The sequence below is a fragment of the Hevea brasiliensis genome, chromosome 7 (genome assembly GCF_030052815.1).
Source record: "Hevea brasiliensis isolate MT/VB/25A 57/8 chromosome 7, ASM3005281v1, whole genome shotgun sequence".
Lineage (NCBI taxonomy): Eukaryota > Viridiplantae > Streptophyta > Magnoliopsida > Malpighiales > Euphorbiaceae > Hevea > Hevea brasiliensis.
In genome coordinates, this window is record NC_079499.1 from 99,295,838 (window position 1) to 99,367,926 (window position 72,089).

Sequence of the window (72,089 nt, forward strand, 5' to 3'; positions counted from 1 at the left end):
CAGTTTTGGCATTTTCCTAATGGGCTTGGCTTTATTTATATTTATTAATTATTTAAAACAATGAAATAATAATTAATAGTCTAAATAATTGAAAATTACAAAAAAAAAAATACAATAAAAAATTAACAAAATAAATTAGAATTAAAATAACTCCTAAAAAAATAGAATTAGTATTCTTCCACAATTTGAGTTTAGCTAGGAAATTGTTTCTTAGCCAAACTCTTATTTTCTACCTCATCTCTAGCTCTTCTAAGTCTCCCAACACATGCAAAATATAAAAACAACAAGTTAGAATCAGATCTAAACAAATAAAATTAAATTAAACATAAAATTAACAAAAAAAACTAATATTTTACTATACAAGGCAGTAAACTTGCAACAATAATTAAAATTAGCAAAATAACTAGAAAAATTATAAAATTTTATGATAATATGCTTAACATATAATACTAAAATTCAGAAAAAATAAGTATTCAAAAACATGCAAAATCATGTATTTCAATGAGTAATGAAATTGATATATGCAATTTTATTACCTAATCTGACCTATGGACACAAAATGACACTTTCATAGCAAACTAGAATATGGCAAGAAAATTGACATTCTAACATGTAATTTAGGCTCAAGAATCATTCAAAAAGACTAAACACGGACCAAGTTATGATATTTTCAAAATCGGGTTTTTGCAATAGTGTGCCTGCTCATTATGTAAAATTTAAAAATTCATAACTAATTATAGAAAAATAGTTTTGGGGAGATTCAAAAAACAAATTGCATGGGAAAAACCTAATAAATTCATTAAAAATAATATTAGAGGCAAAAGAAGCCATTTTCAAAAGATAAAATAGAACATAAGAGAAAAAATGTCCCAAGCATGCATATGGAGTGATTTCGGTGCCTAATCAGATTTACCTTGTTTTGGTGTTTCAATTTTTGGACCCGAGGAATTCTAAGACACCCAAAGACACCTTGGAATGATGAAAATTAGATATGGAGCAATAGAGATGCAATTAGAGGTTAAAAGGGCTCCTAATGTGAACCTAATAAACTAATTAGCTAGGGCTAATTTTTAGTGAAGGATGACAGTCGAATGGTAGCTTGAATGGGAATTTAGGGAGTGTTCTAATTAATTTAGAATGTCTCCAAAACTCAGCAGATTTAAAGTCTCTTAGGATGGGTGTTTTATGGGAAAATCTGGGGCTAGTGTAATAGAATACCTCTAAATCCTTTAATTTATCATCATAGGGCTCCTCAATGCCTTTACACAGTATGCATTCAAAGGGTGAAAAAAATAGGGGTCTACAGGGCAACTCTCCCTCATCTAGGCTGGATGTATACTAGTGTTTTTTTTTTTTAGTTGTGTTTTGCAGGTTTTGTGTATTTTGTGAGAGCTTTCAAGAACCTAGGTGCCAATGAGCTTGGCATGGTGTTTTGGGAATCATAGGGAGAGATAGTTATGTTGAGAAGTCTAGCAGTATCGATACATTTTGGCCGACCCAAGGCTATTCCAGACTATAACACCTTGGACATTGGTGTGGCAAGCCTCCTTTCTCTTTCATGAACGCCATTGCTAGTGAGCTTGTGGTCGACGAGGTCCGCATGAAGGCTGAGATTTCTGCTTCTCTGGTATAAGAATGCTTGTTGCTCTTGTTTTCATCTTTCCTCAGCCTCTGTCCCAGTTCCTAGTCTAGGAAGCTCAACAATGCTATTATGATGGTTTTGATGGTTCAACTGCATCTATGCTTTTCGACCACCAGTGTTGCTGTTGGTAGCCAGGGCGGTTTTGGGTTTCTATTATGGGTTACATTATCGCTAGGTTTGGATAAAGTTAGGATTGAATTTGAGCCTCGATTTCATGTATTCACACTCTTATACTCTTGCCCTTTTGGACCATGCTAATGCAATTTTGCATGTTAAAAACAAGAATGATTAAACATTATCTATACGTATTATTTTTTATTTTTAAGTAGGAGAAATTATACGATGTGATGTAATATTATATGTATATATCGTCTACACTCTACAATGACAAACGTTTATAACAACATTAAAGTTGATGAAGAGGATTTTTTTTTATCATAAAACGTACCTTTTGTTGAAACTTTAAAGGAAGTATACAATTAATTGGAGTCTGTAATATAATAAGGCTCAAAGATTTTTCTTTTTTCTTTTGCTAAGATTTTATTTGATGGAGTGATACATAAATTATTAGATTATGTATATGTAGCCCTATTAGAGTTTAGAGATATATCATATATGATTTCGAAGGTATCTCTCGACCCTCATATGATCTCTTTGACAACAACTTCTGAAATTAGTATTCTCATCCATCAAAGTTTTTCAATACAAAATCTTTACGATATATTTGGAAAAATATGATTAGATTAGATTTTCTTAAGTTTTGGAATCATCAAAATTATACTCTTTGAAGCTCATAAGGCCAATAATTACAAAAATTAAAATTGAAAAAATCAAATTATTATATAAAGTAAAATATGATAAATTAAATTATTATATCTTTTAATTTATTAATAGGTAATTTTATAAAATAAATATTTTATTAATAAAAATATAATTTAAAATTAATTTAATTTTTATTAAAATTAAAAATTCAACTATAATTCGAAGATTAAAGTATAAATTATGCTAGAATTTTTTTTAAACAAAATTATGCTAGAAATTAATAATGCTAGTAAAGATAATGATGGTTCATGAGAAATTAATATCAGTAATTAACATCCACTTGCATTGATACGACAACACAATTAGTTTCTAGAATACCGCCTTCTTCTTTCTTCTTCTTCTTCTTCTTCTTCTTCTTTGTTCTTTTCTGATATTCTGAACACCATTTGTACTTTGAGCAGGTTATCAATCTTCATGGACGCCTATGGCTCTTGAGGTAACCCAGAAAGTTGTCTATGTACCTATTCTGTCTTTCTCTGTCCCCAAACAATCCTCTCATCTCCTTAGCTTTTTCTCTGTAAATCTTACCCTCTTCCTCCACCATTGCCAATCTCACTGACTCGGCAACTGACTTCCTAGTGAAACTTCCGTCCAATTCGTTCCTTGGTATTGGGTATCCCAATTTCTTCTCCTCCAAAATCCTCACATTTAACCCTTGGTCCCCCAAGAATGGCAAGAGTATCAGAGCTTTCTCATGTTGAAGCGCCTCCACAACCGAGCTCCACCCAGAGTGAGTCAAGAAACCACCAACCGAATCATGACCTAAGATCTTGAGTTGAGGAGCCCAACTAGTGCACACCACGCCACGCCCTTTTGTTCGTTCCTCGAATCCATCTGGTAACTCGACCACCTCAGTATCAGCCAAGCCGCGACGCTTCCTCAGCACCCAAAAGAATGGTAATCCACACAACTCTAACCCGAGAGCAATCTCAGTAATCTCTATTTGACTCGGTTTGGCCTCACTGCCAAAAGCTACATACACTACAGAACCCTTCCCTTGATTATCAAGCCATTGTTTGATTGAACTCCATGTGTCAATTTCCTCGCCGGTGTCGTAGTCCGTAGTGGGAAGCATACCAACCGGTATACAAGGTTTCCCTTGGATCTCTTCTAGCAGGTGCAACCATTCTGGTTCAAACTCCAAGGAGCTCCTCACAGCAATCATTTCACAACCTCTTAAAACCTCTTCCATACGATAAGAGTCGGAAACTTCGGACGCATTAGCTGTTACTGAATCAAAAATTCTTGAGATTTCAAAAAGCCGAAACACTACCTTGGTAGGAAAAGTAATCCACTTTGGTGGGACAGTAAAGTCTTCTGGTTTCGTGCGATCATCAATTGCAGAGTACGGCTTCGCGTTACACAGTGCTGCACCCAAGAGTATACTGAAGAAGGCATTTGAAATGCCAAGACTAGTAGCTATACGAGGCAACCAATAAGGGGAAAAATCATAAAGAAGCCAATCGGGACGTGAAGTTTCAAGGAAAACGGTGATAGGATCTTTGAGACCATCGTAGGCTTTCTTAAGGTATTGGACTTTATCGTAAGGGACGTCGGTGGTGGACTCTGCGTCTTCCGGGAGGCCATCGACTTGAGGCAGTGGAAGCTTAACGAAATTGATGAGAGGGGCTAAGTTTGGGGGAAGTTTTGGAAGACGATGGATGTTTCGAGGAGTGGAGATGAAGGAGATTTTATGACCCTTTTGAGCTATGAGTTTGGAGAGCACTAAATATGGGATGATGTGACCCAAGGCTAGCCATGGGAACATAGCAATATGAAGCTTGGAATCGTCGGCCATGGATGCTAAATTCAGAGACAAAAGTAGTGATATAGAAGAAGATGAAGAAGAGCAGGAAGAAAAATAAAAAGAAAAGATGCAAGATAAATATTACACCGCTGAGATTGATTGCCTGACTTTGCCATTCTCGTTGGTCCACCATCTTTTATCATATTGCATCTCCTTTCACGAAGAAATTATTATATGGGACAAAAGTTTATGGGGTATACATGGCCAATTTTTACTTAAAAGCATAACTATTGTGTTTAGTTAAGTTATGAGAAATAAAAACAAAAAATGAAATTATATTGATAAGGATTTAAATATTTGATTAAATAATTTATATTTATTTAAATATATTTATTTAACTAAATTATGAAAACATTATAAATATTTGATTATTTGTTAATAGAATGGAATTTGTCATAGTATTTATAATTGCATATAAACACGAAATATAAATATTATTAAAAAAAACTAAAAAAAGTACTTAATAAATATAATATAATATAATATAATTGTTTGACAAATATAATCTGAGAAAAAAATTAAATTTATTTAATTTAATATACTCTTACCATAAATAATATTTAAATAAAATTTTAAGTCCCAATCCGAATGGTACCATAAACTTCCAATGAATGAGATATTTTTCTCCTTATATTGAGTTCAAATTTTAATGAATACAGACTTGGTTTTCTTGGTATAACAAGTATGTTGTTGCAGGCATGCATGCATTGTTTATCCCATGGCCTCTGCTTTATGTTGCTTTTTCATTCCTGTATATTCTTCAGGCTATTTTGTGATTTGTAATGTTCTCTCTATATGGTAATTTCAATAACACAAACTTAAAACTTAGAGAGGCTTTTGTGTGCATTTTTTTTCATTCCATTAATTCTACATGATCACAGAGATATCCAAAGACTAAGAGACATCAAACCTCTACGATCAAGGTTAGCAATTCTTTTATTACACTTAAGACTGCAACTTAGATAATGTTGTTGTAAGTCTCTGAAAATCAGTCCAAATGTTAAGTAAGTCTAAAATCAAAGAGAATGATGAGGTCGGTGGTCTATTGGTCAGCCATTATGATACTCAAGTTAAAGATTTTGATAAAGTGAAGAATTCAATAATGAGAGTTTCAATAAGAAATTTGACATAATAAACGTACCTGATTAATATCTGCTTCTCATATTTATAAATTAAATGTCAATATTGTAGTTATCTACAAGAATCTCGAATATTCAACTATTATCCCAAAATTTTCACCTAAAAATCTAGGCTTATCATTGATTAGTACTGGCAGATGCTAGGTTCGTCGGGCAATCATGTACACTTGTTGTTACCTTATTTGTGCTTGTTTGGCTACACTTGTCCAAGCAATATTTTGTTCTGTTTGAACCACATACGTCTTCTTTTGCTTGGTCTGATTAAATCTGAATTTCATCTACTTGGTGTAGATGATCCTAACCATATGATGGACAATCTGGTTTCTATCAAAAACTCTTCTTTCTTATTTTAACTCTTTGATTGAGTGCTGATACTTTGACTACCACGTTGAATTCTTTGACCGGGCACTGACTTTTTGACTTGATTTTAGGTAAGTAGTATCATTAGAAATGCAAAATTTCTCTAGGATAAAAAATTTTTACATCTAAGAGTCATATGGTAGTTCCCATAGCCATAGCCTCCCTTCTTTTTTTGCTTTTGTCTTTGGAAGCACCAAGCCAGGGATGAAGCAAAAGATAATAAGAGTAAGGACAAAGCCAGCTGCATGCTATCACAAACTGCAAACCCACAATAGTTTATGCTTTAATGCTAAAAGACTAATCTCGAAGTAAGTTAGCTGGCTGTGTTAAGTGCCTCATTAAACAATCTTGGAGTAATTTCTGCATTTGTTGTAGACTACTGGTTTAGTATTTCCATTTCCTGCGGTTTATATCTTGGTCATTTAGGAATATCAATGGAGCGGGTCAGATTAAATTATGAATTATGCTAGAAATAACAGGGAAAATGATGATGATAAAATAGCTTAGGAGAAATTAATAACAGTAACATCCACTTGCACTAATAATAGTTCACTCACTTTCTAGTAAAAAAGTGTATATATATATATAGTTCAACCACTTCGCTCTAATAAGACAACACAATTAATTCATTAAAAATATGCTCAATTATTTAGTTCCTAGAATGCCACCTTCTTCTCCTTCCTCCTTTCTCCTTTCTTCTTCTTTGTTCTTTTCTGATATTCTGGACCCATTTGTACTTAAGCAGGGTTTTCAATTTTCATGGGCGCCTATGCCACTTGAGGTAACCCAGAAAGTTGTCTATGTCCCTATTTTGTCTTTCTCAGTCTCCAAACAATCCTCTCATCTTCTTAGCTTTTTCCCTGTAAATCTTACCCTCTTCCTCCACCATTACCAATCTCACTGACTCAGCAACTGACTTCCTCGTGGAACTACCATCCAATTCGTTCCTTGGTATTGGGTATACCATTTTCTTCTCCTCCAAAAGCCTAGCATTTATACCTTGGTCCGCCAAGAACGTTAAAAGAATGAGAGCTCTCTCATGTTGAAGTGCCTCCACAACTGAGCTCCATCCAGAGTGAGTCAAGAAACCACCGAGTCATGAGCTAAGGTCTTGAGCTGAGAAGCCCAACTAGTGTACACCACACCGCGCCCTTTGGTTTGTTCCCCTTACCCATCTGGTCACTCAACCTCAGCATCAGCCAAGCCGCTACGCCTCCTCAGCACCCAAAAGAATGGTAACCCACACAACTCTAACCCGAGAGCGATCTCCACAATGGTAACCCACACAACTCTAACCCGAGAGCGATCTCCACAATCTCTACTTGACTCGTCTTGGCCTCACTACCAAAAGCTACATACACTACAGAGCCCTTCCCTTGATTGTCAAGTCATTGTTTGATTGAACTCCATGCGTCGGTATCCTCGCCGGCGTCACAGTCCTTAGTGGGTACCATACCAACCGGCATGCAGGTTTCCCGTGGATCTCCTCTTGCAAGTGTAACCATTCTGGTTCAAACTCCATGGAGCTCCTCACAGCAATCATTTCACAACCTCTTAAACCTTCTTCGAAACGATAAGCGTTGGAAACTTCCGACGCATTAGCGGTTACTGAATCAAGAATTTTTAAGATCTCAAAAAGCCGAAACACTACCTTGGTAGGAAACGAAACCCACATGGGCAGGACAGTGAAGTCCTCAGGTTTCGCGCGATCATCAGTTGCAGAGTGTGGCTTGACGTAACACAGTACCGCACCCAAGATTATACTGAAGAAGGCATTTGAAATGCCAAGACTAGTAGCCGTACGAGGCAACCAGTAAAGGGAAAAATCATAAAGAAGCCAATCAGGATGTGAAGTTTCAAGGAACACAGTGATAGGATCTTTGAGACCATCGTGGGCTTTCTTAAGGTATTGCACTTTATCGTAAGGGACGTCGGTAGTGGACTCTGCGTCTTCTGGGAGGCCATCGACTTGAGGCAATGGAAGCTTTACGAAATTGATGAGATGGGCCAAGTTTGGAAGGAAGTTTTGGGAGACGTTGGATGTTTCAAGGAGTGGAAATGAAGGAGACTTTAGCCCTTTTGAGATATGAGTTTGGAAGGCTCTAAACATGGGATGATGTGACCAAAGGCTAGCCATGGGAACATGGCAATATGAAGCTTGGAATCGTCGGCCATGGATGCTAAATTCAGAGACAGAAGTAGTGATATAGAAGAAGAAGAAGAAAAATAAAAAGAAATTGTGCAAAATAAATGCCATCTCACCAAAGTTTGTAATTCTCGTTTGTCCACCCTCTCCTCTTTATCTATCGTTTTGCCTTTTACGAAGAAATTTATCATATGAGACAAAAGCAAATGCCGTAGGCATGGCAAATTTTTATTTGAATGTGTAAACATGAATTATAAATATTATTAAAAAAAAATAAAAAAAGTACTTAATAAATATAATATTATTGTTTGAAAAATATAATATAAAATAAAAATTAAATTTAATTAGTTTAATATATTCTTACCATAAATAATATTTAAATAAATTATTTTATTAAATTATAATCTAAACAAATCATATTAAATGAAATTCACATATCAGTCTTTATTTCAAATTTGAATAACAATTAAGTCCTTTTTTTTTATTTAATTGCAAAATTGCATTAAACAGCTTGACACAAACAGCATCAGAAGAGCTTAGCTCTGCATGAGGGAGCAAAATCCAATTACAATTACAATTGCATGAAGGAGATGCATCCTTTTCCTGTACTTTTTGCCATTCCCGCCTTTCAAGGGCAATTTTGTCATTAAAAAATATTTTATCAGAATCAAAGATAGAACAACTTGGCATTTTACTTAAACTTAAAACAGGAATAATTTGTGAATTTTGCTAAACATCAGGAAATTGATGGTAATTATTATTATTATTATTATTATTATTATTATTATTATTATTATTATTATTATTATTTCATCTGTTTCTAATAAAAAAATTAAAAAATATGTTTAGAAATATTTTTTTATTTTTAATTAATAAAGGTAAAAATTAATATAATTTATTTTTAAGTCGTTTTAAAAAGTAAATTTTCAATAAAATAATAAATTCATGCTAAAAAGTACAATATAAATATTATTACTATTATTATAAAAAAATAATACAAAGAAAGTTACTAATAAAATTACAATTAAAAATTATCATTAATATTTTATATCAAAAAAAAATTACTAAAAAATTATTGATAAATTACTAATAAAAATAAATTATTATTAAAAATAAAAATATTACCAAATAGTACAAATAAAAATAAATTATTGAACCGTTAACTTGTTATAGTAAAAATTACTTAAAAAATAAATTATCAATAAAATTAAAGTGGGATAAAGCTCTATAAAAAAATTAAAAAAAAATTAAAAAAGCCATAGAATAAGAAAATAAAAAATAAAGAATAAGGATTTATTTCTAAATTTAAAAAGAAAACGTAATATTCTTCACCACAAATTTTAAAGTTCACGATTTACAACCGGATTCCATTCCACAATTTAGATAATAGGTTTTTTTTTTTTCAGTGCAAAAAACTTCATTGCATTAAGAAGCCAATTGGCATTAGAACACCAAAAATTCATCAGCAATGGCGGGGGGTATGCAGCCCAGGTAACAGGCAACTTCCCCTGTTTATAAAGCTTGGCAATACAATCCGCTGCTCTATTTGCTTCTCTAACAATATGCACAAAGGAAACAAAACAACACCTCTGTTGGAGAGATTTGATCACAGCTATTGTTGCTTCAATTGCCCACTGAACATTTTGATTAGTGGGCTGCAATAAGAATAGCAGAATTAGACTCAACCACCATGGGAGCCAGCCCATAGTTTTGGCCACTTGAAGAGCTAGCAGCACTGCCTGAGCTTCGCCTGCCAAAGGAGAGCTGGAAAAAACTCTTTTTACATCTCCATTAACCAACTTACCAAAATTATCTCTAACAATCATAGCAACATATGCTACCTACTCACCGCTATCCCAACTAACATCAGTATTAAATTTAAGTTGGCCTTGCAAGGGAGAGATCCAAATCTGGATACTTGAATTTCGCAGGGCAAACCTATCATCAGAGCCTGACAAAGACTTAACCAAGTTCAATTCTTGCATAGTCAAGTAAATATTTCGGTGAGCTTCAATGGGATTAGGCTGGCAGTGATCAAACACGGCTTTATTACACCCCTTCCATATGGTCCAGCAAGTTTCAACAATAGAAACTAAGCATTGACGCTCGTTCTTTAGACTCTAAACCATTGTAGTACACCACTGAGAAAAAGAGGTAAAGCCAATAGCACTTGGTTGGTAGCCACATGGACTCAAAAACCAAGTTGCTTGAGCATGGTCGCAAAAGAAAAGAGTATGCTCCACTGTTTCAATATCGGAAATACAAATAGGACACATTGGATCCACTGGCAAACCTCTATGAGTAAGGCTTTCTCTAGTTGGAATAGCATTAAGCAAAATTCTCCATAAAAAAGTTTTGATTTTTAACTGAACAGATAAGTTCCAAAGAGCCTTCCACGCTTCTACTAGAATAAGCATGGAATGTGCTGGATTGGTCATAGAGAAATGAGAATCTTGTTGAATCAGCATTCTGTAGCCAGACATGACTGAGTATATCCCTATGCTATCATAATGCCACACAACAAAGTCCTTCGTTCCTAAGGGAGCCACAGGAATAGTTTGAATAGCTTTACACACTTCTTCGTTAAATAGAAGAGATAACAACTGATTATTCTAACTAAGATTTGCATGATTGATAAGGTCAGAGACCCTAAGTAATATGAATTGGACAATTTAGAGGTCTCTGAACCTTGAAATCTACAATACCAGGGACCCAAGGGTCTTCCTAAATCAGAATATGAGTTGGACAATTTAGAGGTCTCTGAACCTTGAAATCTACAATACCAGGGACCCAAGGGTCTTCCTAAATCAGAATCTTACTACCATCAGCAATGTTTTGTCGTACACCTTTCCTAAGCACTTCCCTGCCTGCAATTAAACCCTGCCAAACCCACGAAGATCTTGACCTCATAGGAGAATTCTAAATAGACGAATGAGGATAATACAAGCCTTTGATGATTCTTGCCCACGTACTATTAGGATTTGTTATAAGTCTCCAAGTCTGTTCTGCCAAGCAAGCTAGATTGATCATTTCAAGGTTTTTGAAGCCAACTCCTCGAAATTTTAACTCAAATGCTTTAGTCCAAGTCACCCAATGAATTATTCTCTCCTCCTCATTTCTACCCCACTAAAAATTTGAAATCAAGCTAGTAAGCTGACGACAGAATCCTTTTGGATATTTGAGAATACTCATCAAATAAGTTGGGATAATGTCGACCTCGTGTAACTCAAAATGAGCATTGATTTTAATAATAACAAAACCCAACTAAAATCTATCTAACTCAATTTTAAGTGATGTGTAGATTCTTTCTCTTATTCATGAAAAATCTTTGAGGTTGCATCTAAGGAGGAAAAACACTCAAAGGCATCTCAAGATGAATCCAATTTGAGAGAGAACAAGATTATGAAAGCTAAGACTCAAAGTAAAGGTATGAAAGTCATAGAGTTAGGAATTGAGTCTTAGAACTTGTGCAAAAAGAATAGATAAAAGTTTAGTCAATTGGAGCTCAAAATTAATTTTTCTTTCAATTACTTTATAAAAATTTCTCTCATCATGACCTTAGATATTGCTATTGGAATATATATTTCTCTTAAGGTCTAAATTAGATTTTTAAAAATTACAATTTGAAACAGGCATCTGGTAAATTAATTTGCTAACTTGTTTGCTAAAATATTAGTTTGTTAATGTGTTTGCTAAAATTATAGTTTGCTAACTAGTTTACTACTGTCGGCAAAAATTTCATTAGTTTGCTAAATGATCAGAGTTATTCTACTTCGTACAAAAAGACAAAATAACAGTTATTTTGCCTAGAACAGAGTGTATAACATTCTAAAAAGATTTCAAATAGTTTAAAATGATATGAGAGTATAAATACACTTTCTTTACTTCATTTTACACTTGATGAAAGCTTACAATTGCACTCCAATCTTGATTTTTCATTTATTGCTTTCATTCAAGAGCTTTAAAGTGTTTGAGCTACCATTGGCAAATCAACTCATCTCTTCTATATAGTTTGATTTGTATTGAGTGAGAGTGAGTGTTAAAACATTAAATTGCATTTAAGAGAGGTTGTACAAGCACCTATTGAAGCTTGTGAGTGTGAGTGTTTGAGATAGCACTTGTTAAGGGTTCAAGCTACCTTGGTAAAAGCTTAGTGTTGAAGAATTTGTAAAAGGCTTTTGGTCTCTTGCCTTTAAAAGAGCAAATAGTGGAGAGAAGACTCAAAGAGGGTTCTCAGAGAGAGTAGATGTAGGCTAGTTAAGCCGAACCACTATAAAAATCATTGTGTTTGATTTCTCTAACCTTAATCTCTTCACTTTTGTGTAATTTAATTTCTATGCATGATATTGAATGTTGATTGAATAGATTAAGTTTATATACTTAAAGATATATTGAGTAGGTTGAGAAATTAGTTGAATATTTTGTAATGCATGTTATGTCAAAAATTGCTATAAATATTGATTGAAGCTTGAATTGCAATTTAGGGACATATTCTTGAAACACATATCACTTTCACTATATATGTAGGAGCACCTAGTTGAACAAAGCCACAATTTTTCATTAGGCTACAAGCAAGGGCCAAAAAATTGTTTAAGTCCAATTCACCCCCCTCTTGGACTATTTTGGGACAACAAATTGGTATTAGAGCTTGTCTCTCTTGCTGAAGGTGTCACAACCTTGGAGTGATCCCCAATGGCTGGTTCATCTAGCAACACTGCCGATATACCTGCGCCACTAGCTGAAGGCTACTCAATTACTAGACCACCACTCTTCAATGGCACTAATTACTCATTTTGGAAAGTTAGAATGAGAAATTTCATACAATCTGTAGATATTGATGCATAGAGAATTATTAAAAATGGTCCATATGTTCCTAAAAAAAATGGTCAAGGAAATACTAAAGTTCCTAAAAATGAAGATGAATATGATGACAATGATTAGAAGAAAATTTCTGTAAATGCTAAAGCTATTAATATTTTGCATTGCTTACTTGACCTTAATGAATACAATCGTATTTCAGGATGTCAAACTGCTAAGGAAATTTGGGATAAGCTTAAGGTCACTTATGAAGGAACGGATGTCATCAAGGAATCCAAAGCAAACCTCCTTATCCGAGATTATGAGCTATTTGAAATGAAGCCAGGAGAATCAATTGCGAATATGAGTACAAGGTTTATCGATCTTGTCAATCTTCTCAAAGCACTTGGTAAAAGATTTGAGGAAGCCAAACTTGTGAAGAAAATTCTTAGATCACTTCCAAAGTCTTGGGAAGCAAAGACTACGGTTAAACAAGATACCAAGGATTTTAAAACATTCACCTATGATGAACTCATTGGATCTCTTATTGCACATGAGATGGTATATAAGAAAGATAAAGTTGAAAATGAGCAAAAGAAGAAGAAAAGCATTGCTCTCAAGACAAATAAGGATGAAGAGAAGAAGAAAGGAGTTGTACTTAAAGTTGACTCAAGTGACAACTCAAGTGCTTCAAGTGATGATGATGATGAAATGACTATGCTTGTAAGAAAATTCAAAAGAGCTTTCAAGAAGGGAGGAAGTAAATACAAGAAATTCTTGAAAAAGTATACTCCCAAGGATAAACGTTTCAAGGAATCAATAAAAGAAATTGTATGTTATGAATGTCACAACCAGGACATATCAAGCCCAAATGTCCATTGCTCGAAAAGAAGAAAGAAAAAGAAGACAAGAGCAAGAAAGCTATGAAAGTTGTATGGAGCAACAAAGATGAATCTTCAAATGATGAATCAAGTGACAAAGAGACTGCTCATCTTTGTATGATGGCATTTGAAGAGAAAGTCGAAAGTTCACAAAAGGAAGAAGAAAGTGATAATGAGGTAAATTCTCTTGAACCTCCTAATGTAGAGGAACTTGAACTTGCATTTGCTAAAGTGTATGATGAATATAGAAAATATAAGAGAAAATGCACTAAAATGAATTTAGAAATTAAATCATTGAGATCACAAAATATTGCTATGCCCAATGTGTATAAAGAAAATGAATTTTATAAAGGAAAAATTTCTTTGTTTAAAGAGCTAGATTTGGAGTTGAAAAACTCAAAAGAAACTTGTGAAAAGCTCATTGAGAAAAATAAGGTTCTTGAAGCTAAAATATAATCTTTGACAAATGATTTGGCAAAATTTACAAAAGGAAAAGAAACTCTAGATGTACTTCTTGGAAACCAAAGAATTTCAAATGAAAAATATGAGATTCGTTTTGACGGTTTCATGAACTATGGTAAATACAAGAATCATTTCATTAAAGCATCTATATCCTCCTTGCCTAATGTCACATGTTATTATTGCAATAAAAGAGGTTATATGATTAGTTCTTGTGCACTTAAGAAGGGTTTCCTTAAGGTAAAGAAGGTATGGGTGCCAAAGGGAACCTTACCTAAAGTCACTAGCCCCCAAGGACCCAAAGTTGCTTGGGTACCTAAAGCTAAATAATTAAATTTCAGGTTTGTTTCAAAGGGATGAAGGAAGTGAAAAATGGTATATAGTTAGTGGTTGTTCAAAACACATGACTGGTGAAAGGAGTTTTCAAAAATCACAATGGTAGATGGAGGACATGTGAAATTTGGAGATAAAGGAAAGGGAAAAATAATTGGAAATGGCACAATTGGAACCAAACCTTACATCGAAGATGTATCACTTGTTGAAGGCTTGAAATACAACTTGCTAAGTGTAAGCCAACTTTGTGATAAATGTTTTGAGGTAAAGTTCACTTCTTCTCATTGTACAAGTAATAACTTAGATAATGACACATTGTTCATTGCCAATATATCTAATAATGTTTACTTGCTTGACTTGAATAACTTTGAAACTAATCATGGTACATATCTAGTATCTTTTGATGATTTTAGTTATTTGTGGCATAGAAGATTAGGACATGCAAGCATGCATACACTGTCAAAATTGTCTAAGAAAGAACTTGTTAAAGGTCTTCCTAAGGTTAACTATGAAAATGAATTTCAATGTAAGGCATGTGCACTCGGAAGGCATACTAGAGCATCTTTTAAATATAAAAATGTTGTTTCCACTACTAGGCCATTAAAATTGTTTCATCTTGATTTGTTTGGAGCCGTGTCTCTTGCTAGTCTTGGTGGGAAGACATATGCTTTAGTTATTGTTGATGATTATTCAAGATATACATGGACATTCTTCCTTGCTCACAAAGATAAAACTTTTGAGAAATTCACCTCTTTTAGTAAAATGGTTCAAAATGAAAAAGGTTTTTGCATCACATCTATAAGGAGTGATCATGGAACTGAATTTGAAAATCATTTATTTGAGAAATATTGTGATAAACATGGAACCAACCATAACTTTTCAGCTCCTAGAACTCCACAACAAAATGGGATTGTAGAAAGGAAAAATAGGACTTTGCAAGAAATGACTAGAACCATGTTGAATGAAAATAATTTGCCAAAGTATTTTTTGGGCTGAAGCTATTAATACTTCTTACTATGTGTTGAATAGAATTTTGATTAGACCAATTTTGGAAAAGACCCCTAATGAGTTTTGGAAAGGAAGAAAACCAAATATTTCATATTTCCGAGCATTTGGATGTAAGTGCTATATCTTAAATAACAAGAAGGATAACTTGAAGAAATTTGATGCTAAATCCGATGAAGAAATTTTTCTTGGGTACTCAACAAAGAGTAAAGCATATAGAATGTTTAATAGAAGAACATTAGTTATTGAGGAAACTATTCAAGTTTTCTTTGATGAGGCTAACCCTTCTATTAGAAAGAAAGATGTTTTTGATGACAATAATGAGCAGGTGTTTGGAAAAGAAAATGTAAAATCAAGTCAAAAAATGGAACAAATTGATGACAAAAATGAAAAAACTCAAGGAGATACCACAATAGATGTACATAATGCCAACAATGATCAAATCAATGAAGAAATGCCAAATTTGGAAGAATTACAAGTGAATAAACCCCAACATGAAGATTTACCTAAAGAATGGAGATTCCATGGAAATCATCCCTAAGAAGACATCATTGATGATCCATCTCAAAGGATGATGACTAGAGCACAATTGAGAAAATATTTTGGTAATGTTGCTTTTTTTTCACAAATTGAACCTAAATGTTTTGAAGAAGCTAAAAATGAGGAAAGTTGGATTCTTGTCATGCAAGAAGAACTCAATCAATTTGAGAGAAACAAAGTTTGGAATTTGGTTCCTAAACCTAAAAATCATTCAATTATTGGTACTAAATAGGTTTTTAGAAACAAAATGGATGAAAAAGACAATGTTGTTAGAAACAAAGCTAGACTAGTGGCTCAAGGGTACAACCAAGAGGAAGGTATTGATTTTGATGAAACCTTTGCTCCGGTTGCTAGAATTGAAGCTATTAGAATTTTGTGTGCCTTTGCATGTTACAAGGATTTTATGCTTTTTCAGATGCATGTCAAGAGTGCATTTTTAAATGGTTATATTGATGAGGAAGTGTATGTTGCACAACCTCTGGGCTTTGAAAATCATGAGTATCCAAATCATGTTTATAAACTTACTAAAGCTTTATATGGTTTAAAACAAGCTCCTAGAGCATGGTATGAAAGGCTTAGTAAATTCCTTTTACAAAATGATTTCCAAAGAGGCAAAGTGGACACAACACTTTTTGTTAAAAAGCATCATAATGATATGCTCATTGTGCAAATATATGTTGATGATATAACCTAGAGCATGGTATTGAAGGCTTAGTAAATTCCTTTTACAAAATGATTTCCAAAGAGGCAAAGTGGACATAACACTTTTTGTTAAAAAGCATTATAATGATATGCTCATTGTGCAAATATATGTTGATGATATAACCTAGAGCATGGTATGAAAGGCTTAGTAAATTTCTTTTACAAAATGATTTCCAAAGAGGCAAAGTGGACACAACACTTTTTGTTAAAAAGCATCATAATGATATGCTCATTGTGCAACTATATGTTGATGATATAATTTTTGGTGCTACTAAAGAATCTCTTTGCAAGAAACTTTCTAAGATTATGCAGAATGAATTTGAGATGAGCATGATGGGGGAGCTCATATTCTTCCTTGGACTTCAAATTAAGCAAATGAAAGATGGCATCTTCATAAATCAATCAAAGTACATCAAGGATATGTTGAAGAAATTTAAAATGGAAGATTTGAAGAGCATTGGCACTCCTATGAGTTCAACAATTAAAATGGACAATGATGAAAAAGGTAAAGAAGTAGATACAAAGCTTTATAGAGGTATGATTGGCTCTCTCTTGTATCTTACTGCATTTAGACTAGACATACATTTTAGTGTTTGCTTGTGTGCAAAATTTCAACCATGTCTAAAAGAATCCCATCTAAGTGCAGTAAAAAGAATCTTCAAATACCTCATTGGCACACACTCAATTGGTTTAATATATCCAGAATGTAAATCATTCAATCTTGTAGGTTATAGTGATTCAGATTTTGCTGGAAGTAGATTGAATAGAAAAAGTACTTCAGGTACTTGTCAATTTCTTGGTTTTGCAGTAGTTTCTTGGCACAATAAGAAACAAACTTCAGTGGCTCTATCTACAGTTGAGGCTGAATATATAGCTGCTGGTAGTTGTGTTGCTCAAATTTTATGGATTAAACAACAATTGGAAGATTTTGGTTTAAAATATAATCTTGTTCCAATTAGGTGTGACAACACAAGTGCTATAAACTTGATCAAAAATCCAGTCCAACATTCAAAAACAAAACATATTGAGATCAGACATCATTTTATTAGAGATCATGTTTAAAATGGAGATATCAAAATTGAATTTGTTGCCTCTAAAAATCAACTTGCAGATATTTTTACAAAACTACTCAATGAGGAAACCTTTTGCAAAATTAGAAGGGAAATTGGTATGAGTGAACCACTTGCTTAAAATTCAAGTCATATAGATTTAACATATTTGCATATTGTCTAATTTGTGAGTAATTTGCTGTGATATTAAGTTGCTAAGAAAACTCTATATAACAGTAGCTAACTTATTTTTGTACTCGTAAAAATTAGTTTACTAAGTTGTATGCTACTGTTGCGTGCCTAAAATTAGTTTGTTGTATCGTATACTGTTCAAATTTTAAGCCAAAAAGTGTCTGTGCTTTGAACTTTCTGCGTGCCAATGAATGTACTTACTCATTTACATATTTTTTGCAATATCATATATATATATATATATATATATATATATATATATATACACACACACACATTAAAATAAAATAAAATTCAAATAAAGTAAACTAGAAGAGAAAAAGCGCAGGACTTAAGAAAAATCAATTTTACATCCACTGCTACACGAAACCTCAGCCCTTCAGTTTCTTCTCTCGCCATGCCCGACTCCTCTCTTACTGTCTTATTGGTTCTCCGTACCAATCTTACCTATTTTTTTCACTTTATCAAATTTTTTTTCATTATACCGACCCATCTTCTTCGAGCGACTCTCTCACTCTCAAATTCCTCACTCATTCCTCATTGCGTTGGAACCCATTTTTCCCGACTCCTCACTGCTTCTAATTCGCCATTCATGGCCCGCACCAAAAAAAAAACTCCAGCCGCAGCCTCACCATCCTCTTCTTCATCTGAAGAACTCCTTGTTGCTGCCTTAAAGAAGAAATTGAAAGAAAAGAGGAAAACACCTGTAACTGATTCCAATAGTGTACCCTCTGACCCATCTAAGGAAGTTGAACCTGCAGTGACGGCACCAGAAAAGAAAAGGGGAAGGAAAGTGCATGGGATTGACATTTAGCGTGAAAAGTGAGCTTCAAAATCATCGGGTTCTCTCGTTGACAAAGCGCTTCTAGACTATAAGTTCATAAAATGGGACAATTTTGATTAGGTTGATTTTCAATTTAAGGAACTCTTTGAATTTCAAGAATGGTTGACTGTGTGTGAATGCACTGATGTTTATTATCCTAGACTAGTCCAAGAATTTTATAGAACTTTAAAAATTATCGATGAAGAAGACAGATTTAAGGTTTCTTTGAATGACTGAGTGTATGATGTTTCTGTTGCCCATGCCTTAAAATTGTAGAATGATGGAAATAAAATCTCTGCTCATAGCGATGTTGCTAGAGTTCCAGGTTTTAATTTGACTAAATTTGAAAGTGAAGTTTTTTCCTGCCAACACTGCCACTAGTGAAAAATCCACTAGCACTAAAGCCCTTCAGCACATTAAAATTATTCACAGTATGGTGAATTATATCTTTTGTCCTAATCTGGCAGCTATGGATATTTGAGTTATTTGGATATGTGCATCATGTGGCATATTGTTAATAAAGTGAGAATGAATTTGGCCTATCTGATTTTCAAGAATATGTGTGAAGCTTATGGAATTGGTAAATTACCCTATGCACACCTCTTAACTGCCTTGTTTAGAGAGTTGGATATAAATGTCTCTAAGGAAAGTTCTAGGGCAGATTTAATTATACTTAGAGAAATTCATTCTGATACTGATGGCAGAAAGAAACGTTTTGAAAAAGGTAGATCTTCTAAAGCTAAAGTTGATTCAGATTTCAAAAGTGAGATTATGAGTGAGCTTCAAGGGCTGAGAACATTTATTAATGAGAAATTCAGTACATTAAATCAGTCTATTAAACTTCTAAGAAAGTTTGTGGATATTATTGATTACAAAGTAAGCCATTTACTTACTCAAAATGAGGAGTTAAAGAAACAGATTGCATATCTTAAGCAGGCATAGGGAACTGATTTTGCAACTAGAGTTGAGACTGATGCACATGCAGGTGATCCTTCTACTCATGATGGTAGTGCATTTGATCATGGTAATGTTGAGTGTGGAAGCACTAGACTTGGTGAGTCTACTACTGCTGTAGAGCATGAAAGTGAACAGGTTACAAAACCTGCAGTTGAACCTATTGTTGAGGGTGATAGTGAACAGGTTGTAGAACCTGTAGTTGAACCTACTGTTGAACTTGAGAGTGAACAAATTGTAGAACCAGTAGTTGAGTCTACACAAAAAAAGGAAGATTCTCTAAAGGATCAGGAGAAGAGTGCTCCACCTAAGCTTTCTACAGCTGAAGCTTCTCAAGCTAAGAAGAGAAAGAAAAGAGTTAAGTCAACATTGTCCAATCCATATCAGACTCTGGCTGCTGCTCTTCAAAGCCCATTTGATGAGGATGAATCACAGGAGCATTAGTCTTTGGCTGACCAAGTTTCTCAGTCACCTACTGCCAAACCCTCCAAGAAGAAAATAGTGCCTTCCAAAGCTATTCGAAGGAGTAAAAGACTTAATGTTTAGAAAATGATATGCTTTTTTAGTTTACTAATATGTTTACTACTGTTGTTAAATGCTTTTTCAGTTTGCTACTGTTTACCTTACTATTTTTCAGTTTGTGCTTACTTGGCTCTTTTTGGATTAATATCTCATGTTTCCTTTTTGGCTGATGACAAAAGGGGGAGAATGGATGTGTGCTTTGAAAATGAATGTATGCTTATGTTTTAGAAGTGTGTATGCAAACTATTGTGGCTTATGTGTGCAAACTATTAAGTTTAACATTTTGCATATTGAAATTATGGATATCTTATGAATATTTCTTGTAGCATAAATTCAGGGGGAGTTTTGTATAGTTGTTAATACTTTGATTTTTTGAACTTGTGTGCATACATTTAAGGGGAGTAATTTCCGCATACTAACATGCTTGGTTATACATAAACTTACTCACACTTTTATTTATTCTTGATTGATAATTCAATTGAGTTTTGTCATCATCAAAAAGGGGGAGATTGTTGACCCCGTGTAGCTCAAAATGAGCATTGATTTTGATGATAACAAAACTCAACTAGAATCTATCTAACTCAATTTTAAGTGATGTGTAGATTCTTTCTCTTATTCATGAAGAATCTTTGAGGTTGCATCTAAGGAGGAAGAGCACTCAAAGGCATCTCAAGATGAATCCAAGTTGAAAAAGAACAAGATTATGAAAGCTAAGACTTGAAGTAAATGTATGAAAGTCATAGAGTTAGGAATTGAGTCTTAGGACTTGTGTAAAAAAAATAGATAAAAGTTTAGTCAATTGAAGCTCAAAATTAATTTTTCTTTCAATTACTTTATAAAATTTTCTCTCATCATAACCTTGGATATTGCTATTGGAATATATATTTCTCTTAAGGTCTAAATTAGATTTTTAAAGATTACAATTTCAAACAGGTATCTGATAAATTAGTTTGCTAACTTATTTGCTAAAATACTAGTTTGCTAATGTGTTTGCTAAAATTATAGTTTGTTAACTAGTTTACTACTGTCGTCAAAAATTTCATTAGTTTGCTAAATAATCAGAGTTGTTCTACTTCATACAAAAAAATAAAATAATGGCTATTTTGCCTAGAACATAGTGTATAACGTTCCAAAAAGGTTTCAAACAGTTTAAAATGATCTGGGACTATAAATACACTTTATTTACTTCATTTTACACTTGATGAAAGCTTACAATTACACTCCAATCTTGATTTTTCATTTATTGCTTTCATTCAAGAGCTTTAAAGTGTTTGAGCTACCATTGGCAAATCAACTCATCTCTTCTATATAGTTCGATTTGTATTGAATGAGAGTGAGTGTTAAAATATTAAATTGCATTTAAGAGAGGTTGTACAAGCACCTATTGAAGCTTGTGAGTGTGAGTGCTTGAGATAACACTTGTTAAGGGTTCAAGCTACCTTGGTAAAAGCATAGTGTTGAAGAATTTGTAAAAGGCTTTTGGTCTCTTGCCTTTAAAAGAGCAAATAGTGGAGAGAAGACTCAAAGAGGGTTCTTTGAGAGAGTGGATGTAGGCTAGTTAAGTCGAACCACTATAAAAATTATTGTGTTTGATTTCTCTAACCTTAATCTCTTCACTTTTGTATAATTTAATTTCCATGCATGATATTGAATGTTGATTGAATAGATTGAGTTGATATACTTAAAGATATATTGAGTAGATTGAGAAATTAGTTGCATATTTTGTGATGCATGTTATGTCAAAAATTACTATAAATATTGATTGAGGCTTGAATTGCAATTTAGGGACATATTCTTGAAACACATATCACTTTCACTATATATATAGGAGCACCTAGTTGAACAAAGCCACAATTTTTCATTAGGCTACAAGCAAGGGCCAAAAAATTGTTTAAGTCCAATTCACCCCCCTCTTGGACTATTTTGGGACAACATATAACATTAAGAACAATTTTAATCATTATTTCCCGACCTACTTGAGATAAAAGAGCCTGCTTCCAAGATTGAGCCTTTGCAATAATCCTCTCCTCTACAAAATTCTGATATAGAATCTTTGATCTACCTTAAAAGGATGGAAGACCAAGATATTTATCTTCAATTGTCATTTCCCTCATATTGAACAAGCTGAGAATTCTCTATCGCAGTTGGTGATTAACCTTGTTGCTAAAGAAGATACTTGATTTATGGAAGTTAACTTGTTGACCCGTGGCTTTTGAGTACTTGATCAACACTTCCTTAATTATCTTTGCCTCATACAAGCTTGCTCTTCCAAAAAGCAACGTATCATCAGCAAAAAATAAATTATTGATCAGAGGGGCGCTTCTCAATAGTCTCAAACCTTTGAGATGTCCTTCTTATTTTTCCTTAGCATTCAAACAAGATAGAGCTTGGGTAACAAAGAGAAACAGGTATGGAGACGATGGTTCTCCCTGCCTTAGCCCCCTAAAAGGCTTCAAGGGCTATATTGGTTCCCCATTTATCAGAATAGAGTAACTAACTATTATAACGCATTGCATAACTCTTTGGACCCAAATGGGACGAACCCAAATTGCAGGAGGGCTTTTCCAAGAAAGGCCATTCAACTTGATCATAAGCTTTATGCATGTCTAGCTTTATAGCCATTGAAAGAAATCTGCTGTGAGATGATCTTAAATGCTGGAATGCCTCATGGGCAATTATGAAATTATGCTATATTGCTCTTCTATGGATGAAAGAAGATTGATCCTACCAAATGAGAAAATTCATCCAAGGTTGAAGACGATTAACAAAAAGTTTAGAGATCCTATAGATGAAATTACATAGGCTAAATTAATTAACATTAACAGGGCTTTTACACTTAGGAATTAGGACCACATTAGTTATATTCATCTCTTTCAAAAGAAACCAGAGTAAAAGAAACTCTTTACAGCATTACAAACATCCCCACCCATAATATCCCAGTTCTGTTGGTAGAAGATGCCAGAAAAGCCATATGGTCCTAGAGCTTTTAAGCCTCCTTACTAAAAAATGTCCCTTTTCACTTCTTCATCAGTCACTTGAGTCATAAGCAAATTATTCATATCATCAGTGACTATATGAGGCAAAAGATTTATTACTTCCTCTACATTAGCAGAAGCATTACTTATGTAGATTCTTTAAAAAAAATTAGTGATTTCAATTTGAATTTCAGCCTTTGATTCTAACCATTTCCTCTCACTGTTCCTCAGCTTCATAATGAGATTTCACTGCCTCTTCTAGATAGCTGTTAAATGGAAGAAATGGTTATTTCATCACCCTCCATCAGCTAGTTAATTATGGACCTCCACTTTCAATGAACCTCTTCGCTGTGCCAAAGTTTTTGCAAACAGGGAAGAAGTTGTTCCACCTCTCTGTTACTTTCCTCTGTAGTATTATTGTACACCTCTTCCAACTGCTTTTTAATTCTTTTCATTTCTTCTCTATCCCCTCTAAAGGTCCTGGTATTCCATCGACTCAGCTCAATAGTGCAGTAATTTAGCTTTTGCACTACTACAAACATAAGAGATCTCACAATATCTTGATGCCAAGTCGAAGACACAACTGACTAACAATTAGAATTTTACAACCATTCAGCTTCAAAACAGAAGAGACTTCTCCTCTTACTTCTGCATTCTTCAGTTAAGAGAATTAAAGGCCTATGATCTGAGCCAAGAAGAGCTTCATGAACTACTACATCCTCTGGAAAAATTTCTCACCATTCCACCATAAACACCGCTCTGTCTAGTCTCTCTTGGATGGATCCCTCTCCATATTGTTTATTATTCCAAGTATGCCAAGACCCTTTGTATTCTAAATCCATAAACCGGAAATCATTGAGGAATTCCATAAACTTAGAAACTTGAGAAGATCTGACAACATTACCTCCATTCTGATAACATTGCCTGCATTCTTTTCCTGTTGATAAGTTATAGCATTGAAGTCACCTAAGCACAGCCACAGTCCAAAACAAGTAGAATTAAGCAGCTTTATATCTTGCCAGAAATCTCTTCTTTCACTCCTAACCGAAGTACCATACACCAGAGTACAGCACCACCTCATACTAGGGTCACCTGTTTCCATAACTAAGTCAATAAAATTTTCACACACATTTGAAATAAAAAAACTCTTATATCATCCTTCCACCAGAGAGCCAGAACTCCTGCAAACAAATCAGGTCAATATAAAATGAGGAGCTGAAACCATTTCGCCTGAGCAACCTTTCAAAATATTGCCTCTTATTCTTTGTCTCCATTAGATATACTAAGGAAGGGCTATATTTTGGAATGTGCTCTCTTAAAGCTCGAACTATCCAACGATGCCCAATCCCCTAACAGTTCCAAGATATGGCAATCATGGCTCCTTTGGTGGCCTTTGGCCAACCATTGAGGCCTTAGAAGAGATATCAATATCAACTGATTCATTCACTTCCAATAGTGTCACAGAATGAAATGTTGCCTCATCTTGATAAGCTTGATTTTGCTTCCTACCTAGCAAAGAAGTTGATTATTCTCAAGCCTTATGTTTCCACTTTCTTGCAATATTTGGAACCTGCATTATAGCAGCTTCATCCATTGTAGGATGACTCCCAATAATATGAGCACATGAATTTCCATCATCAACAGTAGAATTTTCATCCTATCACAGAGCTAGGTCAAGTCTTGAAAAGAGAGGATTTTCTTTAGTTATGCCAAGAATTTCCCTTATCTCCTTCAAGTTTGGGCCTGCCATAATGGCCCCAGGTTTGAATAGGCTACTAGCTAAGTGAACAAACATGTCAAAAGGTTTTGGATCCACCATAACTGGGTTTTTAAACTCTGATATATTTAATTTGGGCAAGCTTTCCTGATAGGATTTCTTCCCTAGAGCCCTGTTCTCTAATTGAGCTTGATTAGAGGGGGCCCCAATTACACTCTTAGCCATAGAAGTCCTAGCTCTTTTAAAGCCCACTAAACCTTTGTTTCTTATATTAAGATAGAATTCTTCCCTCAAAGAGATGTCCGGATTCAAGGAACACTTCTCTAGACTCTTTTACTAAGATAGGAGGCAGGTGGTTGGCTTTCATTAATGCTATGACCAGAGATATCCCTAGAAGGAAATGGACAGATAGAAGGAATTATGGCAGTTGTCTATAGCATCTTATCTGACATAAGACCCTTCCCCTTGTTCTAAAAGTCCTTGGTTAGTGTAGCATCTGTAGGATTAAGGATTCTCGAGCTCCCAAAACCTATTATACTGTTGCTATCCATACCATCGCAATTAATGATAGTTAAAAGAGGTTTGTCTGGATGAGGCAGAGGAGCATGAGAAGAATGCGCCACATAGAAAAGAAGGGCATTGATAAAGATTTTATAAGGTTTGGTAGAGGTCAAGAAAATTTGGGTTTGGGCACGAAGGTTCAATAGAAGCAAACCTGGATGTAATTTGAGAGATGGAAACACCACTTAGATTATGCGAAAAAGGCAACTTTGCTATAAGACTAGGACTATACTTGAGACGACCAACCATGAAAGCCCCTTGCCGTTCACTATAGTCTCTAAAAACATGCCCTATGATTCCACATCCAAAGCAAAATAGAGGCAGCTTCTCATACTTGAATCTAATCCAAAATTTCTTTTCATCCCTCTTTGAGCTAAAAAATTGGTTATCAAGAGCTTGTTAATCTATGCCCATGCCCTCTCGCATATAGGAATCCCAATTAGCCCCTTCACATACCATCGGTTCCATATACATCAAACCCTTAAACAGCTTCCCTATCCATTCAGCATTCTCTTGATTCCAATTTGATGGAGAAAGTCTATGGACTTGCACCCAAAAAGTAACAGTAGAAAAATCTAGCTCTTCAATTGTTCGATCTGGTGGCCATTTGGCTAACACAATTAGATTGTTATCTATGGACCAGGGACCTGTATCAAAAACACCATCCTTCTCAGTTGAGTTTTCAAAGAGCAAAATAAAGCTTCCGTCTGGACCCCTCTTAACTTGAAAGTCAGAAGACATCTTCCACATCTTGCCTAATGAAATGGCCCGGCCTACTAGTGATATTGTCCGCTCTGGGCCGAAGCCCTCACGGTTTTAAAACACGTCGCTAGGGATTACGAACCGCTAACTTATAAACCCAGCATCTCTCTCGTGTTTTGCCGATGTGGGATTTGCCTAGGGTATTACAATCCATCCCCCTTATGGGACTCAGCGTCCTCGCTGAGGTTTGTCCCACCATCGCTCAAGGTTGCATGCGGAGCGGCTCTGATACCACAAATGTAATGGCCCAGCCCATAGCGGACAATATCACTAGTGGGCCGAGCCATTACATTAATGTAATGGCCCGGCCCACTAGTGATATTGTCCGCTCTGGGCCGAAGCCCTCACAGTTTTAAAACGCGTCGCTAGGGGTTACGAACCGCTAACTTATAAACCCAGCATCTCTCCCGTGTTTTGCCGATGTGGGATTTGCCTAGGGTGCTACACCTAATGTTGTCTTTAATACCCATGGATTATACCTTGTAGAAGCTATAACTTTTGCAACTAACTTTTTGTCTATGATTTGAGCCCCCATGTCCAAAGAGGATATTAACTCCAGAGATGGCTCTTCACAGGATAATGCTTCTGTCATATTTATAGTCTCATTAAGAACTGGCAAAGTTGTTTGTGTAGGCTGGTTTTGAGTTGATTGAGAAGATGAAGTACTCATGACAAAATAAGGAAGGAAGATAAGATAAGGAGAAAAGGGACATTGGGAAAAGGAAAACACAATTGATGACAGCAAACACAAGTTATGTGCAAACACAGAAGCTCCTTTTATAGGAAAGAAAAACATCCTTTGATATCATAGGTTTTAAGTCTGGCTCCAATTTTCAACCCAAAAAAAGTCTAAATAACCTAAGGGCATTAATGATAATTGAGGTACTAACAACCATCATCATCATCATCATCATCATCATAATAATAATAATAATAATAATAATAATATAATACATCGACAGGTAAAAGGATCTTAAAAATTAATTTAAAATTAAATTTAATAAATTTTTATAAAAAATAATAAAATATTTTTCTAACATCTAAAATAATAATTTTTCTCAAAAGTAATTTTTAAGCCATTAATCACACGTACTAATATATTAAAACCAAAACCATATAATACTTGAAAATGAAATCAAAGCACAAGTATTCTTTTTTAATCCTTGGGCCAAAAAAAAAAAAAAAACCTTCCATCTTTGAGTTGGACAAAATTTTTTTCTTTTCTTTTTCAAAGATAGAATATCTATTGATGAAGTCTTCAAGAAGGCAAATGATACAAAATAAAGAGTCAAGGCCAAGGGATGCTGTTCACTTGGCACTCCAATGATAAAGTTAGTACAAGGTGGAAGAGTTTAAAAATAAAAAATAATAATAATAAAAAAAAAAGAGAAGAAAGGAGTATAAAGAGTAGGAAATTATTTGAGTTCAGGAATGTTTTCTCAGATGTAGTACATGCTTATATATTTTTACTGTAGCAATGATAATTTAATAGGTGAATATCTATATTATGTGAGTTTGCTCTATTCAATTAGGTCTTTGTCAAAGGCTAAAATATGTGTCTCCGGAGGAAATTATAAAATTCTAACGTGTCTGAAGTAGAGGTGAGCAGATTTTGGTTCAAATTGAAAAATTGAATCAAATAGAATCAATTCGGTTTAATTGGTTCAGTTTTAAAATTCAATCAGTTCGGTTCAGTTTTATATTATAAAAATTTCGGTTATTTTGGTTCGATTTGATTTTGAAAGAAAAAAATTAATAAAATCGAACCGAACTGAATAGTAATTTTATATATTCAAATCGAATCGAATTGATTTTTGAATTGATTTATTTTTATGAGAAATTTATGAATTATATTTAATTTTTTATATATAAATTGTTTAATTTTATTGATTAATGATTATTAGGTTCAAACTAAAATTAAAATTAGACCAAATAACTTGAAAATCAAGTCTAAATTAAAAAAATAATCAAAAATCAAAACCGATTGATTTGAGCAGAATCAAACCGAAATAAAAGGATTCGATTCAATTTAATTTTTCATCCATTTCAGTTCGATTCGATTTCTAAAATATGTAATTCAATTTTTATAATTTAATTCGATTCGATTTAATTCAGTTTAAACCAATTGCTCACCCCTAGTCTTAAGTAACGGTAACCATGAATTAAATAAATGAAGATCTAGATACCATTTATACAATAGACTCTCAGCGTGTAAGTTAACAAATGCAGGTCTAGGTACCATTTATGTAATAGACTCTCAAACGCATTAATGGTATACAATTAACCTCGAGACCAAGCTTACCAACTGTCTTGTCTTCAGAGTAGCAAGGCTAAAAGCTCAAAATACGTTGGCAACCTAATATGGGGGTCACTCAAGTATGCGACCCCTTCGAGCAGTCATAGGAGATTTTTTTTTATTCGATTACCAACAGAACGACAAGGTTAACAAGTCTTCCAACTAATCCTCTTCAACGAGCCTACTTGTTAGCACGCCGGAATGGTCTGCAGGTCTGCATTTAGAATACCCATTTGTCCCCGTGCATTACACCCTCATGGAGCACACGAATTGCAAATAGCATGGTACATCTCAGGAAGACGTTATCAATCCGAGAGATCGGATGATTTATATTGAATCATCAAAATAAATTAATACGAAATTAATTAATCGATTTGAGAGACTAGAGAGAATTTTTTTCCTAACATAAATGCCAAGTTTGATGATGGATGAAGCTGCCAACTGCCATTGTTCCATCTGAAATAAGCAGCTACTGTAACTCGACCAATTGTTCGTCAGGTATATAGGTGAGTTTTTGAAACTCTGTATAACCTCAAAAGGATGGCCCTAATTCTGTCAAAACTATAAATACCCTACGGAAAAGTATAAATTAACATATATACAAATTAAACATTTCTGTAAACAACAAAAGGACAACAGAATTGTGGTGGAAAGTATGCTCAGGTGGCAAAGCTATTTACTCGATGGAGAGGTTAGCTTATTTTCCTCGGAGTCATGTCTTACGGAAGCATCCCCACCCATCAATTCCTGAAAGCCTTCAACCTTCACTGGTGGAGCCCTAGCAATGCTCATGTTCCTGCACTCAGATAAGCACATTTTAGAAGTGGAAATAAGGACTTGCAAGCAGTAATCAACCAAGTAAAATTCAATCTCTTTATGAATTTTCCTTACGGTGTCTGCATTTGAGGAACTTGCATGGATGTCAACTGCCTAAATTGATTGCTAGATTGTGCTTGGAGATTTGAAATTGCAGCAAGTTGTTGCTGACGGTACTGCAATTGTGGATGTCTGGAGTGGATGGCATTGAAGGCATTTCCATCCATTGGCAATTCTGATGGGTTTTCAATCTTCACTTGTACCATTGGTCTGTCCTTGTCCATATCCATTGCAGGGCGAGGAGTGGATGATTGCCGCCTTCGCAATCTCTCCAACTGCTGTTGCTGATAAACCAAATTCTGCGGATTAACCATCTGCTGCATTTGTGGATGCATTTGTCTTGGAATCTGCAGTTTCACCAACAATCATTACAAGATATGTTCCAGCATAATTGCAAACTTCAACATGAAAAGCATTAGTGATCCAAAGAAACCAATGTAGATCATGTACTTGCTGGGGTAACCGAAGCGTGCTCTGGTGCTGAGGCTGCAAATGTGACTGCATTCCGTGTATTTGTTGTTGCGTTTGTTGCACAATATTCTTAGTCCCATCCTTAAGCTCCATCAAATTGCCAAGATTACTTGCAAGAAAAAAAGAGACATGTTAGAAAGACGTAACAGAAGCTAACATTACTGATTCCACTCATCATACCTATCAATGACGAACACCAAAATGCTAACATGTTCACACAATAAGGTATGTCTAATTCAAAGGAAGAATTCAACTTCAGAAGAAATAACCAGAGATTTGTTCAAAGAAAAAAATGGCCATATACTTGCTTTGTCCACATAAAATCACCAAGAACAAAGCAGTTCAAGATTTCACAGTGAATTCCATTAGTGCACCGAGTTTTTTTACTTTGATAGTCGAGTGCTTCAGCACTACCAATCCTTAGAATATGAAAACAATTAAATTGCAGCAGTAACCCAAGAACTAGTAGGTTGGATATTCATTCATTTATGGCACAAAAGTCATAGGCCATCAAATCAAATGCATCTGCAATTTGGTTTTTCAGGTCACTGGATATGATCATGATAACTACCAAGCTTATTTCAGCTTTGTGCTACTAAATCAAGCATTTTAACATTAATTGGTCACTACAATCTACCCTTTCTAGTTCAGTTTGGAGCATTCAATCTGTTGGCTATTATTTGTTCAACTGCATAAGATTCAACGAAAAGGTAGATGCCAGCAGCATATTCACCATTCAATATAATTATAAAGAAAAAAAAATTAATGTGAAAGAAGGCAAAGAAAAGCAGTATATGAAGGCAAACTAAAACAATGAAATAGTTATAGCTGAACTTATTTGAAATAGTGCTTAGATGGTTATCATTGTTTTCTTTAACATATTATGATAAACATCTAAGCACTCCCTCATATATTGTCACAAATAGCTACTATAAAGAAATCATTGGCAATTTGTGACTAACAAGAAACGAATATCACAGCATTTTGAATAATGAATCTAAAGAACCGTAGAAATTCAACAAATAACAGTTGATTGATAATCCTAGGCTTTGTTTGGGAGAGGGAGGAAAATGGAAGGAGAGGAATAGGAAAATGGGTCAACGGACCCAAAATTTTGTTTCCTGAGATGTGAGCCCACAACCTCATTTTCCTCTCATTTTCTCTCCCCATCCACTTTCCTCCCTCTCCCAAACAGAGGGTTAGAGTTAAAGCTGAATAAAGGTGCATCCATGTGACAATAAGATCCTAGAAACAACAAAAAATTATTTTGCTTTGAGTAACTGAGTTCAAAAATAAAATCATGGAACTGGTAGGAGCTTGAAAAGTGATGAGGAAGAAAACACTAAAACAAACATAATAAGGGATTTCTCGCTCACCTATATCCTGCTGTTTGAAGAAACATCTTAATTAGGTCAATTGCCGAACATTGTTTCCTATAACTATCAGCAAAAACTTTCAAAATACGGCCCAGTTTACTAATATGACACCTAAGCAATCGAGATAAGACTTCCACTGGAACTTCTGTTGCACTTTCAAACCCCTTCTGTGCCAAAATACGGGCCACTACCTTCTGACACATCTGTGATGCTTGCTGTTGACCAAGAAGTTTCCTATTTCCTTCAGACCCATTTTTCGGACGATGTAAACTTCCTCCTTGTTCCACACTAATACCAAGCCTCTCTATCACAACAGAACTCCTGGTCTGAGGTAATGCATCAAGAACTCCATGAAACTCAATTTTTTCATTGCTTTCAGTTCGAATTATCAGCGGAAGTGCACTATCAGGTACACAATTTGACATAAACATTGTTTCAGGGAAAAAGGTTACATCCTCATCATCTAAAACAGAACTGGTATGCATACTTGGTGTAAATGCAAGACGCCTTCTCTTATGCTTATCAAGAAGTCCAAGATAATTAGACATTTCCTCAGGTGAACGTTTGTCCAACTCTCTGTCTCCAAATGACAACCTGTATGGTCTACTAGCTTTATGCTTTTCCATAAACTGACTATACCACGTTTCAGGAAATTCTTCGTTCCTGAATCTCTGGGGCATGCTTTCCAGTTCAGAATCACCATATCTTGATCCAGTACTAAAAGTAGATTTAGAATGGCTCTGCAAACCCAGTCAAAGTTGTAAGCCAGCCACCACAAACCAAAACATAAAACAATACACAGAGGGACCATTTAAAAATAAATAAATAATTAAGCACTAGAAGTTACAGAACACAAACATATATAACTAGCCAAATGCTTGTGCTATGCACAAATTTAGAAATTTGCTTTTTTATTTATCTAATTTAAATTTTAATATTTCATATTTTATTAAAATTATTTTTGATATTTTTTTATATAATTCGATTATTAAAATTTATATCATGTAAATATAATACACTCACTTTAATATTTTATTTTAATCTATATATATACAATTTAGATTTTTAATAAAATTGTATTCTTTTAATCAGTTTTGCAATATATTTTCTATGAAAAAATAAATTAGCTAACATATATAATTAAAATATATCATTTTCATCACTAATAAAAATAAACAAATGAAAAAGATTAAAAAAATATGAAGTGTCATCATAATGACCAGTAGATAAATAATCTTGAAAATATTCAAATTTAATTGAATAAATATAGTCACATATTTTGTAAATTTTAGCTATACTATTTTTTATTTCATATGATAACAACAATTATGATAATTGAATGACAATTAATATTATGATAAAAAACAATTACTTTCTTTTATTAATTAATTACATAAGTTATAATATGTATTAATATTAAGAAAGTAAATTTAAGACAAAGGAAGCAATTTTATAAGGCCAAGTAGTGTGATTCTGGAGTAACATCTTAAATATAACTTAAATGATTTAAGGAAAAAAATAAATTTTAATACAATAACATCAAAGAAAATAACTTTTTTATTAATTTACATATGAAAATAATTAAATAAGATAATTTTTATTAGTTAGGACACAAATTAATTAGTTGGCTAATAATTAAGTCTAACTTAAAGCTGAAGAAAATTTTACTGAAAGAGGTGACAATTATTAAAATAAAATTAACCAAATTATAGTATTAAACAAAATTATTTTTATTCTAAATAATAATAACAATAGTAATTTTGATAATTGAATGACAATCAATATTATAACAAAAACAATTATTTTTTTATTAATTAATTACATGGGTTATAATATGTATTAATTATTAAATATAAATTACATGATTAAAGAAAAAATAAAATATTAATATAGTAACATTAAAGTTTTTATTTTAAATGATAATAATAGTTATGATAATTGATTGACAATCAATATTATAACAAAAACAATTACTTCTTTAATTAATTAATTACATCGATTACAGTATGTGTTAATCTTTAATATAACTTACATTGTTAAAGAAAAAATAAAACATTAATATAGTAACATAAAAGATAAAAAATAAAAAAATAAAAAAAAAAACATAATAATGAATAATTAGCAAGCCAAGCTCCCCTTAGAAAGTGCCGCATGGCAGATTCAAGGGAAAGCTTGGCTTGCTTTATAGATATAGATATATTAGACATATAGCAGCAAAGGCTTAAAATTTTGTTGTAAAAAATGTGCATGCAGTATTGCTTAATATTTCCTCCACTATAACTCACCCATGCATGGGATTTATCATATGTTCTTAGAAAATCTTGCTCTGTCTAATATATAAATTAATAAATTTTGAATAAGCATTCATCCACAAAGGGTGACTTTGGTGTATCAATAAAGTTACTTAGGTCACAAGTTCGAACCACGAAAACATCCTCTTGGCAAAGCAAGGGTAAGGTTGCATACAATAACCCTTCTCAAAGGCTACAAGTGTGGGATGCTTCATGCACTAGGTCACCCTTTATTCATCCATAAATCACTGTTGTTAGGATCTTACGATTCTCGATCCAGTTCGTACGATTCGATTCAGTTCCCAATCCTAGCAATTTGAATGTATAAAGTGAATTGCAAATATCGTGACCAAATTTTACAATTCAATAGTGAATCGGGTGAATCAATACGAATAAACGAATTTAGTCAATTCTTTTTCTAAAGAGTTGTTAGACGTCAAAGCCTTCAAATTTTAAGATTGCACTTCATTTTTATTATGAAAAGTGCACATAAAACCTTCCCCTAGCTACTTTTCTTCCACCAGCCCTTCTTTTCCCTCTCCCTTTTCTTTCTTTTTCTTTTTTTGGTTAATTTATTCCTCCTTATGGTTGTTAAATTATGACATTTTCTGTTAATATATTATGACATTTTAATTTAACTTGCTATTTTTTTATTATTTAATTATTGGATCAAATTTAAATGAGAGTTTAACCATATGCACAGTGACAAACATTGTTTATAATTCAAAAGTTAATAATTGATAACATAAAACCATATAATATAATAAGAACATATTCTCCTATAATAAAGAATACTTCTAATTAAATGATAATCCTACATTTATAAAAATATGTTATAGTGATTTTTTTTTTTACTTATTTTTTAGAACATGTATAATTTTTAATTAATTTTAAGAATTTTTATAGAATCTTACAATTCAATTCAATTCCTGATTCGCAAAATAAAGTTTCAATTCTCGATTTGACAACTATGTCTCCACAAATCTTTTACATTTACCCTTTATTCTTTTAAGCATGATTTTTCATATACATCTTCCAATAGTATATGGTGAACTTAAAAAATGACAAGAAGAAATCAGAATGCCAAATAAGTGGGCCTAAAATACAAACCTTACAAAGCATAGCCAAAATAAAACATCAACACAAAGCATTAAAAGCCAAAGTTGACAGGAAAAAAAAAAGGAAGAGAACATAATGGGAGTGCATTGTTTAACAGAACAGGTAAGGAAATATCTGAATTGCGAACCAGAAAGAATCAGTGCAAAAATATTTCATCAATCATCAAGTTTAAGTAACAAAATGCAGATTATAATTCTACAATTTTTCGAATTTTTGTTTAGAAAGGGAGACTGAGGAAAGGGCAGGGTTTCCCCACCGGGGAATACGCCTAGGTGTGGCAATTTAAATCAACTGTATTTAATCACTCGATGAACTTGTAAAAGTGTAACTTCTTAACTAATCAAGCCTTCTTTCAATTGTAAGTTGTAAGCATACACTTGTAAACGAAATTCATTTGCACCTAATTCTAAAACATTATCACGTACTGAACGGCCAATGAGCTGTTAATAGACTGTTAGTGAAGTAGATTAGCAATTTTATAGAAGCCGATATAAGTAGGAATCACGTGTGTAAGGAGAGATGTTAATCAAATAATAGAACTGGAAACTTCCATCTCTTCTTCTATGCTCTCTTTATCTTCCCTCTTTCTCTGTTTCTCTTCAGTTTTCTATCTCTTTCTTTCCCTTTCTCTCACTTTCCCTCTCTTTCTCACTACCCAAACACCCCATATCGTGACTGGGCCACAACACGTCGGCAATTAAAAATACAAAAGGATAAGAAGTTTTAGTTCATCAAACCTTAGACGGTGCCACATTTGGCCCAACACCACCACCACCAACTTCTCTCCGTTGATCCCCGTCCTCCAGAGTGAAGTATAAGTCATCACCATGCAGCTGCAAATCTGGAAGAACCAGAGGAAAAAAAAAAGATAATTGATAAAAAGAAATTTTCAATTTTAAACTAATTATCACTAAACGGAGACTGAATTAGAAGACTCACAATTCGGATTAAGCTTTGAAACAGCAAGCGAAGAAGAGGAAGTGGAGGGATTATTGGAAGAAAGAAAGAGAGAGACGCTAACTTTTTCGAACAATAGGGCGCGGACACGGAGCTGGAGGTGGATCTGAGATTTGGACTTGGGCTCGTCAGCCCGCATGAAGGAGTCCCATGAGGAGGAAGAGGAGAGGAAGTGAACAAAATTGGAGTAGAGAGAGTCGCCGAGCCACGTCCGCCATACGCCTAGCGTCTCTAGCTTGCGAGCTAGCTCGAAGCCGCGGCCATCGTCGCCGAGGAGAGACATCGTTCTCTGACAGAAATTGGTTGCTTTTGTGCTTGGGATGTATAAAAATCAAATAGGTCTGACCGTCGGAATGGGAATCGTTGGTCTTCGCTTTTGGAGGTGTGATTCAGTGTGGGAGGGTGCAGGGATTTGTAGAGCGTTTGGAAAGAGAAGGTGCTGTAAAGGCTAAAAAAGGCAAAATAGCTATCGTAATTAAAAAAAAAAAAGGTAAAAACAAAAGCAGAGTTAAATTATTTAAAATTTTCCTTTTGATTTTAATTTTTATAAATAAAATTTATTTTTTAAAAATAAATTTTATTTTAGTTTAACATTTTAAATAAATAAATATATATATATATATAAAATAAAGTAATACTTTAAATAAAAGATCACGTGACATTTTTTTTTTAATTTATTACGTGTTACATTTCATTAATAACTCTCTTTTATATTTTTTATAATAATAATTATTTAATTTTTTTTATTTCTCTTTCAATTATCAATATTATTTATAATTTTACTTCTCTTTCAATTATCAATATTATTTATAATTTTACTTTAATTATTATATTTTAAATTATTATTTTTTTTAAATTTAATTTTTAAAAATTAAAATATTTTGTGATTAAATATAATATTTAAAAAGTATTTATATTATTTTTTTATAAATTTATTTATGTAAAATATTATTTATCACATGTCATCTTCCATAATAATAATAATTTAAAATAAAAAATAATTTAACAACAATAATAATAATAATAATAATAATAATAAATCAATAATAGCTATTAATTTAAAGAAAATTGATCATTAATTTATGATCTCATAATCAACTATCACATAATTTAATCAACCTTAAATTATTTCATATATTTAATAAATATTTTTATTATATTGTTATATTTTTTATTATTTTTATTATAAAATCTTTTTTAAAAAATTTGAGAGACAGGAAATGTAATCTATATAAAAAGTTATAAAAATAAAATATAAATATTTGATTTATTTATAATTAGTATATATTAATTTTTATGTTAATAATTTAATATTCTTTTTATTTCACTTTCCTAAGATTAATTAATGCTTATTATTATTATTATCGTTATGTTATTATCATTATGGTTAACTTATGACCATTGAATTAAAATGGCCAAATGAATGAGAAATATTTAATATCGATAAGAAATTAAATTTAATTAATAAAAAATTAATAAGAAATTGAATTTAAATGCATTTGTATCCATTTTTTAATTAAATAATATTTAATTATAAAATTAAATTTTTATTTAAATGATTTCTATTTATTTGTTCATATATAATATGTCATATGGAATATTTAATATATATCAATCATTTTCATCTCACTAAGTATTTTCATTTCACGTAAATGCTCTCAAATATTTTTTTAATTTACTTTTTTCTTATTATTTATTTCAAAAATTATTATTTATTATTCTCAAAATTTATTTATTTAAATTTATTTAATTAATATTTATTTAATTACTAATTTTTTTAATAAATTTCTTATTTAATATTTTTTTAAACTTTTAATGTTTTATTTTGTTATAATTATATGTGAATACAATTATAACTAATATTTTCACCATCTATATTTTATTATCATTAATTTTTAATGTAAAATTTTTCAAATTATAATTAAATATTTAAATTTTTATGTATAAATTATTTCTCAACTACATTTTTATATAGAAGTAGAATTTTAAAAATAAAATACAAATACGATTACATCAAAAATTTAACTATAAGTAAAGGTAATTAAAAAAAATAAAATAACAATATTAAAATTATAAAATTTATCTTTTAAAAAATAATGTATATTTTTAATATTTATTATATTAATAAAAAATATAATATTTTAATTTTTAATTTTTATGAAATATATTTATCTTATATTATAAATTTACTTAAAACGATAATTATTTTTTGAAAGAATTATTTTATAAAAAAAATATATAATATTAATAAAAACAAATTTACACTTTATAAAAATTTAAAGAGATAATATTTTTAAAAAATATTATAATAAATTGTTACTTTTAATTAATAATAATGTTATATATATTTATTATTATTAAAATTAAATAATTTAATTCATTATTAGTAATTTAATTTATTTTTTATTATATTAATAATAAAAATTATATTTATATATTTTTTAAATAACATTAATTTCTTATTAATCTAATATATTTTTTGTAATATAAAAAAATCAATTTAAAAATTTCATAAAATTTAAATTATTTTTTAAATAAAATAATTTTATTACATTTTACTCGAAGTTATTATAGAAATTAATATATGTATAAAAAGAATTAAATAGGCATTTTAATTAATTACATCATAAATTAATTAAAATTTATTATTATAATAAATAAATAATTATTTAAATTAAATTAAATAATAGAAAATTTTTAGTTAAAATTTAATTTATTAATAATAATTTATCTTAAATAAAATATAATTAAAAATTAAATTAAATAATAAAAATTATACATTATTCATGCATAACACTTTCCTTAAAAAATTTATCACGTTTCACATTTTATTAATAACTCTCTTTTATACTCTTTTGTAATAATTATTATTTAATTTTTTTTATTTTTCTTTTAATTATCAATATTATTTACAACATTACTTTAACAATTTAAATTATTTTTTTTAATTTCATTTTTAAAAATTAAAACCTTTTATAATTAATGCAATATTTAAAAATTATTTATATTATTATTTTTATAAATTCATCTATACAAAAATATTATTTATCACATGTCATCCTTCCTAATAATAATAATAATAGTTTAAAATAAAAAATAATTTAACAACAATGACAATAATAATAATAAAAAATAATAATAATAATAGTGATGGTCATTAACTTAAAGAAAATTGACAATTAATTCGTGATCTCATAATTAACTAACATTTAATTTAATTAATCCTAAATTATTTTATATCTTTAATAAATATTTTTATTATATTGTTATATTATTTATTATTTTTATTATAAAATATTTATTAAAAAATTTAAGAGATAAAAAGTGTCTACATAAAAAGTTACAAAAATAAAATACAGATATCTGATTTATTTATATTAGTATATATTAATTTTTATGTTAATAATTTAATATTCTTTTTATTTTACTTTTATAATAATAATAATAATAATAATATTATTATTATTATTATTATTATTATTATTATTATTATTATTAACTTATGACGATTGAATTGAAATAATTAAATAAATGAGAAATATTTTATTATTATAAAAATTAAATTTAAATACTGTTGTTATTATTTTTTGATTAAATAATATTTAATTGTAAAATTAAATTTATATTTAAATAATTTAAATTTATTTGTCTATATACATATCAACTACTGTCCTCTCACCAAATATTTTCATTTTATTTAAGTGATTTCAAAATTTTTTATTTATTATGTTTTTTTATTATTTATTTCAAAAGTTATTAGTTATTATTTTTAAAATTTATTTATTTAAATATATTTAATTAATATTTATTTAATTTTTAATTTTTTAATAACTTTTTTAATTATTTAATATTTCTTAAATTTTTTATTATTTTATTTCATTATAATTATATATAAAATGTAATTATAACTAATATTTTGATTATTCATATTTTATTATCATTAATTTTTAACAAAAAGTTTTTTAAATTTTAATTAAATATTTAAATTTTTATACATAAATTATCTCTATACTATATTTTTATGTAAAAGTATAATTTCAAAAAATAGAATAAAATATGATTATATTGAAAATTTAACTACAAGTAAAGATAATTAAAAAAATAAATTTATAATATTAAAATTATAGAATCTGTCTCTTAAAAAATAATATATATTTTTAATATTTATTATATTAATAAAAAAATAATTATATTTTAACATTTTAATTTTTATGAAATATATTTATCTTATATCATAACTTTATTTATGTAAAACGATAATCATTTTTGTAATATTAAAAAAAATATATTATATTAATAAAAATAAATTTATATTTTATAAAAATTTAAAGATATAATATTTTTAAAAAATAATATATTAAAATCTTATTTTTAATTAATAATAATGTTATATATTTTCATTATTATTAAAATTAAATAATTCAATTCATTATTAGTAATTTAATATATTTTTTAGTATATTAATAATAAACCATTATATTTATATATTTTTTTAATACCATTATTTTCTTATTAATCTAATATATTTCTTACAATTTAGATACATAAATTATGAAATAAAATATAAAAAATTAATAAAATTTAAATTATTTTTTAAATAAAGTAATTTTATATATTTTAATCGGAGTAATCATAAAAATTACTATTAATATATGTATAAAAAGAAATTAAATAGGTACTTTAATTAATTAGATCATAAATTAATTAAAAATTTATTATTATAATAAGTAAAAAAAATTTAAATTAAATTAAATAAAAGAGAAATTTTAGTTAAAAATTAATTTAATAGAAATAATTTATCTTATTTGTAATATAATTAAAATTTAAATTAAAAAATAAAAATTATAAATTATCCATGCATAGTATAAATATTATGCTCGTTAAAATAATAATAATTCCAGAGCCAATTTTTATAGTGCCAAAGCTACTTAGTTGTTAATTTTCATAATTAGCCTTTCTTCTTCTTATTCTTAATTTCGTCTCTCATAGACATCAGGCTCTTCTCCTTCGTTACGATTTCGATATCAGTGTTCTAGGCTTCTAGTTAGGCCTAGTGAAGGGATTGTTTGGCCCAAAATCAGACCATTCAAATTTAAAATTAAAATTTGTTAATTATTATCGAACTCAATTGTAATTTTCATTCTACTTGACGTGAGTCTCCAATCGATCAAATTTCGAATTAAAATTGTAAATTCAGTGTGATCAAAACTATAAATTAAAAAAAAACTTAAAATTACTTTAAATGTTAAATTATTTAAAGTTCAATGAATTTACAATTGAGATTAAGCCTTTTTCTAATTAATGCTTCACGAGTTAAAGTTGCTAAAGCCTTTTGTAAATTTTCCCTTTCTAAGAAAATCATAATTCAAATAGACTTTGAGAGATATCTGAAGAAAATTTTGTCAAATGATTTGCGAAATTAAAAAATGTATAGAGATTTGATGGAGAAAGGGCGTGTGGAGCAAAAAATCCCACATCATTTGAATACCTGACGTCAGTCTGACTTATATATTAATTGAACACTTTTAATTCACATGTTAATTTTTAGATTAGGCTCAAAGGTTTAAGTTGTATCAGAGTTTAGGTTTTTTTTGGGGACGAGAGTGAAGGACGTGTGGAACAAAAGATTTCACATCACTTGAATACTTGATATTAGCCTAACTTTTATACTAACTGAACACTTCTAACTTACAAGTCGACTTTTGATTTTTGTCCAAAGGCTTAAATAAACTGAAATTAAATTGAGATTTTAATATGTTTTCAATTTTTCATTTTCAATTATGTTTTGGTTCTTGAAATAATTTTATATAATTTTTTCATAAAAAATTAAACTTCAAATAGCATTTAAATTTTAAAATTAATTATTAATATATAATATATCATATAATATACCTTTTAATTATTTTTAAATTATAGAATATTTGACCCCAAGATTCATATATTATTTAGAATTAGTCATATTATATAATATTTAAAATTAAGGCTTAGTTATAATATAATAGTACATGTATATAATATAATATATATTTTAGTTATTTCTTAATTATATATATATATATATATATAGTAGTACCTTGTAATTAAGAATTATAAGATGATTTAATATATTTATAATTAAAATTATCAATAAAATATAAAAAAATATCAGGTTATATGTATTATTGAAAAAATTGATCAGATTTAACTCCACCTAAAAAACTAGTTTAAGGGAATGAGATTTGCTCAATTCTTATATTTACTACAAAACTCTTGTATAAAACCAATATGAGACTACATATATATATTAATTTTTTTATAAAGATATAATATATTTAAAATGAACATATAAATACAAATATATAAAATTAGTTTTCATTTTGGTATGAATTTAGTTTGATTTTAGTAAAATTTTAATTCAATTTTTAATAAAAATCAGAATCAAAATTCAATTGGGTATAATTTTTATTAGTTTGATATGATTTTTCGATTTAATTTGAAACTTTAGAATCTGTGTGAGAGAAAACTCATTATTTGTTGTAGAAAAATTATTGAAAAATAGAAGATTGAATAGTACTTGAGGTAAAAAAGAACTCAAGAGAACGAGCTTTAGAGGGCCACTCCCTTTTTTTTTTTTTTTTTCAATCTAAAGTTAGATATGTCATTGACGAAAAAAGGAATAGCCCATATACAAGCATATCGCATACAGGATCATGACTAAAAACAAAACGACCCTCAACTACTCTGCAAATAAGCCATTCACCCCAAGTCCCAAGGCCTCTTCAACCAGCAACTCTAAGGAATCCAAATGTAGGCAATAAGACAAAGCTCAAACTACATAAAAATTATAAAATAAAAAAGGAAACCAGTATAGCTAAACAGAGATCATAAACCCATAAAACGAACAAGAGGGTGGCTTCCAGAGGGAAGCCACCAACCCAGAAGGCCACTCTTATCTCTTTAAATGATGAGTAGTATTTATTTTTGGCAAGAGGAAGAGGAAAGACACAAAGAGCAGGACAAAGGATTCACCGAGTAAGCAAAATTAGCTACGGAAATATGCGAATAAAAAAATCGCGCCAGGAAGGGGTCGAACCTTCGACCTTCTGCTTAGGAAACAGACGCTCTATCCACTGAGCTACAGGCGCTTTGCTGTTATTTACTCCTCAATCATTCAAATTCAGGTAAAATTGTGAAGAGCTAATTCACAAAGAATAGCTAATAATCCACCTCTACCAAGAAAATAATAAGATCATAAATAACTGTATAAGTAACTACATCCTGACCAACTGAAATTTTGTATAAGCCTTTTTGGTCCAACTGAAAAAACAAATATTTGTATCACAATGCATTTTTCAGACTATCTATCCATCTGCTTTTGAAAACGTTGATCATAAAATCATAAACAGCTTAAAAACAGGGATTAATGTGCGCAGGACAGGAGGATCAAGACCTTCCACGATTTTTACAGGTCGAAGCCAAGCCCGACAAAAACCAGGGCCCTGCCTGACAAGTTTTTAAGTGCCCCATGCGAGCCTGTAAAATTGCATTAGTAGCTTTGCCTTTATTTGTCTCAGGCCCCAATTTTCTTCTGAATATTTACTTTAAAAAAATAGTTCTCTGTTTTTCACTTTTTATGAAAATTTTAGTTTGTACTTTTCATAGAAAATAAGAGAAAACGTAAAAAAATGTGTTAACCTATAAATAATAAAAAAATAATTTTTTAATTATAATAAATAAATTATTGTAAATTATATTTAAAAAACTCATTTTATTTTTAAATTCTTAACATTTTTTATTTATTTATTTTATAATAATATTATTTTCATCATTGTAAATAAATATTTTTTTAAAATAATGATTAATTTTAGTTATAAAAAAAATTATAATATAATTTTAATTTAATTATAAAAATGTCATTATTTTTCATATGAAAAAGAGTTAAAACATTGAATTTACAATTAAGAACCAAAATTTTGAGTGCTGAACCTGGAATCTTCATTAGTTTAGATATATGCAAATATAACATTTGGGAATAATGAAATTGCAAGAAAAGGATAGATTACCAAATTTCTGGAATCTTTAATGGAAAAGAACAATCAAGCAGAAACCAGGGGATGCCCTATTCTTTTCTGTCACAACTTGCAATTAACCAATTAGTTTCCCAGTTGCATCACTATGGTATGGGAGTTATGCAGCCTACCAAATTCCTGACAATATATAAAATTAACTAACCCTTGATCAAGAAGCAACAACTACCGACAACAATACCAGCATCCTAATTCCTATGCCAACACGCTAGGGCTATTCAATTCAATCACCTCACCCCACCATGAGTCAAGATTTGTGTGAAGCACTTACTCTATAACCGAACCACATGAATGAATTAAGTAACACATAGACATCGGCTCATATGTTTGGCTGGTATCCCAATTCCCAATCCCACCTTGAATGTATAAGGACTACCAAATCCTGTTACCTAAAAAGTGGAAGCTGCAGTTGTAGTACTTGCATAATCTTTGCTTTGTTCTGTCTTTTATCGGGTCCATTTCTTTTCTTTAGCTTACTTGGAAAAAAGTGTATGACAAGATTTGTCAAATAAAAAAAGGAAAAATGAAATTGTATGAGAAGCCCCTTCGGCTAGACTACGATTTGGTTTGGGCCGTGAATGAGACTGAGACTGGGATTAGCTAGAGTCAAAGTTAAGGACTAGATTAGTCAACAATTTTGATTATTGAACTGGATTGAGACTGGTCGAGGGGGCTGTTACAGTTTTGCCCCTAATTAACTAGAATCAGCTGATTTGAACCAACAATTCGGTTCGATTTCAGCTCAGATTTAAAAAAAAAGAAAAGTTTTTAATAATAAATGAGTTGGCCAATGGCAACGTCCAATTTGTCATAACACAAAAGGGGACTCAACATAATCTAAGACAGATTCATAATATGTAATGCAAAGACAAAAATATATTATTTAATTAAAACTAATTTATATATACCAATTAAAACTAATTTTGAAGCCCCTTCGGCTAGACTACGATTTGGTTCGGGTCGTGAATGAGACTGAGACTGGGATTAGCTAGAGTCAAAGTTAAGACTAGAATAGTCAACAATTTTGATTATTGAACTGGATTGAGACTGGTCGAGAGGGCTGTTACAGTTTTTCATCTCATTAACTATAATCATCTGATTTGAACCAACAATTCGGTTCGATTTCAACTCAGATTAAAAAAAAATTAAATAATAAATGAGTTGGCCAACGGCATATGATAAATTCACATTTAGGAGTGGCCAGAATTAGTAGAGAAAAAAAAAATTCTCTTTAATTTTTATAAATAAATTAAATTTCAATTCTCCGTGTCCACAACTTGATTAAATTTTATTTTATCAATTAGAATATTTGTATACCTTAAATTTATAGTTTTTTTTTTTACTTTTTGTAAGTTTATTATTAATTTATTAATTAACAAATATGAAAAATAAATTGTATATATATATATATATTCTCTTATAATATTAAAAAAAAAAAGAAAATTTACATTTAGAAAACTTGTAAAGAATTTTCAAAATCTTCATGATAATGAAATTTGCAGATTTTTTTTTAAAAAAAAAAAGCATGACTGACCAAAGGGCAGTTTAATTAAAGAAGGGACACTTGTACTAAACCATACTCAGTAAAAAAAAGGAATGATAGAGACAATGGAAAAAGGATTAAAGAAAAATCAGTTAAACGCACTCCTCTAACTGAACTGACATTGGTGTGGTTGGTGGTTGAATTTCAGCATTAAGATCTTTACGTTATCTTAACAAGCTCCAACGTCATTAAAGGGATTAGTTCACCCACTTGTTCATACGCCCCCATTACCTTCTCTTAGTGTCCTTTTTTTTCACTAGTTAATGCTTTCCAATTGTTTATCCAGACAGAACTAACTCATGCTCAAGTCAAAAATTATATTTAACAATAATGACTTCAAGTCAGAAAGGATTGTTTTCAGGGAAAAACATGGTGAAAATATGTCAATTGGAGAAACTTTATATATTTTTTGTCAAAATATTTCAAAGTCAATATTAGTGTTGAGAATGTGTTCTTTGATGGGTAATCAATAACTAATTTGATATATTTTTAAGATGAACTATTGAGTTATTAATTAAGTTAATTGTAAAAAGTTTTAATTTTACCAACAAGTCTTTTTAATTTTTATTTTTTTTTTAATTTTATCATTAAAATGACTCTAATTAAATTAGATTAATTTTTAACTACATTTGAAGTACTAAAAAATAATACTTTCTTATATATAAAAAAATTAATTATCTTTAATTTAAAAAGAATAAGATTCATATTTTTTAAAAAGCAATATATATATATACACGGTGTACCTAATAATCTGTATCTTTTATAATTATTTTTTTATTAACAAAAATAAAAGAAGTTTAATTTGTAAACAAATGATAGTATAATTAAAAAAATAAAATTCAAAGTTTTTTAATGATCATTAAAATTTTAATTAAGATAAAATATTAAAAAAAACTTAAATAGAGTAATAATTGACTAACAATTAACAAAAAAAAAAAGGCAATATGAGAATGAAAGAGGGAACATGGTAAACAAGGGCGGGCAGGCACATAGGTAATTGAAGTTGACCAAGATTGATTCCTAATGTGTGAAAGATGAGGCACATGGACATGGGAAGCAAACCCATGTTGGCTCAATCCTACAAAACAAATTTGAGAATAGACAAAATGATATATAATGCAGTAATGATGTTGGCCTAAACAACTTAATTTGGGTCAGCTAAAGCCAACTGCTTGTCTCATATAACACTTCCTTTCCTCTGTTGTTTTACTCTTTAATTACTCATCCTCCCAAGTCCCAAGCTTTAAGGATTTGGTCTTTTTTTTTTTTGGGTTTTGGTGATTAGGTCATAACATTTGCAAAATTTAACCTATATTGATGAAACTAGCTTTTTAATTTTGGTCCTACAGAAGCACATCATTATTAGGTATGATGATTTGAGGAAAAAAAATTTAATGACTGTGTTACTGTGGGTAATTATTGAAGATTGAAAAAGAGGAACAAAATTAAACATAACATGTGTTGGAAAGTTGAATTATTGGAGGTCTCATTAAAAGGACTCAATATTGTGGACCATATTAATGTTAATGAGCCTGCACCTCCAATTTCATGTGACCTTTGCTTTCTTAAATGCTTCTACTTTTATTTCTTTGACTTCAACTTTAATGCTCTTTTATTTATTTATAATTGAAATTTAAACTTGTTAATGATTTAGAATTATAACATTATCTAAATAATTAATTCACTTGAAATAAAACACATTTATTGATAATATTATTCTTAATTATTTTTTATTTATATTTATCTCACCATCAATGTATCATTGATATATTTACGATTATCTTATTATATAATTGGGTGTTATTTTAGGTTCGATGATAAGTCACTTTTTATAAAATTACGTTATATAGAGAACATCAACTAGTTACTTTAAGCTTCAAACCTAAGAGAATTATGACCGTCGTGTTCACATAGCTCTCAATTTTGCAATTCCAAAAAAAAGAAGAGATTATTTCCTTTAATTTCTTAATTATCTTATCATATTTTAGATATATTTTAATTCACTTGAATTCAATGAGTGAAAATTAATTACCCCATTTATCTTATTTCAATAGCTTTTTAAAGTTTTTTTTTATAAAAATTAACAAATTAATTAGATAGTATTATTTTTATTAAAATAAAGTAATTAACTAAAGTACTCTTATAATATTATTAGAATATAAAAAAATATTAAAAAGAGATAAATATATTAAAAATAATAATAGACAATGATAAAATGGGATAGGAGGAGTATTTTTTCATCTCATTTCAAATGCTTTTTGAGATTTTCATATCAAAATTAAAAAAAATTATTAGATAATATTATTTTTATAAAATAAATTAATAATAAACTAAAACACTATTGTAATTAATTAAGAAATATATTAATAATTAGAATTTAAAATTTCAATTTGATTGGATGGAGAAATTCGTGAATGTTAAATAGATAATTGAAAATTTTATTTAAAAATTTTATTTTTAAAAATTTTTATTTTTCAAAATTATAAGCCACAAAATTACAAAAGAACCGTCAAACTCCCGCCTTCGTAGTTCTGACAGGCAGCACCGTACGACAGAGGAAGGCCTCCTCTTACCCTTTTACGTAATACCCAAAACACCCTCATTTCCCTAGGATATTTACATCCCGTACCCACGTGTTCGTTATGTCCATTCTTCTTTTCAAGCGCTCGTCGCGGCGAAAATCGCGACCCTGAAGATTAACGGCCATGATTTTATCACCATATGATTGCTTTTTCTTTCCTTGAAAAAAGAAAAAAAAAATTTTGAGTTAATATAATACACATAACAATGGAAGAGCCGAAGAGTAACAGAAAGCTGTATAAATATAGCAGAGATTCCAATCACCCTCAAGCTGGTTTTATCTCTCTCTCTCTCTCTCTGGTCAAGAAAAACCAACTTCTAAAGATATACCATTCTTGCAACCTCTTCTTAATCCCTTATTTCTCTCTCTCTGAATTTATCTGGCTTTTTTTATCCTTTTCCTCTCTTGGTTACTCTCTGTTCAAGAAAAACTTGTTAAAAAACTATGTAGGAAGTTGGATACCCAGGTTTCTTTGTTTCTGGGTATTTGATACAATTTTCAATCAAGGAGCTTTCTTTCTTTGATAAAGGTTGAAGATACCAGACACCCAGAACTTTTTAACGAATGGCTATGGAAGGTAAGCTGCTTTTTTCTAGTTTTTGGTTGGTTTGGTTGCAGATAAAAGGAAGGGAAAAGAAAACTGGAGAAATTTTGTATTTTTCCCTCTTTCTGTATCTTTCCTTTTTCTTCTTGCTTGCCTACGGCTCAGCTGTAGTCATAAAAGAAAAAAAAATCATCTGTTTCTATTAGCTAGCAAAGAAGAGGTCATGGTGGTTTTCTTTTCTATCACTAAAATGAATTGTTGTTTACAGAAGGAGAATCCCAGGAAATCCCAGAAATGGAAATGCATAATGATGAAAAGAAGAGGGACTTCATCCTTGATGACCCCTCACCAAGGGGTGTATTAGAAATTCCTATTTTAAGTCCTGACTCTGATCACAGCGGTAGCAGCAGCAGCTCGAATTCTACCGAGAAATTAGTCCCTGAAAGAGAGGCGACTCGAGAGGGTAATTTGTCACAATGGAAGAACTTACTTGACTCGTTTAAGAAGAAATCGATGAGGAGGTTTTCAGTGATTCCATCGTTTACCAACTATGATATTATTGCTAAGAGCAGTTTGAAAAGGAAATTGACTAGAATGCAGAATTCCCCAGGTGTGGTGATTGATTGGGAGGGCATGCCAATTCCTAAACCATCCTGGAGAAATTTTGATTATGCAGAACTTGAGGCTGCAACTGATAAATTCAGTTCTGGTGAGAAATTCTCTTAAAACTTGTTTCCTTTTTTAATAATATTTTCTGGATTTCTGTATATAAAGGTAGAAGAAATCATCTTTTTTTTTTTTTTAATTTTCTGCTTATGGGCAAATAGCTCTGTTCTAATGCATGTTGATTTCTACATCTCCAACCTTATTACGTTCTAATTCACCTGGTTTTTGAATTTCATCCAATTACAATTTTAATCTGAAAGATTTTATTCTAGCGGCTTATAGACACAGAGAGAGAAGGGCAGAAGGGTTGGGGTGGGGTGTGTGTGTTGTGGTTTGGAATATCAATTGATATCATTCATTTTCATAGCTTAATACCTTGTCTCATTAAAGTTGCGATTACACGTTTGAAATTTCGAAAGTCAGAACATCCAAACATTAGCAGCGGTCAATGCCGCCTGCAAAGGGAAGGAGGCTATGTTGACTAATTTTATTTTTGAGGAATTAGGAGAGTGATGGTGGGACCAAACTTATTAACTACTGTGCCTGCCAAGAAGAACCTGGTTTTTATTCATAAATTTCAGCAGCTATCCACTTCAAGGTCTTGGGCTTGCTGATTATAATAATATTGGGGTGGTTTGATAGTGTTCATCCAGAGCAATTTCATAGAGGGAGTTAAGAATTTGAACTCGTAATGTCCTCTATTATTAGGCAAGCATTCGACTACTAATCAATCAGCAGAATGGCCAAGGTAGTTAGTCATAGATGAATATTTATATTAGCTGACATATTTTTTCCTAGTTTTGTATGTTGCTGTTAGGCCTATTACTTAGCTAGTCTAATTTTGTGAGTTTAAAGTTTCAAATCTTGATAGCAAAGTTCCATATTCTTTATAATAATGTTTTGATACCTTAATTTAATATCGTTGCCCTCTCAAATGATATGTTGGTACAACGTACATAACTAATTGCTGCATTAGAAAACTAGACTTCATGTCTGATTTAATGGGCTACTGCCAAACTTTTAGGATTGATAATCAATTTTGACTTCTAATCATCATGGCTTATTGGTAACTCATATAGTACTGAGAATAAGTTAATATAACATATGCAGCCTGACTTTTATTTATACTGCAATGAGCTGAACAGATAATTTCATGTTTCGCTGCAAAAAAAAAGATGTACTTTTTATTATACTGCTTGCTGTTCTTTACTGTTTTTATTTGGTCATGTTTCTAATTATACATCAAAAATTTGTAGAGAACTTGATTGGGAAAGGGGGCCATGCAAAAGTGTACAGGGGGTGTTTATCTGATGGTCAAGTTGTAGCTGTGAAGAAGCTAGTCAAGACTGAAAAGGAACAAGAGGATAGAATTGGCGATTTTTTATCTGAGCTTGGGATTATTGCACACATAAACCACCCCAATGCTGCTAAATTGCTTGGTTTCAGCATCGATGGTGGTTTGCATCTTGTCCTTGAATTTTTACCCCATGGCAGCCTTGCTTCTGTTCTCCATGGTGCTTTATCTTACTCCAATTTTTATTTCTCTTTGACTAAATATATATATTAATTCTGTTGCAACCAATAGAATTTGAGTTGTGCCTGTATAATTACCAGTCCATGTCTCTAGTTGTAAGTCATAAGTATCATCTAGTTTCTTCTAATGATCACATAGTTGACATTTTTATTTCACAAATGATCAAGACATTAAATGTTTCAGGTGGAGGAGATTGTCTAGAATGGAAGAAAAGGTTTAAGGTAGCTGTAGGAATAGCAGAAGGATTGAAGTATCTCCATCATGATTGCCAAAGACGCATTATCCACAGAGACATCAAAGCCTCCAACATATTGCTTGGTGAAGATTATGAAGCTCAGGTCAGTTTTCAATTCAAAGAATATTAATTAAATGTCATCTTCATTTATGTTTGAGTTTGTTTTCAAATGACCATATATAAGCTCTCAATTTTGTTTATGCTAGCAGATTTCTGATTTTGGATTGGCAAAGTGGCTTCCAGAAAATTGGGTTCACCATGTTGTCTTTCCTATTGAGGGCACATTCGGGTTAGGCTTGCAGCTTCATTAATTTGTCATTATCATTTTTATTTTCTAAACATTCTTCTTGATTAGGACTTGTGGAACTTATAATGGGTTTCAGATATTTGGCTCCAGAATATTTTATGCATGGGATAGTCAATGAGAAGACTGATGTATTTGCTTATGGGGTTTTATTACTAGAGATAATAACAGGTCGTCATGCAGTTGACTCGAGTAGACAAAGCCTTGCAATGTGGGTAAGATCTGCTTTTGCTAAGCCTATTGTTTCTATCTATTAGTATACATCCATTGTTGTTCACGGAGATCTTAAGTCCTTTTCTGCAACTTTCATCAAGCAAAGGCTTCATATTTTTGCTCTTAATTTTATGGGCAGGGGACAGATTAATTGGTTAGCTCTTGGGTTTAATTCTAGGCTTTATTGTCAAAGCCATTTCTTCATGAAAACATTGACAAACTCTGCTCTTTCTATTTTTGTACAGGCAAAACCACTTTTACAGGAAAACAATGCTAAAGATGTAGTTGATCCACGACTCGGGGATGATTATGATCCTATCGAAATGAAGCATGCCATGTTAACAGCTTCAGAGTGCATTAACCACCTACCATCAATGCGTCCACACATGAACCGGGTATGAAATTTTTTCTCCCATCAATTGATTTTCCATTAATAAGAGGCAGAATTCATAGCTAAAAGTAATTTTTGAAAAGTTCAGGTTGTGCAGCTGCTGAGGGGTGAGGAAACACCTATGGAATTGAAGCAAGAGACTAATGCTGGAAGGGCTGTGATTTTAGATGGTTGTGACATACAAGATTATACTTGCACCACCTACCTCAATGACCTCAATCGCCACATGCAACTTGTGATGGAGTAGTGTTTTGTTTGAATACACATAGGAGGAGCCATTGCTGTTTCTGCTGCTTTAGTTTTCCTGTGTGTAGACATGGGGAAAAAATGTTTAAAATGCCATTTTCTGCGTCAACAATTTTCTCCTTCTAGTGTCTTTCCACAGGATTTTCCCCCAAAGGGTTGTTTGACACAAAAATCATAGAGAACAGTAATGAAGAACAATCACATTACACATGTAATTAAAAATTAAATCTCGAGCAAGAAAATGAAAACACACTTTTACATACCATTAATCTGCATGCAGGTGCAATATGCTCAAGAATTCTGTTTCCTTTCAGCTGTACTTTTCTTATTTTGCTTATTGCAACAGCAACGTTATCACTTGGTTGGCATCCAAAGTGATTGTCTAACCATAAGTATGAACGATAAAACTCACTAAAGGAGATAAATCCAAATGGTTGGGAGTCTTAAATTTGTTGAAGCTGTTCTGGAGCTATCAACAATGGAGGAAAAGGATGTCCCCCACAAGAAATGGGTTTTAATAGGCAGATTGTCTCCAACAATTAAATACGCTGCCAGATTAAATGTGCCTGCCTCTTTCTACAGCTCAGTCTCTAGATACAATGGCTCTTTCCGCTCAAGGCTTCCTGGGCCCCATCCCCATTCAGTAAGCCCATCCCTATGGCCCAACTCAATAGAGTCCGAGCTTCCCTTTACAGATACCTTTGTCCGAGTCCTCTCACCATGCCGCCACGTGAGCCTCTAGGAAGATAACCTTCAATTCCAGAGGCATCAGGCCGAGAAACCCATTCTCTCCCTATTACTAATCTGAGCGTATGGGTACCACGTGATCTAGGACTATAAGTCAATATGGGCTTATCACATATGATCTCAGCCACCTTTTTACTGGTTATTATCGGCTTGCGGTCAGGATCTACTTTAAATTTATGGATTATGACCGTCAGGTCTATCCCTGAAATATCTTGCGGCTTCCAAGCGAGAAGTAGTAATTCGTTTTTGAAGGAAAGAAGCAATGTCATCACTAATTTGCTTGATTCTCTCTTTTCCTAACTAGACTCGCTTGCCATCTTTCAATCAGATTTCGTCTATGCAGTTCAAAAAACCAGATTTCGTCTATGACCTCCGTCCATTTCTTTGGGCATCGTCATAGACTGACAATGTCTATCGAGCATCTTGTGGCTAAATATGCTGCAAGAGCAGCGTTTTGATGCCCTCGGACAACTACTATCCCTCATTCAGTAGGAATCTTCACTGTGAGATACCTAACCCATGTACAAGCACCAATATCACATGAACTAGTCTTCCTATAACAGGATTATAAGCCAAAGATGCAAGAATCATGTAAACTTCTTGACAAAAACTCCATAATGTCTAAACTCTACCCCGAGGTTAGAAGCCCCTTCAACTTGTATGGGATTATTTACCAACCCTACTAATAGTGCACGTACTGGTCTTAGGATGCTTTTCATTGGATATCTATGCTTCCATTGATTTGTCACTAAAAGAATCTCATGAAGTTAGCGAAAGAATCAACGCTTTCAACATATACATGCATTAGACAAAATTCTGTAATCAACTCTTTAAGAATGGTAAATTGGAGAATAATCTAAACCTTTCCGCATGAAAATGGATGCCCCCACGCTCAGCACACATTTCAGACAAGTTAGTTGCAAAATCTGGTATCCCGTTGTAATCACAACTTTAACCATTTAAACCAAATGGGAAAAAAAGTAAAAACCTGTCTTTCTTGCCTGCTCCTGCCAAGGTTAATTAAGAGGGTACATTAAGGTAAAAAAGTCAGCAATTTTTGTCAGCTTGGAAGATCCATCGACTGGGCCTGTTGCCACATGTTAGCTGCATTTCTACAGTCAAAACTTCTTTTGTCAATAAGATTGATGAGGCCACATAAAAAAGTCAGTTGTTTGCGGCAGTAAAGTCATTGGAGTCGCCATGGATGAAGTGGAGCCAGAAGAATCAGTTCCACCGAAGTTGTTGGCAGATTGAATGTGGTGGATGAGGTTGTGATGATAGAGTGCTGTTGTGTTTTCAAAAGGAATACCGCAAGGGATAGCAGAATCTGGAGGCATAGAAGCAAAATTGATATTATTGCTGCTACCCCGAGGTTGCTGTTCATGGTTCAGTGTTGGTTTCTGCTCTACTTCAAGTGAGAGCTTTAACCGCTTTGCTGCCCCACCAATAGGAAGAGCACTCTTCATGATTGCTGCCACATCATATCGGCTCATCTCGAAATTGGTCACTGCATTCATACCTCGAAACTTTATGGCTGCTATATCATATGCCTCAGCTGCTTCCTCTTCTGTAGCTGTCATCAGTTTAAAAAGTGAATTATTGATTCATGGTTCCTCTTAGAATCTTCATAATTAATTGCGCGCAAATTAATGATTAGTTGAATTGTTGTTATATATTGCCATATGACTTCATATGAATCAAAACCAATTAGAAATGGAGATATTTTGAAACTCCATTAGTTCTATTAGGCAAGAGAAATCATATCCTTACCAAACGTGCCAAGGTATAGGTCTTTGTTTCCAGCAACACGACCTATTCTTGCTTGCCAACGACCCTGTTGATGATGCCTGCAAATTTTTCATCGCATATGTATAAACATCACCGCTCATATATGCAGCAAAGTTTCGATTGAAAGAAGTTAAATAAAGAATCCAAAAAACAAAATACAAACCTTGTTACTCCTCTGTATACAGAGGCTCCCCTTGAAAACCCACTACTCTTCCTATCAGTTTCGAAAGGAAGTTCAGTTGATGAATGGAGAAAATTTTAATAGAGGAAAAATGAAGAGTTGGGTTTGGGCATATATACCTCCTCAGCGAGGCAATGAATTCTTGTTTGGAAACATATTTCATCTCCTCCAATTCTTTGGTATAATTTGCAACCTGGGAAAGACGGATGCTCCCTTGCTTAGTACAAACAACGTTGTTTCTCATGCAGATACATAAAACAAAGATCAAATATTGATTAAACTATCAAAGAAATTAAATATTACAGGGAAGTTGGTGGTTGCAGTGTGACCCCAATATTTCAGTGCTGCCAAATCATAAGCTCTAGCTGCCTTTTCTTCCCTATCATATCCACCTATATCAATTATACAAAATCTTCAATCAGATTCCTCCTTACATTCTTCAAAGATTAAATCAAGAAACAAAGCACAGGAAAACAGCTTACCTAAGTATACTGTAGAACATATTCGAAACATTAAGTGACAGCCAGAATCCACACAATCCCACGTTTCATGCAAAAAAGCGAAAGAAAGAAAAAAAATTCAGTAGGAGAAGGAAAGTGGTCATCACTCTAAATTTAGCTAAGCTAAAAAGAAAATAAGAGGAAGAAGCATGTGATTTGCAAGCGATAGTCTAGAGGATCCCCATTAATTTCGACATGCAGGACAAAAGTTTTATTAGTTAATTTACTACTATTATTATGAACATTTATTATTATTATTATTATTATTATTATTATTATTATTATTATTATTAGTATACAGTTACAATATCAAAAACTTCAACCCTTGTAGTCTCTAACATAGATTCTTCGGAAGACGCTAAGGGAATGACTACCGAATGTGAAAGGAGCAGCAGTTTTAGGCCATACTGGCAGCACCATTGTCAGCAAGTTTCGGCAATAATAGTGGTCTGTGGCACTTTTTTATTAAAAAGAGATGGCGAAAATTTGATCATTGAGTTGAGTGTAGGTGCACTGGTCAAACCTAGACAGGCTCTGCAAATGGCTGAAAGAAAAGGAAATGAAAAAAAAAAAGTAAAAGCAAAAGCCACGGCTGAGAGAAGATATCAGAGTTTAATTGATGTCTGTAACGTCTCAGGCATGGTGGGGGTGTGGAAGTGCTCAGTGGGTCGCGTCAAACAAAACCTTGCAGTTGAGACGAGGGACCCAGGTGAAATGAGAGAAGAAAGAATGAAGCCAAATATGAACAAAATGGCGGCACAGCTGATCAAATCAATCACATAATTGAAGGGAAAAAAATAAAATTGAAATTAAAAAAGCAACAGTACAAAAATTTTTAAGTACATTTCTGTACATCTATATACCACCATCAGTCTATCGACCATCAATCATCACAAAAGACTCTGGACAAAAAAAAAAATCATAAAAGACTGAATATTAATATCAGAAACAATAAGCGAAAGGCGTTCTGCTGCAAACCCCTTCACCACCACTACCAGATCCCTTCCCTATTAGTTAATGCCCTTGAAGCATGCAAGTATCTTTTCAGTGTTACAGAACACCACCTTTTTAACACAAAATTACAAAAAACATGAATTTCCAATTTAAATATCATTTTGATAGAAAGAAAGTAAAGATAGGACCTTGACGCCCCTTTCTAGCCTGACCCTCTCTCCTACAGCTGTTATCCCACAGATGCGCTTCATATCTACCTGTCCATCTGTGTCTGCATCAAGTTAATGCAAAAAAAATTTTATTGAGAAGATTAGTATTTAGTCTTGTGACTGATTTTTACACATTGATGTATACTTTTAATATATCTATTACAAATTAAACCAAGTCTATATTTACCAAGAAAATCATAATTAAAAGCCCTACCCAATTATATTCATTTGGGAATATTGATTAAAATTTTAAAAGCCAATTAATTAACTTCCAGAAACACATGAAATTAATGGATTAACAAAGCAAGACCAACCCAGAAACGGAAAATGAAAAACAGGGATTTAGAGAAGTCATGACTAAACAGTAAAAGTGGTGTACCGAGTGACTCCTCTGTAAATTGAAGTTCGCTGGCCAAAAGTTTCAGCAATCTTTTTAGGGCAGTCAGATTCAGCTGGAACAATAGCCTTCTCTGCGGAACTCTGATTGCTAATCCCAAGTGACAGCGCATTATTTCCGCCAGTGCAATTAGAGAACCCCAGCTCGTTTCCACTAGATTCAATCGAGTGACCCACAAACTCACCGCCACCAATCTGAGTCCGGGCCATTGACGCCGAGTCATCAACCTCCGACCCCGAGTTCGTTGAAAATGATTGGAACCCAGCAATCGCCTTGAGATCTTGTTGGTCGTTGAAGTAAGCAGCAGAGCCGTGGTCATAGATGTGTGTCAGAGATGAGTCCTGGGTCTCTGTTTGGCTATTGTCCGAGTATCGAACAATTGATGATGAATCCCCGAGAAAGTCCTCGAGTTTTGGTGCTTGTGGGTGGTGGGCTTCTGGGTCTATAAAGCTTGTGAGAATGGAAGCCTCCGCCATTGTTGTTACTCCTTGGGCTTCCTTGGAACTTCCCCAACCTGTAACCAAGTGATAAGCGGGTTAATCCGACGACTCGGGAAAAGTTTTGTGATTAAGTTAGAAAGACAAAAAGAATCTTTGTGCAGATACTGATGAAATGCTCCACAGAAATAGAACTCGGATTTGAAGCTTAGATTTATAATTCCATGGACAGCAAATCTTTTGAACAGTGCTAATGCAACTGTATTTGGATGGGGACACGGATAAGATAACTCACACGAATCGAATACGAGTCCATACTTTCCTTCCCATTCCCTTCCTTTTCTTAGCAAACTAGACAGATAAAGGAAAACTGGGACTCGCTGTTTTTTTGTGAGTTTTTGAGTCGGTTAAATACACATATCTGGTGCAAGTGTGAGCTTCAACTAGTAACAGATAATAGGCAACTAAGAACCATGAGCTTTATCAAAATATCTGAATATTTTCCAGTAGTTTCTCGGATACCAAACAGAAGTTATAGCCTTTTTCAGTAGAGGAAAAAAAAAAAAGGGAAAAAATCAATAAAGAGAGGAGTGGGGATGAAGAAAAGAAGAAAACAAAGGAATGGAGTAAGTTATTACCGTTAGCATAGAAGTTATCCATCAAGTAGTGTGGAGAGGCAGTGGAGGAGCCCTCGTATATGAACTGAGATTCAGATGACCTCAAAATTTCCATTGGAGAGAGTGAAAAGGAAAGCCAGTTAGTAGCTGGTGCCATTATTTCCTTTACCCTTTTTTCGACTTAAATATAAAAAACGATAACCCTGTAGAACCAAACAAAGCCCAACATTAATCTCAGGAAACAAACAAATAAAAACGAAACCACCACCCCCCAAGCCTCAAGAGCACCCCAACAAACTTTACCTTAATCCGTTACTTAAAAACTCCACATTCCAAATAAGAAAGAGCTACAACGATTATCACGACGCCAAGCACAAAAAAAAAAAAAAAAAAAAAAGGGAAAACAAGGATTAAGTTTCCAAAGATTAAAGAGCTAAGTTCTACAAATACAATGCATGGAAACCGATCTAGGATTTTGTGCTGAAAAGGAAGCTCGAAAGCTATTCGATAGAATGACCTACTAGCGAAAGCGAAGAAAGAGAGAATCTGATTCAGAGATGAAGAAGAAACTGTAAGTCCTTATGCACAGAACAGAAAGAGAGAGTCAACTGAATCAGCAGTCTGTGTAGGTTATACTATATATAAGGGTGTAGCTAAGCGGCTTCAGCGGCCAACCGGCGTAAAACGAGAGTTTTTTTTTTTAATTTTTGAAAAATAAAATTTAAATAAATGAGAAGAAATGAGAAATAATATTTTAAAAAAAAAAAAAAAAAAAACAGAATAGAGGCAGCGGAGAAGAAAATTGGTCTGAAACAGCGTCGCGAAAGATCCGCGGGCTGGCGGAAATTGGAGAATTTTTTTAGGGTTCTCTTCCCATTCTGCACTTTTTAAATTCGATTTGACGAAAATGACCTTGCCGTTTTAGTCTTCCTTTTTAATTTATTTTTGTCTTGTTAGCTGAATTTCACACACTTGTCCTCCATGCAGCTTTCCACTTTTCATATAATTGGATGGTAGTGGGTCGGATCTTGGTACTATCCATATCCATATTCAAATTCAAATTTATGTATTTTGTTAAGGTTTCACATCACATGTCAAAAATGGCACATTACTGTATAATAATTCATATAAAATATCCATTTTACTATCCCCTCCTTAAATTTTAAAGTTTAATCGGAAGCCCTTTAAAAAATTTCTAGTATAAGTTTAAAATGTTTATATTTATTTACTGATCAAATTAAATAAAAAATTTAAAAGTTATTTTTTTATCAAATTAAAATAAAAATTTAATGTCTATATATTTTGAATTCTCTATTTAATAATAAAAAATAAATTATAAGACTACTTAAATTATAAGTAAAATATATTAAAATACACCTAAATTTAAATATTTTATTTATTGTTGGTTTCTTGAATTTAAATATAAGACAATTTATGTTCATCTTTGATCTCCCTATATCTCAATATTGTGTCTAAGAAAATAATAAATATGTAAATTTTTTTATAAAGGGTAGTACATAATTTTAACTCATCAATATTTGACTTATATTTTTTTAGTTATTTAAAAATAATTACTTAATTTTTTGACTTTATAAATTAATTTTAAATAATATTAATATTAAAATATATTTATTATTATAATTTTTATTTTAAATAATTAAAAAAATAATATATCACTTTAATTTAGTTTTGAAATTAAATTTTTATAATAAAATTACAATAAATACAAATAAATTTATCATTATACCAGTTCACTAATCAATTCACACAAATTTAAATTAGTCATTGCAATGCACATGCTTAAGTGTTTCATATTGGATACGGACAAATTATTTCATTCATCGATTCTTCGGCTCTTGGCCGCCACCCACCATCTTCCGCGCACAGCATAATCATTAATTAGTCCACAGCCTCCAGGCGTTAGAGTAAATGATGTGTCGAAATAAAATTTGATTGTTTGTGCGGATGATAGAACTCCATTGAAACGAAGTCAAAGAACGAGGCAGTGGCTTAGAGCGATGAAGATATGGTGAGAAAGAAAGTGCGAGACCAGAGAGCGAGAATACGGGAAACAGTGAGCCCGATCATCGGCCTCTTTTTCCTCTGTTAAATTCAACCAATAAGCCCTGCCTGCCTGCCTGCCTGCTTTTAAGGTTTTGTTAGTGTAAAGCTTCCACTTCTAGACCAGCAACCCCTACTCTCTCCTATTGTAAATTTTTTTAGCCGTCCAATGTTCACCGTTTTGTTTTTACTTCATTATTTTCTCTTTTTTATCTTCTTTTCTAGTTAATTTCCTCCTTCGAGGTGCAGATATTTATAAAAACTATTAAAAATTTAACCTTTCTCGTTAAACCTCCCTCTCAAAAAAGTCTTAAAACTCCGTTTATTTTAAAAACAATCACTCTATTTATTTTTTATTTTTTAAAAAATAATTTATATATAAAAATATTTTTTAAAAAATATATTTTTTATTTAATTATAATATTAAATTAATAATATATTTACATCATACATATATAATTATTTTTATAATTTAATAAAATTATTAAAATTAAAAAAATACTTATTTTTTTAAAATAACTTATTTTTTATTTGATTATAAAAATATTTTTTATTAATTATTTTCTTAAATATTTTATTTTTTTTTAAATATTATCTATAAAACAAATGAAAACTACAAATTATTCTACTTTAATTTTTATGTGTTAAAAATTCTCATAAAAATCCTTTTTCTTTATTTTTATTTCCTAAAAATCTTTCTAGCCGAATTTAGATAATTTTTCTAACGGAGCTACTAATGTCGTGAGTCCAATTAGATTTTATAATTAGAATATATATATATATTTATTTATTTATAATTATATATCTTACTAGAGTTACATAATAATAATAATAATAATAATTATTATTATTATTATTGATTCTCTTGTGTAAAATACATTTATAATTATTTTTAAATTATATTTATTTATAATATGAATAATAAGAAAATATTTTGATCCATAAAAAATTTACAATGTATAAAATTTACATATAATAATTGAATTATTCCGCAATGAGTCAGCAGATTGGGATTGGAATGCTTTTATCATATGCGTGTTGGATTTTTGGATTTGGCAATCAATAAAGTAAAATTTAAAATTAAAAAAAAAATGAAAATTAGAAGAGGATGAAAATGGACATACACGTACAGGCGTGTGATTTGCTAGCAATTCGGTGCCTTAATTAGCTGAAGTCACTCCTTATGTTCTAAAGCAATCAATTTCTCTTTTTTTATTTATTTATAAAAAAATATTATTTTAATATTTTTATTTTAATTAAATTAATATTTAATTATCTTAAAAATATATTAATTAATTTTAAAATTTTTATTTAATTTACTCTTTAATTATATCTTAATTATTTTAAACTTAATTAAATTTCATTCGATTTTTATTATTTATAATATTAAATTAATAATATATATTTTTATTATATATAAATATTTTTATATTTTAATAAAATTATTAAAATTAAAAAATAATTTATTTTTTATTTAATTAAAAATATTTTCTATTTATTTATTTTTTTTAATATCTCAAACACCGAAAGAAATAAAAATATTTTTTGAGAAAATATTTTTTATAAGTTAAATGGAGTCTCAATAATAAATAAAATAAAAATATAAAAATAAAAAGAGATAAATAAGTACATATAAAATTTTTTTATGAGAGAAAACTCTTATGTGTTTATAATTATTTAAAAATAATTAATATATATTTTAAAATAAAATTATTAAATAATTATTTTTATTAAAATAAATAAATTAAATAATATTTATTTATCTTTTTGCCATTTGCTTATCTTTTGACGTTTATGGGTTCGCAGAGAAGAGGATAAATGGGACCCAGCTGATTTTGTGTGGGGACGACGTGGTCTCTGCGTGTGCTATTTTAGTGGTGAAAGTGAAAACTTGCTTCCACCTTCGTTTTCCTCTCTTAATTTCCTTTTGCCAAATTAATATTCGATTTTTTTTTTCAAAAATAGTAATAAAACGTACATAATATATAATTAAATAGAAATAGAAATATATCCACTTAATTAATTAATACTTAAATTATATGCATGTATATTATATCTTGTCACAATATACATATACTTATCTTCTATAATTTTTTTATCCTTTTTTTTTAAAAAGAATTATCAATGCTTATCCATTGCTGTATGAATGAAGCTGCAGCTTTGTTGAGTTGATGATGTTTTGCACCTTTAACTGCATGTGACATCACATGTGATCATAGTCTACCCATACACATGGAATATGACTTCTATTACAAAATTATACCTACATTTTTTTAAAATTTTTTATAAATAAAATATTAAATTCAATAGATTACATTGTCTATGTTAACGACTCTATATCATCAAATTATTTATATATTAATTTATAAATTATATTTAATTATATATAAAAATTTGAATAAAATTAAAAAAAAAAAAGGGTGAGAAAGAAATGAGTGCCTGAGAGTGGATCCGAATCATCGATCTTATCTTTGGCTTCATCTTCTTTTAAAAACTTTTTTTTTTTTTAATATGATTGAGGTCCAAAAGACTCGTGCAAACAATCACTGCTTTTGACCTTTGACCGAAAGGCACGTGCAAAGCATCTTTTTCCTATTCAAAATTCCCCTCCTCGGTGATTTCGTTTTCGGTGGCGCACGTGCATTCTCTGTCCCCGACATATATTTACATAATAATAATAATAATGTTTTCCAATGTTTCCCCTTTCTTTCTTTCTTTTCTCTTCTTGATTATCACTTCATTCCCTTCTCTCTATTTTTTGTCCTTTATTTATATTTATTTAAAATTTTTATAATTAATTATTAAAATAGTTGCTATAATGTTTTATAAATGGATTTTAATTCATCAATATAGAAATTATTTTTAAGTGAGATTTTTAATTTGAATTTATTGAGATTTTAAAAAAAATTTATACATTTTTAATTATATATTTTTAAATATAATTAGATAAATTTAAATGAGTTCATTTTATTTACTTGCTATTTCCAATTTTCGATTGTAATTATAATTTTTAGACATAAAGCACTTTTTAAGAAGAGCATAATATATAATAAATTTTATAAGAGAATAAAATAGTAAAATTTAAAATTTTAATTTTATATTGTTAATGATTAGAGATGACAACGAATCGATATTTATAAATACTCACTTGATCAAATACAATGAATTTAGATAATATATAATTTGGTTTAGATAATATATAATTGAGTTTGAAATAAATTCTAATTTTACGAATAATAGTTTTAATTTTGTAAGTTGGGCATCAATGACTCAAATTCGTTTTTATAAATTATTAATTAAATAAAAAATATATTTTTCTAATAATATTTATAAATTTTTACATAAATAAAAATTAAAAATAATTATATGAAAACTCATTTGAATTCTTTTTTTTAAATAATCTATTGCAAATCAGCCTTACAAGATTTTAAAATGGAAGATATAAGAGTGACATATTATGTGACAAGATTTGAAATATTGCTTGATAGATCATAAGGATTATAATGATTTTCTCAAAATATATAGATGGTTAAATAACAATAAATTAATAACAATTAAGGTAATTGAAGTACAAGTACAGCTACTGGGTTTGAAATTTTTATTAAATCTCTAGACATTTTGTTTAGCATATGCTTTGATCTTAAGTTTCAAAATTTTTTTTTTTAATTATTGATAAACTAGTAATCTTAGTCTACGTTAATATTAATATTATACTATGCTATACATATTATTATACTATGCTATACATATTGTATTCTGAATTTTCTGCAGGCATATGCTTGGATCTTAAGTTTCAAACCACATTGTTGAAAATTCAAACTCCCTTTACTTTTGGACTCTTAATTCTATAATATAATCCAAAATGATATTAAACTAATATGTCCTAATTAACATGAAACCTGTGTTATATATATATATATACACTTTTGATTTGTCATCTAATTTAATTAAATTTGATATGAAGCTATAAATTTTTTGAGATTTTTCTTACATAAATTTAGCTTATCATGGAACCAAGATACATAATATATGGTGGAACCTATCTATTAAATAGATGAATCATATATATTTGTGTTTTAAATTTATGATAGATTTAAACAATTTAATCTAGTTAAGTTTGATATAAAGTTATAAATTTTGAGATTTTTCTTATATAGATTTAGCTTATCATGAAACCAAGATGCATAATATATGATAGGATCCATCTACTAAATATATAAATCTTATATATTTGTGTATTGAATTTATGATAGATCGAGTCTAAACATATCAATCTAGTTAAGATTGATATGAAGCTATAAAATTTGGGATTTTTCTTATATAAACTTAACTTATCACAGAATTAAGATATAGTGGGACCCATCTATTAAATATATGAGTTCTATATATTTATATCTTTAGTTTATGATAGATCGGGTCTAAATAATTTAATTTAGTTAAGTTTGATATGAAGCTATAAATTTTGAGATTTTTCTTACATAGACTTTAGCTTATATGGAACCAAGATACATAATATATGATAAAATTCATCTATTAAATAGATAAATTTTATATATTTATTCTTAAATTTATGATAAATTAGATTTAAACAAGAATTTTTCGTAAATTTTGATGTGTGTAAATTTTCCCACTCGCATGGTGATGAAAAAAAAATTCCAACCACGAGGTGTAAAATAAGCCCAGTACCGAGTTTTGACCCATGAAAATGAGTGTAAGAAAGACGTTTACATGTATTGGGCTTTTGTTTCGTTATGAAAAAGGCCGCCCAAACGAGCCTCAAGCTGCTTAGGGAAAAACAGTGGAGGTGCGGGGAATCGAACCCCGTGCCTCTCGCATGCGAAGCGAGCGCTCTACCATATGAGCTACACCCCCCATGTGCTCAACATTTGTCTTCTCATATACATATTACCTGAATATGTAAGTATCGAATGTACCTACCCTAAAATATCGTATTGAATAATTATTTTTATATTTAGTTTAAGTTTAAATATTACATATCATTTCATAAAAACAAATATATTTTGAAATATATAATAATTAATATATATAATGAATATTTTTAAATTAAATATAAATAACGAGTTGAATTACTCTTTTATATTTCTTTAAATTTTTTACATTAGAGTTTTAATTAATTATATAAAAATATAAAAAAATATTCTTATATTTTTAAATATTATAATTAGCTTTCATTTTAATTTTAACTTTGATTAATTATATGAAATTTAAAATATTACTTTTATATTGTTTTAATTAGTTTAACTTTAATTTTTTATTTTTAATTAAAATTATATAAAAATATAAAAATAATATTTTTATTATTATAATTATAATTTCAAATTTTTAACTTTAATTAAAATTACATTAAAATACAAAATATTATTTTAAAATTTTTATTTAATGAATAATATGAAAATATAAAAATTAAAACATCCCAATAAGTATATAAATAAAAATGAGTATTTAATATTTTACACTATAATCATTTTTATTTATGTGTTTTGATTCTTTAAATAAGAAATGAAAATGGTAATTCCTTTTGCAATGACCTGAATTTCTAAAATATAAATTTTATATTTTTATATAGTATTCAAATATTATTTTAATATTATTTAACTAAATTATAAATTTTGTAATACTTTTATTTATATATTTTTAATTTTATTTCTAAACATATTTTATAAAATTATTTAATAGTCTAATGTTAATTTAAATGATTAGTTTTAAATATTAGTGTTAAATCAATTAACAAAATATATTATTATATTTTTATTAACATTGGTCGTAAGATTTGATTTAATTATTAGTAATATGATTATTCTCATTACTATCAATATTATTTATTATATTTTCTTTATTATTTTAATTATACATATATTTATATTTTAGGACCCAATTGAAAGTTATTTTGGACTTCATTGAAAAATCATGAAAAGTTTAAGGACCAAAAATTTAATTAAAAGTTAAAAAAAATAGCTGCTTTTTCTCTCTCTTTTTCTCCATTCCACATTTTCCCTCTCCCTCTCTTTCCTTTGAAAAAAATAGCTGCTTTCTCTCTCTCTCTCTCTCTCTCTCTCTCTCTCTCTCTCCATCCCACATTTTCCCTCTCCTTCTCGTCCCTCTCTTCGCCCTCCTCCCACCCCCCCCTCCCACCCCCCCCTCCCCCTTTCTTTTTGTAGCTGCTGGCGAGGAGTCCCACCATGCTAGGCGACGCTACCAAGCCACTAACAGGTATGAGCGGCGCCAACAATTGCGCAAATGGAGGAATTTCCTCCTCTAACGTGCGCACAGGGGCAGCAACTTCCAAGCGCTATTCCGCTTTCATTCGACTTCCGATTAAGGCGATTCTGGTGGCGTTGAAAAGTTTTATTCTGATAGTTTTCTTTTGATACAAATTTTATAACATTTGGTGGTTGGATGAGTGAGATAAGAAGTAAAGAAATTTCGGATTTTCTTAACTCTTCTGCTAGATCTCGACCAACTAATGGCCAATTTGGACGATCAGACCCGAGGATCATGATCTACACTCCTCAAGCTTCATTTTGATACCAATTATGCCTTGATCGGAGATCGAATGGAGAATATGCCCATTTGACGGCCTAGATTAAATTCGTTGATATCGGGTGATAGGAGCAGAGTTTTGATGAACCGTCAGCGGATCCATCACCAGCAGCTCATGGGCATTTCAAAACATGCACTTGGATCATTGATAGTTCACCGGCGCCCATGATTGAATTTTCGGCGTGATCCAACTGCTTGACAACCCGTCCTCAAATATAGTCAATATTACAGTCGATCGCAGCATTTTCAAAGGTTCCAGATGCGTTCCAGTTAGCAGAATTTACAAAAGTAGTCCTTAACTCAAATTGTGAAGTTTGTTCCTTATTTAAGCTAGTTGATAAATCTATAAAATATTTATGGATTAGTAAAATTAATTAAAATAATTTTAGTTAATACAAGGATAATATAGAGGACCTCCAGAAATATTTTTATAATTTTTGAAGTACTGAGAATAATTATTTAGACTGTAGAGGAGTTAGAGACATGAGTTGGAGTTTGGAGGATTTGACCTATATTAGGATTCTTGCATACCCCGGATGGGCGTTATAATTGTTGTTGTGAGCCTGAGACTTGTTTGTTGTGGTTGCTACATTTTTCTTATAGAGGGGTTAGGTCCAATTATAAGGGAGACTCTACCGAAATTTCAGCAAGGCCTTAGAATTTATTTTAACTCTATAGTTTGAATTAATTATTTAATTTTGTCAGTCTTTTGATAGAGGACAGTGTGTATATTTAGGTGATCGGTACCGACCGTCTTCTTTTTCTAGCCGGACCAGCTGCAGTATAGTCAACCAGTTTGTAAGTTGAATATTGATTATTTTTGTAATTTTAATATTAATTATATATCTGGCATGCTCATGTATTTTATAAATATCCAATTATGCATATGTATAGTAAATATATTAAAGGCATTTTGATTGCTATATTTTTAATTATTGTTATTTATTTGTGATTGCCACCCTGAGGATAATTTAGAGCTCTGTGTGTGTTGGCGTGAGTATGGTGTGGATATGGATATGGGTAGGATGGGTAATCGCAGCTGGAGCTTGACTCGCTAGGATTCGATCTTTATATATATATAAGTTATGGTGAGTACGGCTTTGAGTTGATCTCGCTGACCCTCGCACTTGAATTATTAAGCGAAAGCCTGGCTTAAGTTAACCTCGCTGGCAGATATTGGATTAAGAGAGCTGTATAAGAGATCAACTCCCATATATATATTGATGTGATACACTGGGTGCGTGAGTAGCTCCAAATTAACTTTTTATGCGAATATTGGGTGAATTAATTATTATATGTGATGGATGCGGATTTCATGGCAGAATTACATTAGTTTTAGATAGTCATAAAAATTGCACTTATAATCAATATCTAAACTCTCTGAGTCAAATGCTCATTGCTGTTCAAATATTTTTTCTAGATTACCGGATGAGCGAATTATTTCTTCAAGGATAACCTACATTTTCCTCCGCAGGTTGTGCTTCTTAATTTAATAGTTTCTTGTATCTATTTATTTATTTAATAAATAGAACTCCGTTGTGACATTTGTTACACTCATTTCATATAGCATTTTAAGGTAGTTTTGCATCTATTTTGCCCTTATATTTTAGTATATTTTATGTTTTTAGCTTTATTTTAGCTTATTTGTTAACTTTAGATACTTTATATTTGATTTTTTATAATTTTGTTATTTTTTGATAGTATTTTGTGGCAAATCGAAGATCAATGAGTGCATTAGGAAGTGATTTGAAGAAATTTGGAGTTCTTTAAGCATAGAGGAAAGTTGAAGAAATTAAGCCTTGAAAGAGCAAGTTAGCCAAAATTTGCTTGAGACTTTGCTTAAGATCCTGCTTAGAGTAAAGCGGCAGTGCTTAAGGTGCAGCACAAGTCAAGCATGAGTAGAAAAGTTTATTTTACTCCAAGTCTGCCGAGATTTGCTGAAGGTCTGCTTAACCTTAAGCAGACAGTGCGACCAGAAGTTGAAATTTACTAAAAAGCTGCTTAGGTTTAAGCCGAACCCGAAGCAGACTGCTCAGAACGTGAATAATGCTGCTGACTTGGATAATTTTACACCTCATTTTCTATCCACTCCTTGGCTCTTATTTACTTTTAGGGTAACTTTTTTGGGACCATATAAATTCATCATTTCCTAGTTTTTGCCACAAGAGAAAAGGGAGGAAAAATAAAAAGGAAAGAAAATTTAATAGAGAGGGAGAGGAGACGCCATTTCTTTTGGGGAGGAGCTGCTGCAACCATTTTTTAAGCTCCAGAAATCAGAGTTTTGGGTTCTTCTACCTGGACTTTTCTATTTTAGTCCTCTTATCATGTTTTTCTTTACTTTTCCATCAATCTTTCTTGTAAATACCATCATGAGTGAGTAAACTCTTTAGATTTCAGAGTTGGGAAATATGTTTTAGATTAATTTGCGGATTTGGACTGGGTATTTTCTTATTTTACATAAATATGAGCTTTGATTCCTTCCTTGTGTGCTTGATTTACTTGCCTAATGTTGGTACCCATTGGGTATTGTGTTAATCTTTGATTGAAGGACCGAAAGGTGAAAGTCATTGATAGATAATCAATGATTAGAACTTAAAATCACCTAGATTTAGAAATAAACTAGGATTTTAAGAGGAATTAATTATTGGTTACAAAACTTAATGGGTTCTAAAGTAATCAAATAACATACGAAAGTAGGTTTGGTTATTTTAGAACACACTTTGGTTTGCTTGAAAAAGATATCAAAGGAATTTAGAATCAATTTCCTTCAAACTCTATTTTTCCCTAAAAATTGGAATGCCTAAGACAAATCCCAACTAATTTGTGCATAAACCCCCAACTCTTGAATCATTTTTAATATAATTAGACTTTGATTTGAATTACCCATTGTTAATTTAATTTAATTGAAAACTAGATCTAGAATTTATTTGTTTGCTCTTTACCCACTCCAATTAGATTAATCAATTTACCTTGCTCATTTACATTTACCATTTATTCATTAATCATTAGCCCAAATAATCGCTTCATTCATAGTTTGGTACTGAAATGGCAAATCCTCATGGGAACGATACTTGATTCATCACTTTATTACTTGAGATGACCCGTATACTTGCGGATTCGCACCACCAAGTTTTTGGCGCCGTTACCGGGGATTTGATTTTTGTTTGATATTGAACAATTGTTTGTTTGGTTAATTTGGGCATTTTATTTTATTTTCTTTTTACCATTTTACTTTGAGAATTTGTTTATTTTGTTTTTCAGGTACTTTATTTTATGAGAAGAACAAAAAGTGAAGAAATTAATTTATTCTTTGATCCAGAAATAGAAAAGACAGCAAAAGCTTTAAGAGCAGAATCTAAAAGGAGAAAAGATGAAATTAAAGCTCAACAACAACAAGAAAGAGCACAAGAGTAAGAGCAATTACAAGAAGAAATGGCCAACAACAATAACAACCGCTCTGTGAAGGATCATGCCTATCCTAACATTGGGGATTTCATGCCAAGTATCACAAGACCAAGAGTAGAAGCTAATAATTTTGAACTGAAGCCTGCACTCTATTAAATGGTACAACAATCACAATTTGAAGGAAATCCAAGTGAAAGTCCACATGTGCATCTAGCACATTTTCTTGAGATCAGTGATATGTTGAAGATAAATGGAGTTTCTGATGATGCAATTCGACTTAGATTATTTCCTTTTTCTCTGAAGGACCGAGCTAGAGAGTGGTTACATTCTTTGCCACCGGGTTCTATCACAATATGGGATGAACTTTCTCAAGCATTTTTAGCTCAATATTTTCCACCAAGCAAGACAGCTAAGTTAAGAAATGAACTGACTTCTTTCAAACCTAGAGATGATGAGAGCTTGTGTGAAGCATGGGAGAGGTACAAGGATTTGCAAAGGAGATGTCCACATCAAGGGATTCCTAAGTGGATGCTTGTTCAACACTTTTACAATGGAGTTTCACCAGCTATTAGAAGTACAATTGATACATCTTCTGGAGGTGATCTTATGGAGAAATCTGAAGATGAAGCTTTTTCTGCTCTTGATAAAATTGCTTATAACAACAACCAATGGAGTTGTGAGAGGAATGAGATCAAGAAACCAGCTGGTATGTTTGAGCTTGATGCTATGAATATGATTAATGCTAAGTTTGATGCTTTGACAAGGAAAATAGACAAGCTAAGCATGAAAGTAGATTCTTCAGCTGGAGGTTCTAGTAATTCAGCAAAAGTTAGAGCTGCAAATGTCAATTGTGCAGCTGATTTTTCTGCACTTAATCAAGATTTTTCAAGTGAGCAAGTGGATTATGTGGGGAACTACAATCAAAGACTAGGTGGTAATCCATTTTCTGTAACTTATGATCCAGCATGGAGAAACCACCCCAATTCCTCTTAGGGAGGTAGACAAGGACAACATCAAAATTTTTAGCAACCTTCTGGGTATCAATAACATCAGAATTTTCAGCAGAATAGATGTCCTCCTCCTGGAATTCCTAAACCTCAAAATGCACCTGCTTCACCTCTACCACAACAAGCACAACCAGACAAGACAGCTAAATTAGAAGCCATGATTGAAACTCTACTTGTGAGCCATCAAAGTCAACAAGAAATGATTTCTCAATTAGCATCTAAAGTGGATCAAGTGGCAACACACAACAAGATGTTAGAGAATCAAATAGCTCAACAAGCTAGCTCTTCAAATAACAAAGCATTTGGGAAGCTCCCTAGCTAGCCAGAAAATTCAAGGGAGCATTGCAAGGCTATTACATTGAGGAGTGGAAAAATATTGGAAAATGGAGATAAAAAGATTGAAGAGAAAATTGAAGAAGAGAAAAACAAAGAAGGAGATGAACAAACTGAAGCTGAAGTTAGAATTGAAGCTGAGAAAGAAAATTCAGTGGAAGAAAGAGGAAGTAAGGGGAGGGAGAGCAAAGAAGAAGAACCTAAATATGTTGCACCTAAAGCCTACATGCCACCTTTACCATTTCCACAAAGGTTTCAGAAAGCAAAATTGGATAAACAATTTGGGAAGTTCTTGAAAGTATTGAAGTCTTTGCATGTGACTATTCCTTTCACTGATGCCTTAGCACAAATGCCTTCATATGCTAAATTTTTGAAGGAGATTTTATCTAACAAGAAGAAATTGGAGGAATTTGAGACCGTAGCTCTCACGAAAGAAAGCAGTGCTATTTTGCAAAATAAGCTTCCACCCAAACTGAAAGATCCTGGAAGTTTTTCCATACCATGTCATATTGGGGATATTAGTATAGATAAGGCTTTATGTGATCTTGGAGCTAGTGTTAGTCTAATGCCATTGTCTATCTATGAGAAAGTGAAGATTGGAGAAATGAAGCCTATTACCATTTCACTACAGCTAGCAGATAGGTTTATTAAATTTCCAATTGGGGTGATTGAGAATGTTCCTCTGAAAGTTGGAAAATTTTTCATACCAGTGGATTTTGTGGTATTGGAGATGGAGGAGGATGTACACATTCCTATTATTCTTGGTAGACCTTTCCTTGCCACTGCTGGAGCTGTAATTGATGTAAAAAATGGGAGGCTTACATTAGAAGTTAGGGAAGAAAAACTTGAATTTAATTTGTTTCAAGCAATGAAAAAGAAAGATGATTCAAATTCATGCTTGAGAATTGATGTGATAGATGAAGAGGTCAGAGAAGTGCTTAAAAAACAACATCCTAAAGATCCCTTAGAAGCTTGTTTGGTTTATAACATCAAAA

The 72,089-nt window shown here is 31.2% G+C and overlaps 4 protein-coding genes, 3 non-coding genes and 1 pseudogene across 11 annotated transcripts; 1 reads left to right on the forward strand and 7 right to left on the reverse strand.

Annotated features, from left to right (window-relative positions):
• Positions 1 to 2,669: 2,669 nt before the first annotated feature.
• Positions 2,670 to 4,408, reverse strand: LOC110653814 (UDP-glycosyltransferase 91A1). Its single transcript, XM_021809598.2, has one exon. The coding sequence runs from the start codon at positions 4,260 to 4,262 to the stop codon at positions 2,877 to 2,879; it is 1,386 nt and encodes a 461-aa protein (XP_021665290.2). The 5' UTR covers positions 4,263 to 4,408; the 3' UTR covers positions 2,670 to 2,876.
• Positions 4,409 to 6,375: 1,967 nt separating this feature from the next.
• On the reverse strand, positions 6,376 to 8,106 carry LOC110653787 (UDP-glycosyltransferase 91A1-like; annotated as a pseudogene).
• Positions 8,107 to 28,867: 20,761 nt separating this feature from the next.
• Positions 28,868 to 35,941, reverse strand: LOC110653813 (uncharacterized). The gene is made up of 6 exons (XM_021809597.2): positions 35,557 to 35,941; positions 35,355 to 35,458; positions 31,208 to 31,947; positions 29,811 to 29,940; positions 29,376 to 29,707; positions 28,868 to 29,280 (listed from the first exon to the last, which is right to left on the reverse strand). The coding sequence occupies exons 1-6, from the start codon at positions 35,855 to 35,857 to the stop codon at positions 29,157 to 29,159; spliced, it is 1,731 nt and encodes a 576-aa protein (XP_021665289.1). The 5' UTR covers positions 35,858 to 35,941; the 3' UTR covers positions 28,868 to 29,156.
• Positions 35,942 to 42,625: 6,684 nt separating this feature from the next.
• Positions 42,626 to 42,698, reverse strand: TRNAR-CCU (transfer RNA arginine (anticodon CCU)). Its single transcript has one exon. It is a non-coding gene; the product is annotated as a tRNA-Arg (tRNA).
• A 5,278-nt stretch (positions 42,699 to 47,976) lies between these two features.
• LOC110651642 (receptor-like cytosolic serine/threonine-protein kinase RBK1) lies at positions 47,977 to 52,170 on the forward strand. The gene is made up of 8 exons (XM_021807029.2): positions 47,977 to 48,341; positions 48,577 to 49,017; positions 50,231 to 50,488; positions 50,692 to 50,846; positions 50,953 to 51,032; positions 51,127 to 51,262; positions 51,506 to 51,655; positions 51,740 to 52,170. The coding sequence occupies exons 1-8, from the start codon at positions 48,329 to 48,331 to the stop codon at positions 51,896 to 51,898; spliced, it is 1,392 nt and encodes a 463-aa protein (XP_021662721.2). The 5' UTR covers positions 47,977 to 48,328; the 3' UTR covers positions 51,899 to 52,170.
• Positions 52,171 to 53,020: 850 nt separating this feature from the next.
• On the reverse strand, positions 53,021 to 58,337 carry LOC110651641 (AP2-like ethylene-responsive transcription factor AIL6). 5 transcript variants are annotated; one of them, XR_009150110.1, is made up of 10 exons: positions 57,749 to 58,017; positions 56,656 to 57,187; positions 56,256 to 56,338; positions 55,096 to 55,104; positions 54,917 to 55,005; positions 54,733 to 54,806; positions 54,596 to 54,646; positions 54,415 to 54,491; positions 53,633 to 54,217; positions 53,021 to 53,156 (listed from the first exon to the last, which is right to left on the reverse strand). XR_009150110.1 is itself a non-coding variant. In XM_021807025.2 (10 exons), the coding sequence occupies exons 2-10, from the start codon at positions 57,882 to 57,884 to the stop codon at positions 53,778 to 53,780; spliced, it is 1,491 nt and encodes a 496-aa protein (XP_021662717.2). In that variant the 5' UTR covers positions 57,885 to 57,930; positions 58,249 to 58,337; the 3' UTR covers positions 53,519 to 53,777. The 5 variants fall into 5 exon arrangements, 4 of the variants coding, with proteins under 4 accessions (XP_021662717.2, XP_021662716.2, XP_021662718.2 ...); XM_021807025.2 differs by lacking the exon at positions 53,021 to 53,156 and adding an exon at positions 58,249 to 58,337 and having other exon boundaries at positions 53,519 to 54,217; positions 57,749 to 57,930; XM_021807024.2 differs by lacking the exon at positions 53,021 to 53,156 and adding an exon at positions 58,031 to 58,090 and having other exon boundaries at positions 53,519 to 54,217; positions 57,749 to 57,930.
• A 6,250-nt stretch (positions 58,338 to 64,587) lies between these two features.
• Positions 64,588 to 64,660, reverse strand: TRNAA-CGC (transfer RNA alanine (anticodon CGC)). The gene has a single exon. It is a non-coding gene; the product is annotated as a tRNA-Ala (tRNA).
• Positions 64,661 to 70,165: 5,505 nt separating this feature from the next.
• On the reverse strand, positions 70,166 to 70,272 carry LOC131181960 (small nucleolar RNA R71). Its single transcript, XR_009150430.1, has one exon. It is a non-coding gene; the product is annotated as a small nucleolar RNA R71 (small nucleolar RNA).
• Between the last annotated feature and the right edge of the window lie 1,817 nt (positions 70,273 to 72,089).

Coding starts and splice junctions, on each gene's coding strand:
- LOC110653814 (XM_021809598.2), bottom strand. CDS start 4,262: ATGGCCGACGATTCCAAGCTTCATATTGCTATGTTCCCATGGCTAGCC.
- LOC110653813 (XM_021809597.2), bottom strand. CDS start 35,857: ATGTCTCTCCTCGGCGACGATGGCCGCGGCTTCGAGCTAGCTCGCAAG. Junction 35,459..35,556: donor TTCAAAGCTTAATCCGAATT/GTGAGTCTTCTA, acceptor TGGTTCTTCCAG/ATTTGCAGCTGCATGGTGAT. Junction 29,941..31,207: donor CTTCAAACAGCAGGATATAG/GTGAGCGAGAAA, acceptor TTTTCTTGCAAG/TAATCTTGGCAATTTGATGG.
- LOC110651642 (XM_021807029.2), top strand. Junction 50,489..50,691: donor CCTTGCTTCTGTTCTCCATG/GTGCTTTATCTT, acceptor TAAATGTTTCAG/GTGGAGGAGATTGTCTAGAA. Junction 51,033..51,126: donor CCTATTGAGGGCACATTCGG/GTTAGGCTTGCA, acceptor AATGGGTTTCAG/ATATTTGGCTCCAGAATATT.
- LOC110651641 (XM_021807025.2), bottom strand. CDS start 57,884: ATGGCACCAGCTACTAACTGGCTTTCCTTTTCACTCTCTCCAATGGAA. Junction 54,807..54,916: donor CTGCAACCACCAACTTCCCT/GTAATATTTAAT, acceptor CGTCTTTCCCAG/GTTGCAAATTATACCAAAGA. Junction 54,492..54,595: donor GTATACAGAGGAGTAACAAG/GTTTGTATTTTG, acceptor AAAAATTTGCAG/GCATCATCAACAGGGTCGTT.